The sequence below is a fragment of the Oncorhynchus mykiss genome, chromosome 2 (assembly GCF_013265735.2).
Source record: "Oncorhynchus mykiss isolate Arlee chromosome 2, USDA_OmykA_1.1, whole genome shotgun sequence".
NCBI lineage: Eukaryota > Metazoa > Chordata > Actinopteri > Salmoniformes > Salmonidae > Oncorhynchus > Oncorhynchus mykiss.
Genome location: NC_048566.1, coordinates 15,668,833 through 15,737,559, shown reverse-complemented (window position 1 = coordinate 15,737,559; position 68,727 = coordinate 15,668,833). Strand labels below are relative to the sequence as shown.

The window sequence follows — 68,727 nt, the reverse complement described above, 5'->3', positions numbered from 1 at the left end:
GTGGTAACAGGCGGCAGCAGGAGAGGCAGCGATATCAGGACTCCTGGACATGGGAGGATGTTTTGAATGGCAAGGGTTGCTACACATGGGAGGAGATCCTGGCTGGAAGGGATCGCCTGCCATGGGAACAGGTGGAGGCAGCTAGGAGAGCAGAGGCAGCCGGAGAGAGGAGCCAGCGATATGAGGGAACACGGCTGGCAAGGAAACCTGAGAGGCAGCCCCTCCATCCTTTGTCTACAGGTGTTCCCGCCTGTCCAGCGCTGCCAGAGTCTCCCGTCTCTCCCCGAGGAGCTGCCAGGGTCTCCCGTCTCTCCCCGAGGAGCTGCCAGGGTCTCCCGTCTCTCCCCGAGGAGCTGCCAGGGTCTCCCGTCTCTCCCCGAGGAGCTGCCAGGGTCTCCCGTCTCTCCCCGAGGAGCTGCCAGGGTCTCCCGTCTCTCCGCGAGGAGCTGCCAGGATCTCCCGTCTCTCCCCGAGGAGCTGCCAGGATCTCCCGTCTCTTCTCCCCGCCAGGGTCTCTCCGCCAGGAGCTGCCAGGGTCTCCCGCCTGTCCGCCAGGATCTGCCAGAGCTCAGAAGTTTACATACACCGAGTTGACTGTGCCTTTAAACAGCTTTGAAAATTCCATGAAGTTGAAATGTAGTAACACTCTTGGTTACTACATGATTCCATATGTGTTACTTTGTACTTTTGATGTTTTCACTATTATTCTACAATATAGAAAATAGTAAGAAGAAAGAAAAACCCTCCAACGAGTAGGTGTGTCCAAACTTTTGACTGTTACTGTAGGTATTACAGACTCAGTCAGGGACAAGCTGAAAATGTCAGCGCATGCCCTAAGTACGTCCTGGTAATCCGTCTGGCCCTGCAGCCTTGTGAATGTTGACCTGAATGTTTAACGTTCTTACTCACATTGGCTATGGAGAGCGGGATCACACAGTCATCCAGAACAGCTGGTGCTCTCATGCATGTTTGTGTTGCTTGTCTCGAAGCGCGCCTAGAAGTAATTTAGCTTGTCTGGTAGGCTCGTGTCACTGGGCAGCTCGCGGCTGGGCTTCCCTTTTGTAGTCTGTAATAGTTTGCAAGCCCTGCCGCATCCGACGAGCATCAGAGCTGGTGTAGTAGGATTTAATCTTAGTCCTGTACTTCGTCTGTATTTTCTTATGTGTCCGCCTCTTTAAAACGCCATCTCTACCCTTTAGCTCAATACAGATGTTGCCTGCAATCCATGGCTTATGGCAGATGCAGAAATGCCCACAAGCAGGAACACCCCAAATTGCTATACAAACTTTCTAAATGTCTACAAAGAAATCACACGACAAGTTGTTGGAAACATAGCTACTGTGCACACGCAGAATAATAATAATTTGATTTAACTAGGCAAGTCAGTTAAGAAAAAAATCCTTATTTACAATGACAGCCTACCGCCTACCGCCTTGTTCAGGGGCAGAAGGACAGATTTTTAACAGCTTGGGGATTTGATCCAGCAACCTTTCAGTCACTGGCCCAACACTCTAACCACTAGGCTATCTGCCGCCCCAGTTAATCCAGTGCAGAGTTAACACTGAAGGATTCCATTGTAAATCCACAGACAGTGGCTCCCCCTTGACTCACCCTTTTAGTAAGATAGCTTATATGAGTAAAATTCAAAGGACAATCTACTGATAGTCTTCAAACAGTACTTTAATCTCACAGAATTAGTACTTTTGATGGTTCAGAGATTGTATGCCAGATTTGACTGAGACTTTTTGTTCTGAGATGTGTCTAGAAGAACCGGTAAGTCAGAAATGTGTTTGTGCTGGAACAGAACACACATTCCCTAGGAAAGGCCAGAGAGCACAGCAAAAAAAACAACTCAGAGAGACCACATGTAACTCTCCCTCTCACTGTTACTGTGTGGGACTGATCCTAGTCCCTGAACACTGGGCAACCTCTCTGACCGGATTTGAAGCGTTTGTGGTTGTAGGGCGGAGAGACAGTGGTTGTCTTAATCATGTCCTAACTCACCCCGGTCTTAGTCACTTCTCCTTGGAAGCTCAGTCAACAACATTCTTCAGTTCTCTCAAACAAACTCTTAGACCGAACAAAAGTCTTCCCATACACACAACAAAGCTCAGCTGAATGTCAGCCACTGCCACTCTCACACACAGTTAAGAAGTGGTGTTCTGTACCCACATCCAGTTAGGTTACTTTCAGCTACGAGGTACCGAAGGTCTCACACTGCTGAATGCCTCTGTAGTACATCAAAGCGGGAATCTTAACTTCCACTTAACACACACTCAGCTCATTGGATAGTCTATGAATCAAACACACACACCGTTGAGGACGGCTCAAAGCAGGAATGTCTGTGTGTGTTTTATCATAGATGTGTCGTTAAAACATGTCAATTCTACCAGTGTGCAGCTGCATGCACTGAGCTCTCCCCTGCTATGTTTCTTCAAGCTCTTTCCCTTCCTGGCATGCAATTATTACAGATGATTACATTATTACAATTATTACAGATGATTACATTATCACAATTATTACAGATGATTACATTATTACAATTATTACAGATGATTACATTATTACAATTATTACAGATGATTACATTATTACAATTAAACATCCTATTTTGTACATTGGGAAAACAGACAATACAGGAACACCAGTCATTTTTAAATCATATCAGCAGTTTATTGGAAGCCTTTTCAATGGGAATCACCATGGTAACACTTAGGAGACAAACTAACAGAGAGCATGTTAAAGCAACAAATCTGACACGTTTACAATAACAGTCATGCCCAAAGTTAGTCATTCAAATGCCTACCTACATACTGTAGGCCTACAGCAATATTACCCAGCATCTACGTTTTATGTTCTAGATTATTCATATTTACATTTCTGCCTGTCTAGGATTTCTGACTCTGTTTTAATGCAACACACAGCCTCTTTTAAAGCTCGATAGAGACAGATAGGATTGTTGGTCAAATTTGATCCACACACAGTTCTTTGAGAATACTAGCTCTATACTTGACTGTGTGTTTTGGGTCCTGAACCGTGGGGCCCATGGGCTATAGTTCAGGTACTCAGTCTGATGGGTTAGCCAACTCTGTAAAGTCACACATTTAAAAACAACTCAGAAAACACCCATTAGATTTCATAGTGATCATCTAAATATGGTCATTTATACCAGCTAGCAACTGGTCTGGATACAGTCACAACAGCCGCCCCAACAGTCACAACAGCCGCCCAAAATAACATACATAATAATCTCAAGGATGAAATACACTCAGATAACACTCTCAAAAAGGAAAAACAACAATCTCAAAAAAAAAATGTGCATGAAAATAGCTTCAATGTCCAATCACTAATAGGCTACTGAGATCATTTCCTTGCTATCTGAAATTAAAAAAATATTTTTTTTCAACAAGTTAATAATCTTATGTATCAATGTATACACGTGTGTGTGTTTGTGTGTCTGTTTGTGTGTCTGTACCTCTGTGTGTGTGTGTTTGTGTCTCTGAGTGTCTGTGTCTCTGAGTGTCTGTGTCTGTGTGTGTCTGTCTCTGTGTGTGTGTTTGTGTCTCTGAGTGTCTGTGTCTCTGAGTGTCTGTGTGTGTGTGTTTGTGTCTCTGAGTGTCTGTGTGTGTGTGTTTGTGTCTCTGAGTGTCTGTGTGTGTGTGTTTGTGTCTCTGAGTGTCTGTGTGTGTGTGTGTGTTTGTGTCTCTGAGTGTCTGTGTCTCTGAGTGTCTGTGTGTGTGTGTTTGTGTCTCTGAGTGTCTGTGTCTCTGAGTGTCTGTGTGTGTCTGTGTGTGTCTGTGTGTGTTTCTGTGTGTGTCTGTGTGTGTCTGTGTGTTTCTGTGTGTGTCTCTGTGTGTGTCTGTGTGTGTCTGTGTGTGTGTCTGTGTGTGTCTGTGTGTGTCTGTGTGTGTTTCTGTGTGTGTCTGTGTGTATCTGTGTGTGTTTCTGTGTGTGTCTGTGTGTGTCTGTGTGTGTTTCTGTGTGTGTCTGTGTGTGTGTCTGTGTGTGTCTGTGTGTGTCTGTCTGTCTACTGTATGCATGTTTCTTTGTCTAATTATCTGTCAACATGTACGGTGCAGTTCAGAGGGAGTTCACAGGGAGTCCACAGAAGGCAGGTCAGAGGTGAACAGCTCCTTGTATAGAGGAGGGAAGACAGAGTGGACGGTGAGCGGGTAGCACTGGCTGAACCAGTGCAGCTTCTCCACATGAAGACTGCACAGAGACCGCAACACTGACACCTTCTGGTAGAGCTGGGGACATCACACACACACAGCTAGTCAATGACAGTTCTATTTAGTTTTATTTAACCTTTATTTAACTAGGCAATTCAGTTAAGAACAAATTCTTATTTACAATAACAGCCTACCAAAAGGCAAAAGGCCTCCTGCGGAGACAGTGGCCTGGGATTAAAAATAAACAATAAATACAACATGAATATAAGAAAAACACATCACAACAAGAGACAACACAACACTACATAATGAGAGACCTAAGACAACAACATAGCAAGGCAGCAACACATGACAACACAGTATGGTAGCAACACAACATAACAACAACATGGTAGCAACACAACATGGTAGCAGCACAAACATGGTACAAACATTATTGGGCACAGACAACAGCACAAAGGTAAAGAAGGTAGAGACAACAATACATCATGCAAAGCAGCCACAACTGTCAGTAAGAGTGTCCATGACTGAGTCTTTGAATGAAGAGATTGAGATAAAACTGTCCAGTGTGAGTGTTTGTTGCAGCTCATTCCAGTCGCTAGCTACAGAAAACTGAAAAGAGGAGCAACCCAGCGATGTGTTTGCTTTGGGGAACTTTAACAGAATATGACTGGCAGAACGGGTGTTGTATGTGGAGGATGAGGGCTGCAGTAGATATCTCAGATAGGGGGGGAGTGAGGCCTAAGAGGGTTTTACAAATAAGCATCAACCAGTGGGTCTTGCGACGAATATACAGAGATGACCAGTTTACAGAGGAGTATAGAGTGCAGTGCAGTGTTATATGAGGAGCACTGGTGACAAATTTGATGGCCGAATGGTACAGAATATCTATCCACGCGAGAACACCCTTACCTGCCGATCTATAAATGATGTCTCTGTAATCTAGCATGGGTAGGATCATCATCAATCCGGGTTAGTTTGGCAGCTGGGGTGAAAGGAGAGCGATTACGATAGAGGAAACCAAGTCTAGATTTAACTTTAGCCTGCAGCTTTGATATGTGCTGAGAAAAGGACAGTGCACCGTCTAGACATACTCCGAAGTACTTGTATGAGGTGACTACCTCACAGAGGTAGTAATAACACCTGTGAGAGGAGGGGAATTCTTCTTACCAAACCACATTACCTTTATTTTGGAGGTGTTCTGAACCAGGTTAATGTTGGAGAAAGCTTGTTGGACACTAAGAAAGCTTTGTTGTAGAGAATTTAATACAAAATCCGGGGAGGGGCCAGCTGAGTATAAGACTATCATATGCATATAAATGGATGAGAGAGCTTCCTACTGCCTGAGCTATGTTGTTGATGCAAATTGAGAAGAGTGTGGGGCCTAGGATCGAGCCTTGGTGTACTCCCTTGGTGACAGGCAGTGGCTTAGACAGCAGATTTTCTGACTTTATACACTGCACTCTTTGAGAGAGGTAGTTAGCAAACCAGCCCAAAGACCCCTCCGAGACACCAATACTCCTTAGCCGGCCCACAAGAATGGAATGGGCTACCGTATCAAAAGCTTTGGCCAAGTCAATAAAAATAGCAGCACAATATTGCTTAGAATCAAGGGCAATGGTGACATCATTGAGGACCTTTAAGGTTGCAGTGACACATCCATAACCTGAGCAGAAACCAGATTCAATACCTGAGAGAATACTATAGGCATCAAGAAAGTCAGTCAGTTGATTATTGACAAGTTTTTCCAACACTTTTGATAAACAGGGCAAAATAGAAATAGGCCTTTTTTAATTTTTAAATTTCACCTTTATTAGACTAGGCAAGTCAGTTAAGAATCACAGGACAAGTACTTTCCAATAAGGACAAGTTATTAGAAACATAGCTACTGTGCACACACAGAATAATAATAATTTGATTTAACTAGGCAAGTCAGTTAAGAACAAATCCTTATTTACAATGACAGCCTACCGGGGAATAGCCTTGTTCAGGGGCAGAAGGACAGATTTTTAACAGCTTGGGGATTTGATCCAGCAACCTTTCAGTCACTGGCCCAACACTCTAACCACTGCCGCCCCAGTTAATCCAGTGCAGAGTTAACACTGAAGGATTCCATTGTAAATCCACAGACTGTGGCTCCCCCTTGGCTCACCCTTTTACCCCTTTCCTTTCCCTCTGTCCTTTCATCCCTCCTCCCCTTCATGGGTGACACACAAACACAATGTCCCTGAGCAGTGTTTCTCAGCTTTAGAACTTCCCATGAAAAGCAGAATTAAGAGGAGGAGGAAGAATAAGATAGCTTATATGACTAAAATTCAAGGGACAATCTACCGATAGTCTTCAAACAGTACTTTAATCTCACAGAATTAGTACTTTTGATGGTTCAGAGACTGTATGCCAGATTTGACTGAGACTTTTTGTTCTGAGATGTGTCTAGAAGAACCGGTAAGTCAGAAATGTGTGTTTGTGCTGGAACAGAACACACATTCCCTAGGAAAGGCCAGAGAGCACAGCAAAAAAACAACTCAGAGAGACCACATGTAACTCTCCCTCTCACTGTTACTGTGTGGGACTGATCCTAGTCCCTGAACACTGGGCAACCTCTCTGACCGGATTTGAAGCGTTTGTGGTTGTAGGGCGGAGAGACAGTGGTTGTCTTAATCATGTCCTAACTCACCCCGGTCTTAGTCACTTCTCCTTGGAAGCTCAGTCAACAACATTCTTCAGTTCTCTCAAACAAACTCTTAGACCGAACAAAAGTTTCCTATGTTTCCTCTTTCCCTTCCTGGCATGCAATTAAACATCCTATTTTGTACATTGGGAAAACAGACAATACAGGAACACCAGTCATTTTTTAAATCATGTCAGCAGTTTATTGGAAGCCATGGGAATCACCATGGTAACACTTAGGAGACAAACTAACAGAGAGAGAATGTTAAAGAAACACACCGGTAATGTTTGTGAAATCTGTTTACAATAACAGTCATGCTCAAAGTTAGTCATTCAAATGCCTACCTACATACTGTAGTCCTACAGCAATATTACCCAGCATCTACGTTCTATATGTTCTAGATTATTCATATTTACATTTCTGCCTGTCTAGGATTTCTGACTCTGTTTTAATGCAACACACAGCCTCTTTTAAAGCTCGATAGAGACAGATAGGATTGTTGGTCAAATTCGATCCACACACAGTTCTTTGAGAAGACTAGCTATATACTTGACTGTGTGTTTGGGTCCTGAACCGTGGGGCCCATGGGCTATAACTTAGGTACTCAGTCTGATGGGTTAGCCAACTCTGTAAAGTCACACATTTAAAAACAACTCAGAAAACACCCATTAGATTTCATAGTGATCATCTAAATATGGTAATTTATACCAGCTAGCAACTGGTCTGGATACAGTCACAACAGCCGCCCTGAGTCAAAATAACATCATCTCAAGGACGGAATAACACTCTCAAAAAGGAAAAACAAAACAACAACGTATAAAACATTGTTTTGCATGAAAATCGCTTCAATGTCCAATCACTAATAGGCTACTGAAATTACCATCAAATCAAATCATTGCTCTCTGAAATAACAAAAATATATTTATTCAACAAGTGAAGCATTCAAAGTCATTTCATCTCATGTTATCAATGCATTCTCATGTGTCTGTGTCTCTGTGTGTCTAAGTTTGTGTGTCTGTGTCTCTGTGTATGTGTCTCTGAGTGTTTGTGTGTCTCTAAGTGTCTGTGTGTGTCTGTGTCTCTGTGTCTGTGTGTGTCTGTGTCTCTGTGTAAGTGTTTGTGTCTCTGAGTGTCTGTGTCTCTGTGTGTCTGTGTCTCTGAGTGTCTGTGTCTCTGTGTAAGTGTTTGTGTCTCTGAGTGTCTGTGTCTCTGTGTGTCTGTGTGTGTTTGTGTGTGTCTGTCTGTCTACTGTATGCATGTTTCTTTGTCTAATTATCTGTCAACATGTACGGTGCAGTTCAGAGGGAGTTCACAGGGAGTCCACAGAAGGCAGGTCAGAGGTGAACAGCTCCTTGTATAGAGGAGGGAAGACAGAGTGGACGGTGAGCGGGTAGCGCTGGCTGAACCAGTGCAGCTTCTCCACATGAAGACTGCACAGAGACCGCAACACTGACACCTTCTGGTAGAGCTGGGGACATCACACACACAGCTAGTCAATGACAGTTCTACACACTGTCCAGTGAAGTCATAGAGGGTAAACACCAGTGGAGGAAAAAGTACTCAATTGTCATACTTGAGTAAAAGTAAAGATACCTAAACAGAAAATGACTCACGTAAAAGTTAAAGTCACTCAGTAAAATACTACTTGAGTAAAAGTCCAAAAGTATTAGGTTAAAAATATACTTAAGTATCAAAAGTAAATGGAATTGCTCAAATGTTCTTAAGTATCAAAATGAAAATAATAAACCATTTCAATGTCCTTATATTAAGCAAACCAGATGGCAACATAAAAACATAATTTACAGCTAGCCAGGGGCACACTCCAACACTCAGACATCATTTACAGCTAGCCAGGGGCACACTCCAACACTCAGACATGATTTACAGCTAGCCAGGGGCACACTCCAACACTCAGACATAATTTACAGCTAGCCAGGGGCACACTCCAACACTCAGACATCATTTACAGCTAGCCAGGGGCACACTCCAACACTCAGACATCATTTACAGCTAGCCAGGGGCACACTCCAACACTCAGACATAATTTACAGCTAGCCAGGGGCACACTCCAACACTCAGACATAATTTACAGCTAGCCAGGGGCACACTCCAACACTCAGACATCATTTACAGATAGCCAGGGGCACACTCCAACACTCAGACATCATTTACAGCTAGCCAGGGGCACACTCCAACACTCAGACATCATTTACAGATAGCCAGGGGCACACTCCAACACTCAGACATAATTTACAGCTAGCCAGGGGCACACTCCAACACTCAGACATCATTTACAGCTAGCCAGGGGCACACTCCAACACTCAGACATCATTTACAAATGTAGCATTTGTGTTTAGGGAGTCCGCCAGATCAAAGGCAGTAGGGATGACCAGGGATGTTCTCTTCATAAGTGTGTGAATTGGAACATTCTCCTGTCAAAATGTAACGAGTACTTTTGGGTATCAGGGAAAATGTATGGAGTAAAAAGTACATTATTTTCTTTAGGAATGTAGTGAAGTAAAAGTAAAAGTTGACAAAAATATAATATAGTAAAGTAAAGTACAGATACCCCAAAAAACTACTTAAGTTGTACTTTAAATTATTTTTACTTAAGTACTTTACACCACTGGTAACGCTCTCCACTCACTACTCCGTCAAACTTGAATGCGTGAGTGTGTGTCTGTGAGTGTGTATGTGCAAGTGCCTGTGTGTGTGTGCCTGTGTGTGTGCGTGTATGTGTAAGTGACTATGTGTGTTACCTTGTGCTGAAGACTCTCCTGGTTGTCTCTGCGTAGCATGTGACTGAGGCATACCTCCAAGTCTCTTCTCATTCTATGTACTCTGCCTCTATCCTCAAGACAGGGGCGATCTACACACACACACACAAAAATACACACAAAAAAAGATTAAAAGAGATAAAATAGATAATGTTATACCATTAATCAGCTTATTATGTTCTATGATTTTACAGATCTATGACTTTACGGAACTATGACTTTACGGATCTATGACTTTACAGATCTATGACTTTACAGAGCTAGGACTTTACAGATCTATGACTTTACGGATCTATGACTATGACTTTATGGATCTATGACTTTATGGATATATGACTATGACTTTATGGATCTATGACTTTATGGATATATGACTATGACTTTATGGATCTATGACTTTACAGATCTATGACTTTTCAGATCTAGGACTTTACAGATCTATGACTTTACGGATCTATGACTATGACTTTATGGATCTATGACTTTATGGATATATGACTATGACTTTATGGATATATGACTATGACTTTATGGATCTATGACTTTATGGATATATGACTTTATGGATCTATGACTTTATGGATATATGACTATGACTTTATGGATATATGACTATGACTTTATGGATCTATGACTTTATGGATCTATGACTTTATGGATCTATGACTTTATGGATCTATGACTTTATGGATCTATGACTTTATGGATCTATGACTTTATGGATATATGACTATGACTTTATGGATATATGACTATGACTTTATGGATCTATGACTTTATGGATCTATGACTTTATGGATATATGACTATGACTTTATGGATATATGACTATGACTTTATGGATCTATGACTTTATGGATATATGACTTTATGGATATATGACTTTATGGATCTATGACTTTATGGATCTATGACTATGACTTTATGGATCTATGACTTTATGGATATATGACTTTATGGATATATGACTTTATGGATCTATGACTTTATGGATCTATGACTATGACTTTATGGATCTATGACTTTATGGATCTATGACTTTATGGATATATGACTTTATGGATATATGACTTTATGGATATATGACTATGACTTTACGGATCTATTACTTTATGGATATATGACTATGACTTTATGGATCTATGACTTTATGGATATATGACTTTATGGATATATGACTTTATGGATATATGACTATGACTTTACGGATCTATTACTTTATGGATATATGACTATGACTTTATGGATCTATGACTATGACTTTATGGATCTATGACTTTACTGATTTATGACTTTACGGATCTATGACTTTATGGATCTATGACTATGACTTTATGGATCTATGACTTTACTGATTTATGACTTTACGGATCTATGACTTTATGGATATATGACTATGACTTTATGGATCTATGACTATGACTTTACGGATCTATGACTTTATGGATCTATGACTATGACTTTATGGATCTATGACTTTACAGATCTATGACTATGACTTTATGGATCTATGACTATGACTTTATGGATCTATGACTTTATGGATATATGACTTTATGGATATATGACTATGACTTTATGGATATATGACTATGACTTTATGGATCTATGACTATGACTTTATGGATCTATGACTATGACTTTATGGATCTATGACTTTACTGATTTATGACTTTACGGATCTATGACTTTATGGATATATGACTTTACGGATCTGTGACTTTACAGATCTATGACTTTGCTGATCTATAACTTTATTGTACTAAGATTATCTGCAGTATCATTTTACAGAATGTGTGTACATTTGTGTGTCTTACCTGGGTTAATGAGCACCAGTGAGCTGAAGAGAGCCATCTGCTGCTCAGTCAGTCTCAGGGCACACACACTGTGAGCGAAGTCAAACACCGCCACCATCAGATCACCACAGCCTGGAACAACACAGGTAACAGAGTTAGCATCACTAAGACTAGGAACCAATTGGCAAAGTTAATATGAGATTGTGTCCTCTGTAATTATTGGGACAGTGAAGGTTTTTTTAATATTTTGGCTCTATACTCCAAAAGTTTGTATTTGAAGTTAAAGTTCAGAAGGTTAGACACACAAATATCATACAGCCTCCACATTAACGTAGAAGCGTTAGCAAACATATTCTATTCTTTACAATAAAAGTGACTCCAAAATGACACAAAGCATCATTTACCATTAATTTCTATTGGGCACAAAATAATCTGAAACACAACCAAAACAAACAGCAAATGCATCCAATAAATGTCTTGAGTCACAAGCTTGATGTAATCATTGTGTGCTATGAATATGGGACCAAATACTTAACTTTTTACTATTTTAATACACATATATGTGAATTCGTCCCAATCATTTTGGTCCCCTAAAATGGGCGTGCTATGTAACCTCAAATTAAAGAGGACAGTCTGCACTTTTAACTCAGTCATGGTTTGATTTCAAATCCAAACTTTTGGAGTATAGAGCCATAAGAATAAACAATACTTTACTTTCCCAATAATTATGGAGGGCAGTGTAGCATCCATTCAACAGCTAAGACTAGGAACCAATGGACTAACCCAGAGACTTGAAAAGTTCACTGTAGCATCCATTCAACAGCTAAGACTAGGAACCAATGGACTAACCCAGAGACTTGAAAAGTTCACTGTAGCATCCATTCAACAGCTAAGACTAGGAACCAATGGACTAACCCAGAGACTTGAAAAGTTCACTGTAGCATCCATTCAACAGCTAAGACTAGGAACCAATGGACTAACCCAGAGACTTGAAAAGTTCACTGTAGCATCCATTCAACAGCTAAGACTAGGAACCAATGGACTAACCCAGAGACTTGAAAAGTTCACTGTAGCATCCATTCAACAGCTAAGACTAGGAACCAATGGACTAACCCAGAGACTTGAAAAGTTCACTGTAGCATCCATTCAACAGCTAAGACTAGGAACCAATGGACTAACCCAGAGACTTGAAAAGTTCACTGTAGCATCCATTCAACAGCTAAGACTAGGAACCAATGGACTAACCCAGAGACTTGAAAAGTTCACTGTAGCATCCATTCAACAGCTAAGACTAGGAACCAATGGACTAACCCAGAGACTTGAAAAGTTCACTGTAGCATCCATTCAACAGCTAAGACTAGGAACCAATGGACTAACCCAGAGACTTGAAAAGTTCACTGTAGCATCCATTCAACAGCTAAGACTAGGAACCAATGGACTAACCCAGAGACTTGAAAAGTTCAGTGCTGCCAAACTTCCCATCGAAGAAGACGGTGCTGTTCTCTGTGTTAAAACACCTGCTCATTCTAACCAGAACCACCTCCATCGATCCTGACAGAGAGAGATGGAGGGGGGAGAGAGAGAGAGAGAGAGAGGGTCAAGAATGTTTAATAATGGCAATGTGCACTTCTTACAGGAATACTTTTCTTGAGAGAGGACAGTGTAGTAAGTAGTGATTGACAGGTGGATTCGGCTCACCAGTCTTGAGCAGGGTGATCTGGTCGTTCTGTCCAAGCCCACGGAACCCTGGGATGCGTTTGGCAAACTCCACCACGTACTGTACCGCTTCAGTCAGCCTCACAGCACAGTGCTGCCACATCTCATCTACTGACTGGAGACAGCGAGGGAGGGAGGGAGGGAGGGAGGGAGGGAGGGAGGGAGGGAGGGAGGGAGGGAGGGAGGGAGACAAGAGAAAAAGAGAGGTGTGAGGGGAGAGGGAATTCCAAAAAGAGGTGAAAAGGAGAAGAGAGAAACAAGATGTCTTCACATCTGGGGCGGCAGATAGCCTAGTGGATAGAGCATTGTACTAGTAACTGAAAGGTTGCAAGATCAAGTCCCCGAGCTGACTAGGTAAAAATCTGTTCCTAGGCCGTCATTGAAAATGAGAATTTGTTCTTAACCGGCTAGTTAAATAAAGGTCAAATAAAAAATAAAATGAAAAACTTGATTTCAGGGGTCAGACTTCTTTTAACTTATTAATGAAACTGTTATTTATTACTGATGACTGACTGATGATTTATAAGAGACCAGTGATGTGTTGGTACAGTACCTTGCTCTGGTAGGCATGGATCTCCTCTCTGCTGAACAACTTCCATCTCAGAGCCTGTAGTTCCTCTAGTCTGAACTGACTGGTGTCCCTATGGGACCGCACGACACTGTCACACAGCTCCTCTATGTGTAGCAGGGAGGGGCGGTAAGGGCAGTAGGGGTCTTCTGGGTCAAACGGTCTAATTCCCATCCCTATCGTCTGGTCAGGAGACGGCTGACGGGAGTCGAACCCTGAAGAAGACGGAGTGAGAAGGAGGAAGGGCTAATAGATATTAAACAGTGCTGGTCTGATGATGTGTTCGAGTGTGTGTACAGTATGTATCCACTGCCTTACCTCTTTCGTCTGAGTGCCCACTACCAGGAGACACACAGGAGCCCTGGTAGGCCAGACCTGGAGCCTGGGACTCGCCTGGGGAGCACACCAGGTAGGGGAGCACATCTGTCGGGCAGGGTGGCAGCTCTGGCTCTCCAGGGAAGGAGTAGGCCGGAGCCGGGGCCTGGAGCAGGTGGGGTGTCCGGAAACGGTATGCCTTGCTGGGGTAGGGCAGGGCGGGCTGGGCCTCTGCCTGGAGATGCTGCTGCTGCAGCTGACGGTGTCTCTCCACCTCGGCACGCAGAGACTCCCGCTGACGTTTCGACATCCGACCAAACTTCACCGCTGGGGAAACAAAAACAGTTTGTGGTGGAGATGAGTTGAATTACCCTCATTTAAAGTTAAATAAAATATATATTTTTAAGTAAAGTGATTTAAAAGTGTGTATTTATTCAACATTTACTTTACCAGGAGACATCTTTTTTTATGTGTGTGCGTGTCTCACCATCCCGGCTCATGCCCTGGGTCACACACTTCTGCAGTCGGCAGCTCTGGCAACGGTTGCGGCTGGCTCTGTCTATAGGACAGTTACTCTGTCTGGAACAGGAGTAGGACACGGACGGCAGCTGGCTACGCCGGAAAAAACCCTGAGGGGGAGAGAAGACCATTGACATAACCAATGAAACCCCTGGAAATAAGTCATCTGACCACACAGTTTGTTATGTCTGCTTGGTCAGAGAGAAATCAGGTGTGTAGTGCTGCAGTCTCACCTTGCAGCCCTCGCAGGTGATGACTCCATAGTGAACTCCTGATGATTTATCACCACAGATCTTACAGGGAATCACCTCAATCTGAGCTACACACACAATAACACACACATTACAGTTCACACACATTACAGTTAACAGTAACACAATACAGTTAACACACACATTACAGTTAACACACACACATTACAGTTAACACACACACATTACAGTTAACAGTAACATAATACAGTTAACACACATATTACAGTTAACACACACACATTACAGTTAACAGTAACACAATACAGTTAACACACACACATTACAGTTAACACACACACATTACAGTTAACAGTAACATAATACAGTTAACACACACATTACAGTTAACACACACACATTACAGTTAACAGTAACACAATACAGTTAACACACACATTACAGTTCACAGTAACACAAACACCTGTGGACTACGTTGGCCAGAAGAGCCAATGTAGCCAATGTCCAAACCCAGATCTTTCAGAACTACAGTGTGAGCCCATTCAGAACTGTCTATCAAGGAGATAAGGGAGACTTAGGGGGACTTATGGAGACTTATGGAGACTTAGGGAGACTTAAGGGGACTTAGGGGGACTTATGGAGACTTAGGGAGACTTAGGGAGACTTAGGGAGACTTAGGGAGACTTAAGGGGACTTAGGGGGACTTATGGAGACTTAGGGAGACTTAGGGAGACTTAAGGGGACTTAGGGGGACTTATGGAGACTTAGGGAGACTTAGGGAGACTTAGGGAGACTTAAGGGGACTTAGGGGGACTTATGGAGACTTAGGGAGACTTAGGGAGACTTATGGAGACTTAGGGGGACTTATGGAGACTTAGGGAGACTTAGGGAGACTTAGGGAGACTTAGGGGGACTTAGGGGGACTTAGGGGGACTTAGGGGGACTTAGGGAGACTTAGGGAGACTTAGGGGGACTTATGGAGACTTAGGGAGACTTAGGGAGACTTAGGGAGACTTAGGGAGACTTATGGAGACTTAGGGAGACTTAGGGAGACTTAGGGAGACTTAAGGGGACTTAGGGGGACTTATGGAGACTTAGGGAGACTTAGGGAGACTTAGGGAGACTTAGGGAGACTTAGGGAGACTTAAGGGGACTTAGGGGGACTTATGGAGACTTAGGGAGACTTAGGGAGACTTAGGGAGACTTAGGGGGACTTATGGAGACTTAGGGAGACTTAGGGAGACTTAGGGAGACTTAGGGGGACTTAGGGGGACTTAGGGGGACTTATGGAGACTTAGGGAGACTTAGGGAGACTTAGGGGGACTTATGGAGACTTAGGGAGACTTAGGGAGACTTAGGGGGACTTATGGAGACTTAGGGAGACTTAGGGAGACTTAGGGAGACTTAGGGAGACTTATGGAGACTTAGGGAGACTTAGGGAGACTTAAGGGGACTTAGGGGGACTTATGGAGACTTAGGGAGACTTAGGGAGACTTAGGGAGACTTAGGGAGACTTAGGGAGACTTAGGGAGACTTAAGGGGACTTAGGGGGACTTATGGAGACTTAGGGAGACTTAGGGAGACTTAGGGAGACTTAGGGGGACTTATGGAGACTTAGGGAGACTTAGGGAGACTTAGGGAGACTTAGGGAGACTTAGGGGGACTTAGGGGGACTTAGGGGGACTTATGGAGACTTAGGGAGACTTAGGGAGACTTAGGGGGACTTATGGAGACTTAGGGAGACTTAGGGAGACTTAGGGAGACTTATGGAGACTTATGGAGACTTAGGGAGACTTAGGGGGACTTAGGGGGACTTAGGGGGACTTATGGAGACTTAGGGAGACTTAGGGAGACTTAGGGGAGAAGAGAAAGTGAAATATAGATGATGGTAAAGAGAATTGAGGGCAGGAAGGGGAAAGAGAAACCTAGACTGCAGAGAGGTAACATTAACACAAAATCAGAAAGTTGGTTGACCACACAAATATGGAGTGGAAAACGGGTTTTTGGTCTGTGTACGTGACACCTGATTACGTGACACCTGCGTTGTGTGTGTTCAGCAGGTATGTCAGTATATCTATCCCACTGAGGTTTGACCATTCCCCTAACAAATCAACAACACTTCACATGAACACACACAAACACACACACGCAGCTTTGCAACAATAATACGGGCTTGTTAAAAAGAGACAGTTTGCTTGGTTGTCATCAAACTTTGCAATCAGAGTGAAAGAATTAACATTCTGTTTTCCTCTCATTAGCATTTCTTACATTGTTAAAAATGAACCGAATGACATCAAATACACAGCGACAGACAGAAGAGACAACAGTAGAGGGGGAATATTTGCGAATGGAGAGAGGAAGAGGAGGTGAAGGTGTCAACCTCAGTCTTTTCAAGTGGTTAACTGGCTTCTCTTTTGCTCTGACTATCCTTCTTTCATCTCACCTCTCGCTCTCTCCATCCCTCTCTCTCTATCTGTCTCATAAAGGATAGTGCTGCCAGTAATAGAGTCTTTCATCTTGGTTGACACTGTCAGGAATGTCCATCCCCCCCACCCCCCACCCTCTTCCTCCCCCCTCCTCATCATTCAACAAATCATACATTATTACATTCAGAACATATGAAAATAAATACGCTATTCTGTCGTGATTTTAGAGTTCGGGAAGAGTGTTTGTCTTTCTTTGTGTTGGTGTGTGTAAGTTAGTTTGTCAAGCGGTGAGACAATCCCTTGTGTTTACAGTACAGCATTTAATTGTGTGAAATGTGTGTGTCAGTGTGTCAAGTGTTTGTGCCCTCTTTTCAGGTGCCACAGGAATCTCCCAGAGGCCGTAAGAGAGGGCAGTCTGCGGTGAAACTGAGAAACCCCCTGCACATCTGATATAATACACACTAAACTGAACATCTGATATAATACACACTAAACTGCACATCTGATATAATACACACTAAACTGAACATCTGATATAATACACACTAAACTGCACATCTGATATAATACACACTAAACTGCACATCTGATATAATACACACTAAACTGAACATCTGATATAATACACACTAAACTGAACATCTGATATAATACACACTAAACTGCACATCTGATATAATACACACTAAACTGAACATCTGATATAATACACACTAAACTGCACATCTGATATAATACACACTAAACTGCACATCTGATATAATACACACTAAACTGCACATCTGATATAATACACACTAAACTGCACATCTGATATAATACACACTAAACTGCACATCTGATATAATACACACTAAACTGCACATCTGATATAATACACACTATACTGCACATCTGATATAATACACACTAAACTGCACATCTGATATAATACACACTAAACTGCACATCTGATATAATACACACTAAACTGCACATCTGATATAATACACACTAAACTGCACATCTGATATAATACACACTAAACTGCACATCTGATATAATACACACTATACTGCACATCTGATATAATACACACTAAACTGAACATCTGATAGAATACACACTAAACTGAACATCTGATATAATACACACTAAACTGCACATCTGATATAATACACACTAAACTGCACATCTGATATAATACACACTAAACTGCACATCTGATATAATACACACTAAACTGCACATCTGATATAATACACACTAAACTGAACATCTGATATAATACACACTAAACTGAACATCTGATATAATACACACTATACTGCACATCTGATATAATACACACTAAACTGCACATCTGATAGAATACACACTAAACTGCACATCTGATATAATACACACTAAACTGCACATCTGATATAATACACACTAAACTGAACATCTGATATAATACACACTAAACTGCACATCTGATAGAATACACACTATACTGCACATCTGATATAATACACACTATACTGCACATCTGATATAATACACACTAAACTGCACATCTGATATAATACACACTAAACTGCACATCTGATATAATACACACTAAACTGAACATCTGATATAATACACACTAAACTGAACATCTGATATAATACACACTATACTGCACATCTGATATAATACACACTAAACTGCACATCTGATAGAATACACACTAAACTGCACATCTGATATAATACACACTAAACTGCACATCTGATATAATACACACTAAACTGAACATCTGATATAATACACACTAAACTGCACATCTGATAGAATACACACTATACTGCACATCTGATATAATACACACTATACTGCACATCTGATATAATACACACTAAACTGAACATCTGATATAATACACACTAAACTGCACATCTGATAGAATACACACTATACTGCACATCTGATATAATACACACTATACTGCACATCTGATATAATACACACTAAACTGCACATCTGATATAATACACACTAAACTGCACATCTGATATAATACACACTAAACTGAACATCTGATATAATACACACTAAACTGCACATCTGATATAATACACACTATACTGCACATCTGATAGAATACACACTAAACTGCACATCTGATATAATACACACTATACTGCACATCTGATATAATACACACTAAACTGCACATCTGATAGAATACACACTAAACTGCACATCTGATAGAATACACACTATACTGCACATCTGAAAAGAGTAACAAACTATAACCCTAAAGACTGCATGCATGGTATTGTCTATGTGCAGTAAAACAGCTGAACAACACTTCATGAAAACTGACTAATTGTGTGAGAATGTTAATGGGAAAGTGGATAGACAGAATGGATGGGTGGGTAGATAAAACATGTAGAGTGACTGCCTGCAAAACTGTATAGAGAGAGAGCTAAAGAGAGAGAGAGAGTGTCAGTGGTCTCTGTTTTTTTCTCTCTCAGTTCTGATTCTCAACCTCAAACAACAGGAAACCAACCTGACCCACAATCTTTCACTGTTGACGCACATACACACATGTATGCTTCTATCTTTTCCATTCATTTGGGATTGAGGACCAGTATGTACTGCAGGGCTGTATGAGGATCAGCAATACCATAGACAACATATGGTGTGGGATGTGGACTCATCTCCACATTAGATCATTGATGATTGAAAACACTTACGAATAATTTGCAACTGCCACAGCAAACTGTGTTTCCATCTCGGTCCCTATCTCTCAAACTCACCCTCTATCTCTCTATTCTCTTTCTTCATCTTATTCTGAAGCCACATTGCTGATATTGGTCGATTTCCTCTATGCGTCCTTTATTCTCATATCTCTCCACCTACACAGACCACAGGCCTCTAGATAAATCTCTCTCTCAAATATATCTATAGATCTCCATCACCTAGACCAGTCAGTGATCTTCTGTGATGTGCACAGCAGCCCTATCTTTAACTGTTACAGGCATCTCTACCCCAGGCAGCCCTATCCATCTAGTTAAGCTCAACAGCTAACCTGGCTAACAGCTAACCTGGCTAACTGCTGACCTGGCTAACTGCTGACCTGGCTAACAGCTAACCTGGCTAACTGCTAACCTGGCTAACTGCTGACCTGGCTAACAGCTAACCTGGCTAACTGCTAACCTGGCTAACTGCTGACCTGGCTAACAGCTAACCTGGCTAACAGCTAACCTGGCTAACTGCTGACCTGGCTAACAGCTAACCTGGCTAACTGCTAACCTGGCTAACAGCTAACCTGGCTCCAACTTCATCAGTGCCGTCATTTACCCAGCCTCCTTCACATCTGTTGATAGCACCAGTGGTGGTATTGCTGGAGCGGATGAGGAGCGATGGCAGCTAGCTAATATAACATGACCTCTTACACGTCTGTCTCCTCTGACTAGTCACCATGGTAGTGTCTGCTACGGCACTATGGGCCTGGGACATCCTACACACTAACAAACAGCAGCTCGTCTAGGGATGGCAGGTGGATCCATGTTACTGTTCTCAACCTTTACTTGACTTTTCAATCTCCCCTCAGTGTAGTAAATTATGATATGGTCTCGACAGTTACTGAAATGATACTATTGACACTGAGTTCTCAGTCCCCCCTCATCCCATCCCTGATCTCTTTAGCCAAACCAGCTATAGGTCAGATACAGAAAAGAGAGGGAATTACTGATCTAAATTAAGAAAGAAAAGCGGGAGAGAGAGTTGAGAGAGAGAGATAATAGAAGATGAGAGTAACAGTGAGTGAGAGAGACGTGACTGGTAAGGAGAGAGGGAGATAATAGAAGATGAGAGTAACAGTGAGTGAGAGAGAAGTGACTGGTAAGGAGAGAGGGAGATAATAGAAGATGAGAGTAACAGTGAGTGAGAGAGACGTGACTGGTAAGGAGAGAGGGAGATAATAGAAGATGAGAGTAACAGTGTGTGAGAGAGACGTGACTGGTAAGGAGAGAGGGAGATAATAGAAGATGAGAGTAACAGTGAGTGAGAGAGAAGTGACTGGTAAGAAGAGAGGGAAAGTGGGGATAGCACCACTAGAGAGATAAATGTTATGCAACACTAGTCCACAGATACACATATAATCTCTATTCCCCTCCCTCATCATCTTCCCTCTCTGTCAATGAGCATCAGAAATCACCTAGGCTACAACTGGATTGTGGATTGCATTAGCCGCCCCGACATACAAGTACTTTGGAGTATGTCTAGACGGTGCACTCTTCTTCTCTCAGCACATATCAAAGCTGCAGGCTAAAGTTAAATCTAGACTTGGTTTCCTCTATCGTAATCGCTCCTCTTTCACCCCAGCTGCCAAACTAACCCTGATTCAGATGACCATCCTACCCATGCTAGATTACAGAGACATCATTTATAGATCGGCAGGTAAAGGTGCTCTGGAACGGCTAGATGTCCTTTACCATTCTGCCATCAGATTTTCCACCAATACTCCTTAAAGGACACATCACTGCACTCTATACTCCTCTGTAAACTGGTCATCTCTGTTTACCCGTCGCAAGACCCACTGGTTGATGCTTATTTATAAAACCTTCTTAGGCCTCACTCCCCCCTATCTGAGATATCTACTACAGCCCTCATCCTCCACATACAACACCTGTCGTGTCAGTCATATTCTGTTAAAGGTCCCCAAACCACACACATCCCTGGGTCGCTCCTCTTTTCAGTTCGCTGCAGCTAGCGACTGGAACGAGCTACAACAAACACTCAAACTGGACAGTTTTATCTCAATCTCTTCATTCAAAGACTCAGTCATGGAAACAATAAACAATAAACAAGTCAATAACATAGTAGAAAGAAAAAAGAGTCTATATACATTGTGTGCAAAAGGCATGAGGAGGTAGGCGAATAGTTACAATTTAGCAGATTAACATTGGAGTGATAAATGATCAGATGGTCATGTGCAGGTAGAGATACTGGTGTGCAAAAGAGCAGAAAGGTAAATAAAATAAAAACAGTATGGGGATGAGGTAGGTAAATTGGGTGGGCTATATACCGATGGACTATGTACAGCTGCAGCGATCGGTTAGCTGCTCAGACAGCTGATGTTTAAAGTTGGTGAGGGAGATTAAAGTCTCCAACTTCAGCGATTTTGTGTTTGTTTTGTGCTGCTACCATGTTGTTGTCATGTGTTGCTGCCTTGGGTCTCTCTTTATGTAGTGTTGTGGTGTCTCTCTTGTTGTGATGTGTGTTTTGTCCTATATTTATTTCTGATTTTTAATCCTCCATCCCTGTAGGAGGCCTTTTGTCGTTTGGTAGGCCATCATTGTAAATAAGAATTTGTTCAAAACTGACTTAAATAAAAGGTTAAATAAAGGTTAAATAAAAAATAAATACATTCATAACCCTTGACTTATTCCACATTTGGTTGTGTTACAACCTAAATTCAAAATGGATTAAATATAATTTATTTTCACACATCGACACACAATATCCCATCTTGACAACGTGAAAATATGTTTTTAGAAATTCTAGCAATTTTGGGGGAAATGCAATACAGAAATATCTCATTTCTAGTTGAAGTCGGAAGTTTACATACACCTTAGCCAAATACATTTAAACTCAGTTTTTCAAACTTCATGACATTTAATCCTAGTAAAAATTCCCTGTCTTAGGTCAGTTAGGATCACCACTTCATTTTAAGAATGTGAAATACCAGAATAATAGTAGAGAGAATGATTTATTTCAGCTTTCCTTTCTTTCATCACATTCCCAGTGGGTCAGAAGTTTACATACACTCAATTAGTATTTGGTAGCATTGCCTTTAAATTGTTTAACTTTGGTCAAACGTTTCAGGTAGCCTTCCACAAGCGTCCCACAATAAGTTGGGTAAATTTTGGCCCATTCCTCCTGACAGAGCTGGTGTAACTGGGTCAGGTTTGTAGGCCTCCTTGCTCGCACACACTTTTTCAGTTCTGCCCACAAATTTTCTATAGGATTGAGGTCAGGGCTTTGTGATGGCCACTCCAATACCTTGACTTTAAGCCATTTTGCCACAACTTTGGAAGTATGCTTGGGGTCATTGTCCATTTGGAAGAACCATCTGTGACCAAGCTTTAACTTCCTGACTGATGTCTTGAGATGTTGCCTCAATATATCCACATAATTTTACTTGCTCATGATGCCATCTATTTCGTGAAGTGGCTGCGTGGTCCCATGGTATTTATACTTGCATACTATTGTTTGTACAGATGAACGTGGTACCTTCAGGCATTTGGAAATTGCTCCCAAGGATGAACCAGACTTGTGGAGGTCTACAATTTTTTCTGAGGTCTTGGTTGATTTCTTTTGATTTTCCCATGATGTCAAGCAAAGAGGCACTGAGTTTGAAGGTAGGCCTTGAAATACATCCACAGGTACACCTCCAATTGACTCAAATTATGTAAATTAGCCGATCAGAAGCTTCTAAAGCCCTGACATCATTTTCTGGACTTTTCCAAGCTGTTTAAAGGCACAGTCAACTTAGCGTATGTAAACTTCTGACCCACTGGAATTGTGATACAGTGAATTATAAGTGAAATAATCTGTCTGTAAACAATTGTTGGAAAAATTACTTGTGTCATGCACAAAGTAGATGTCCTAACAGACTTGGCAAAACTATAGTTTGTTAACAAGAAATTTGTGGAGCGGTTGAAAAACTAGTTTTAATGACTCCAACCTAAATGTATGTAAACTTCCGACTTCAACTGTAAGTATTCAGACCCATGAGTCAATACTTAGAAAACCTTCCTGGTCTTTGTGGTGGAATCTGTATTTGAAATTCACTGCTCGTCTGAGGGACCTTACAGATAATTACACGTGCGGGGTACAGAGATGAGGTAGTCATTCAAAAATCATGTTAAACACTATTATTGTACACAGAGTGAGTCCATGCAACTTATTATGTGACTTGTTAAGCAAATTTGTACTCATTAACTTATTTAGGCTTGCCATAACAAAGGGGTTGAATACTTGACTTAAGACACTTCAGTTTTTCATTTTAATTAATTTGTAAAAATGTCAAAAACACAATTACACTTTGACTTTATTGGGTATTGTATGTAGGATAGTGACAAAACATCTTACTTGAATCCATTTTGAATTTAGGCTGTAACACAACAACATGTGGTGTGAATACTTTCTGAAGGCCCTGTATTATACATAAAGAGAGTCAAATCAAATACAGTGAGGTTGTGATGGTTTCCACGACTACGTTCATTGAGCTAATGCAGAAGGGCAGTAGAAAGCCACTATCAGAGGCTATGCAGCCTAACAAAAAAAGGGCCTTTTATATAAAATGTCCATTGGCCTTCACAAGGGGTTGAATATCTCTGAGCAGCGAGTGCCATTCAGCACCTTTCCCTTGTCTTTGTATAAAGTCCCCTGTCAGCATTCTGCATTTTGCTCTGTAAACGGACGAAAAACCTCAACTTTCCTCCACCGGAAACACCCCGCTAAATTACACCCTCCAACATACAGATGCATGACAAAGAGAACACGGGGCATACGCTTATCCTTAGAGAGTAAGAGATTTACTTGAGATAACATTGGAACATTGTGTGAATACTTTGAAATAAAATCTCAAATCTAATCGATGGCACACTGACATGTTTCAACCAAAAATAACTCGTGTTTTTCTGTCAAAAAATGTTGGTCTAGATAACAATTACTTGATATGATATCATTTTTATTCATATGAATATGAAAATATGACAATAAAAATATTCAAAATGGAATCAGAAATGTTTGTTAAATATGATCAAAGAATAAAATAGCTATAAATGTAAATGTATTTAGGGTGATTATTGATCCTTAATGTTACTTACTTCTTGGTAGATTTCAACAATTTGCTATAAATGAATCAATTCCACATTTGAAACACCTAAATATGAAACATTACAAAATATAGAAGCAAATATCATAATTAGAATGAAATGACTTTAAATGAAACATCTGAGACTAAGAAATATATATGCTGTAAATATCAAATATGTATCCATCACACTTAACCTTAATATGCTCTTAATTACAATTAAAAATGTGCTATAACATATTTATAATACTAATATAACTTAATTAGTAGAGGAATCTCTGGAATTTAAGACATTTAATTGAATGTATATTTTGAAGTTTCTTGTGCCGTTTGAGACCCATTTAATGTAAGGTATTTGTTATTGGTAGGTTATTGAGCGGTGAAGCTGATGGGGGGGACAGTATGCCTCAAAATGGAAGTTGTGCATCACCCAGATGGGTGCTATATTGAAAGTGGATGCGGAAGCTATACAATTGAAAGCGCTTTGAGAGATCGTGTAAAACAACATTTTTATGCAAGGTAATCCTAGATAAATAACACTGTTTTTTTTACAGTATTGCCATGAGAATTCTCTACGTGACAAGCTTGAAGACTATATCTTAAAATAAATTATACGCATCACACTGAATTTGTTTTGATTGGAGCATCTGAATAGTTATTTTGGAAAGTGTCATTTGTGAGTAATACCATGCTGTCTGGTCAGAAGAACTGTAGCTCTCGTAAGTAAAAAAAATAACTGAAATCTTCACAATCAATAACAAAGGCAGCTTCCGTATTTCAACATAATCATTTTAGAAAGGCTGTTTTGAACCCCAGAGTCCAAGGGGAACAATAATGAGTTGTGAGGTAAACCAAGTAATGTTGATGGGTGTGTGACCGTGTGACTGTGTGACTGCTCTCTTTCATTTGTCATGTTTGGGGGTGAATGTGTTACTTCAGATTTTGGTATCAACTCTTTGAAGTAAAGTGAGGTTCTTTGGAAGTGTGTATGTGTGTGCAGCTGTCTGAACGCCCAAAAGCGTAAGGAAAGTCTTTTGAAGTAAGAGAACATCAATCTGAACAGGAATCCCCCAGAAGCATCAGCAGACTCTGTTTGTGAATGGAGAACGCCGCCTGAACCAAGCCTATATGGCTATGGTGGTGGGCCACTCTCAGAGAAAAATGAAAGATTAGAAATGCAGAAATGTTCACTGTTGTATTTAAGTAATGTCATCATTGTAAAACAGTCTACAGTTGTGTTAATTATTCTAACAGGGTTTAGGAGCGAAGGTGAAAACTCTCCTTCCTTGACATTAAAATTAGAACCCAGTGTGTGTAATATTAGAAATGACATCTGCATCATGTTATATTCAGTGACAAACACACAGGAGATATATACTGAGTGTACAAACATTCAGAACACCTTCCTAATATTGAGTTGCACCCCCTTTTGCCCTCAGAACAGCCTCAATTTGTCAGGGCCTGGACTCTACAAGGTGTCGAATGCATTCCACAGGGATGCTGGCCCATATTGACTCCAATTCTACCCAAAGTTGTGCCAAGTTGTCTGGATGTCCTTTGGGTGGTGGATCATTCTTGATACACACGGGAAACTGTGATGCAGTTCTTGACACAAACCGGTGCGCCAGGCACCTATTACCATACTCCGTTCAAAGGCAATTCAATATTTTAACTTGCCCATTCGCCCTCTGAATGACACACATACACAATCCATGTCTTAGGGCTTAAAACTCCTTCTTTAACCTGTCTCCTCCCATCAATCTACACTGATAGAAGTGGATTTGACAAGTGACATAAGGGTTGGTAGATTTCACCTGGTAATGTTTTGTACACTCAGTGTATATCACACTACCACACACACACACTGAGGCACCAACCACAGAGGGGCAGCTGTGCTACGGTGTGTGTGTGTGTGTGTGTGTGTGTGTGTGTGTGTGTGTGTGTGTGTGTGTGTGTGTGTGTGTGTGTGTGTGTGTGTGCCTACACAGTCCCTATAGCGCCATATGGATGCATAAATAGAAACTGGTGCAGAGGATGCTCTAAGAGGACCATCTCACAACACAGTACGGTCTCATGCCAAACTCACTATCCCTCTCTCCCCGTCTTCCTACACAGTCCCTGTTCCTCTCTCTTGTGTCACATTACAGACTGTATGAGTGGTAGTTCTCTTGTGTCACATCACAGACTGTGTGAGTGGTAGTTCTCTTGTGTCACATTACAGACTGTGTGAGTGGTAGTTCTCGTGTGTCACATCACAGACTGTGTGAGTGGTAGTTCTCGTGTGTCACATCACAGACTGTGTGAGTGGTAGTTCTCGTGTGTTACATTACAGACTGTGTGAGTGGTAGTTCTCGTGTGTCACATCACAGACTGTGTGAGTGGTAGTTCTCGTGTGTTACATTACAGACCGTGTGAGTGGTAGTTCTCGTGTGTCACATTACAGACTGTGTGAGTGGTAGTTCTCGTGTGTCACATCACAGACTGTGTGAGTGGTAGTGAGAGAACATGGTAATGTGTGGCTGTAATTTAAGTCTTTGAAACATAAGCAGGTAAAATACTTAGTCATATCAGGACAGTATCCATGACCACAGTAATGACACATAAATGTCCTAGCGCCGACTTACTAACCAATTAGACGCTTCAAAGATCCCTCATTTGGTTTCAAAACAACCTAAACAAGTAGTCATAGTTAACCATTTACATATTTAGACAAAAACTATCAAATATTTTGAAGACTGATTAGGCCCAACTTCCACCTTGACATTTTTATAACTACATCACTTGTGTATTTTTACAATAAGTGATAATGCTGTGCAAGATGTTTTGAAATATATACATTATTATCAAAGTAAATGGTTACATTATATCACTTCTACAGCCCTGTAGAATCAGACGAAACGGTTCTATTCGGACTCCATTATGCTTCTAGAAGAACTAGAACAAAAATAAGCAGACACTTGGGGGGGCAGGTAGCCTAGCTTGTTCAAATCCCCAAACCCCTGAACCCCCTGAAAAATCTGTCCCTTGAGCAAGACACTCAACCCTGATTGCTCCTGTAAGTGGCTCTGGATAAGAGCGTCTGCTAAATGACTCAAATGTCAAATGTAAACTTGAAGAGCAGCTACAGAGTCAAGTTGTTGGAGGTTTTGGAAAGAAACAGGACCAGGGTCTGGTGAGGATGTTGGACATGCCAACAGGCTGAAACACAGTGCACAATAATCATTCTGGAAAATGTATTTACATGATCATGTTTTGAGTTTAGAAATGAATATGACTATGAGCGGATACGTTGCTGTACTTGAAGAGTTGGAGGAATACGGAAGGAGAATGGGGGACGGAAAAAAGCCAAACAAACATACTTCAAATGTAGGCTACAGTACAGTATACACTCTCTCTCTCTCACACACAGAGAAACGGTACTGTACCGAGTAACACACATTAAATCAAGGCCATCACTCCTACCTCGCATCATCTTCACTCCACTTCTCAGTCTTCTTGTCCCTCTTTCACAAACTCTATTTCTCTCTCTCTTTCTTGTTGTCACCCTCACCCTCAATTCACAATCACTGTGAAATTGTCACTGTCACTATCTTGATCTCGCTCTCTCTCTCTCTCTCTCTCTCTCTCTCTCTCTCTCTCTCTCTCTCTCTCTCTCTCTCTCTCTCTCTCTCTCTCTCTCTCTCTCTCTCTCTCTCTCTCTCTCTCTCTCTCTCTCTCTCTCTCTCTCTCTCTCTCTCTCTCTCTCTCTCTCTCTCTCTCCTCTCCTCTCCTCTCCTCTCCTCTCCTCTCCTCTCCTCTCCTCTCTCTGTCTGTCCTTTCTCTTGCTGAGTGACTATCTTAGTGCGCCTACAGCATGGTTAGGCTCAGAGTCTCCGCTAGTCTCTCTCTCTCTCTCTTCTCTCTCTGTCTGTCCTTTCTCTTGCTGAGTGACTATCTTAGTGCGCCTACAGCATGGTTAGGCCTCAGTCTCTGCTAGTCTCTCTCTCTCTCTTTCCTCTCTCCTATCTCTGTCTGTCCTTTCTCTTGCTGAGTGACTATCTTAGTGCGCCTACAGCATGGTTAGGCCTCAGAGTCTCCGCTAGTCTCTCTCTCTCTCTCTTCTCTCTCTGTCTGTCCTTTCTCTTGCTGAGTGACTATCTTAGTGCGCCTACAGCATGGTTAGGCCTCAGAGTCACCGCTAGTCACTGCTCAAGCGCTCTGTCAGTCACACAGTGCGTGTGAAAGACAGAGGGCCTTTCCCCTTTCGCTCTCTCTCTTTTCATACGGTACTTCTTTCCCATTCTTTGTTGTGCGTAACCCCCTCACCTAGTCACCCTCAAAGCCTTAACCACTCTCTGGACCCACCAGTCTATCTCCCTCAAATATACATTGAAACACAAAAAAGTTTTATTGGCAAGAAAGGACATATACTGTACTTCTCTAACACGTCAAGAGGATTGGACTGTAGCCACAGCACAGAGTGACAGCTTAACTAGCCAATTGAGTATGGACTGACATCTGAAACAGCCAATAAAGAGAGAGCTTTCTGATGATACACATTCCATCATCCGTCTGATTATTATTCAAAGTGAAAACTAGAATCATGAAAACCAACCAGACATTTTTCAATGTTCTCGCTACACTCAAAACTAACAGGTGTGTTGTAGTCAGGAGCAGAAACAGCCCAGAAACACCACCACATGTGAAGGAGATGCTATCTGATACCATCTGCATCCAGATGCCAGAATACCAATATAGAGTTTATCTCCAAACCTAAATCCAGCAAACAGGAGAATAATGTCTACACAAAGTACCACAGGTGCATAACAGAGCTATAATGTTGATGTTGGCACCACAGAGAAACCTGTGTGTGTGTGTGTGTGTGTGTGTGTGTGTGTGTGTGTGTGTGTGTGTGTGTGTGTGTGTGTGTGTGTGTGTGTGTGTGTGTGTGTGTGTGTGTGTGTGTGTGTGTGTGTGTGTTTCAGCACAGGTGCAAATGTGTGCAAATACTAGCGATCCTGGCATAACCACACTGCATGCTCATATAACTAGCACACACATAACACATGGGCATGAACAGACAGGCATATTGAGACATAACCAAACACACACACACACACAAACACAAACACAAACACAAACACTTACTCAAATGAGTCTTCTTGGACACAGTGTCTCCTGTAGTAAAGAGAAGACAAGTTAAATTCTGCTTGAACACAAGAAACACTTCCTCTCTCACATCTTAGTTCAATGCTCTACTGTAGCTTCAGCCCCATGTCCCTCATCATCCCAACTGGGCTCATCTCAGTCTCTCTGACAGAGGAGGACTGAGTCTATGTTTCTCTGGCAATAACAATAGGGCTCCCGAGAGGCGCAGCCGTCTAAGGCACTGCATCTCAGTGCTTGAGGCGTCACTACAGACACCCTGGTTCGATTCCAGGCAGTATCACAACCGGCCGTGATAGGAAGTCCCATAGGGCGGCGCACAATTGGCCCAATGTTGTCCGGTCTTGGCTGGTGCAGGCCGTCATTGTAAATAATAGTTTGTTCTTAACTGACGTGCCTAGTTAAATAAAAAATAAAATAAAATAAAAAATAACAGAGGAGGACTGAGTCTATGTCTCTCTGACACAACAGAGGAGGACTGAGTCTATCGACTGAGTCAATGTCTCTCTGACACAACAGAAGAGGACTGAGTCTATGTCTCTCTGACACAACTGAGGAGGACTGAGTCTATGGACTGAGTCTATGTCTCTCTGACACAACTGAGGAGGACTGAGTCTATGTCTCTCTGACACAACTGAGTCTATGTCTCTCTGACACAACAGAGGAGGACTGAGTCTATGTCTCTCTGACACAACTGAGGAGGACTGAGTCTATGGACTGAGTCTATGTCTCTCTGACACAACAGAGGAGGCCTGAATCTATGTCTCTCTGACACAACGGAGGACTGAGTCTATGTCTCTCTGACACAACAGAGGAGGACTGAATCTATGTCTCTATGACACAACAGATGAGGACTGAGTCTATGTCTCTCTGACACAACGTAGGACTGAGTCTATGTCTCTCTGACACAACAGAGGAGGACTGAATCTATGTCTCTATGACACAACAGGGGAGGACTGAGTCTATGTCTCTCTGACACAAAAGAGATGGACTGAGTCTATGTCTCTCTGACACAACAGAGGACTGAGTCTATGTCTCTCTGACACAACAGAGGACTGAGTCTATGCCAGGATGATGCTGGGCCTCTGCACACAGGGCCTGATGTGTTTATAGTGTATGTTGTATGAAATTAATTGGTGTGGAAGAGCCTTGAGAAAGAGACAGTTGGGAGAGTAGGAGCTGACACAAGCAGAGTGTGGATGAAGTTTGAACTTTCTCTCAGGCACATGCAGACACACTCACACACACACATTTATACACACACACCTTGGTGAGTAAGAGACAGACACAGTTATAGTGGAGGAAGGTGGGAGTCTAGCTTTCTGACCACAATTGTGAGAAAGTTCATATTAGACTGGGTGTGTGTATGTGTGTGTGTGGGTTGTTTCCAAGCTGAGGTGTGTATTTTTAGTGTGTGTGCGTGTGTGTTGAGAGAGGGCAGGGGAGATAAGCATCACTGGGTGGAGGCAGACAGAGGCAGAGGTAGCCTGGGTCTTTGTGTCTGGGGTAGAGAAGGTCTGCTGTGGCTGTGTGCTTCCCTCTGTTTCCCCTCCTCATCAAATCACGTTTGCTTCACAAGCAGAACACAGAGGTCTGGTGAGAGCAGAGCACTTGACACACACACAGAAAACATGCACACCTAGACTCAGAAAACGCATAGACACACACACACACACACACACACACACTGCCGTTTGCGATTGTACACAAAAAGTAAGGATTTTAGTCGCTTTTCAACCTTCAGTGGACTAAGAACGTCAGCCATGCTGTCGGATCATGAGTCAATTTCATGTGATTCCAAACTAAACTAAATCCTAAACCTAAGTGTTACTGATCTGATTCCAGTGAGAGCTGCAGTGACACCTGACCCATGTGATTCCAAACTAAACTAAATCCTAAACCTAAGTGTTACTGATCTGATTCCAGTGAGAGCTGCAGTGACACCTGACCCATGTGATTCCAAACTAAACTAAATCCTAAACCTAAGTGTTACTGATCTGATTCCAGTGAGAGCTGCAGTGACACCTGACCCATGTGATTCCAAACTAAACTAAATCCTAAACCTAAGTGTTACTGATCTGATTCCAGTGAGAGCTGCAGTGACACCTGACCCATGTGATTCCAAACTAAACTAAATCCTAAACCTAAGTGTTACTGATCTGATTCCAGTGAGAGCTGCAGTGACACCTGACCCATGTGATTCCAAACTAAACCCTAAACCTAAGTGCTAATGATCTGATTCCAGTGAGAGCTGCAGTGACACCTGACCCATGTGATTCCAAACTAAACTAAATCCTAAACCTAAGTGTTACTGATCTGATTCCAGTGAGAGCTGCAGTGACACCTGACCCATGTGATTCCAAACTAAACCCTAAACCTAAGTGCTAATGATCTGATTCCAGTGAGAGCTGCAGTGACACCTGACCCATGTGATTCCAAACTAAACCCTAAACCTAAGTGCTAATGATCTGATTCCAGTGAGAGCTGCAGTGACACCTGACCCATGTGATTCCAAACTAAACCCTAAACCTAAGTGCTAATGATCTGATTCCAGTGAGAGCTGCAGTGACACCTGACCCATGTGATTCCAAACTAAACTAAATCCTAAACCTAAGTGCTAATGATCTGATTCCAGTGAGAGCTGCAGTGACACCTGACCCATGTGATTCCAAACTAAACTAAATCCTAAACCTAAGTGCTAATGATCTGATTCCAGTGAGAGCTGCAGTGACACCTGACCCATGTCACTGAGTATCAGCCCAAACCACAGTGTGGGGACTAAGAGGCCATGTTACACAAGACCAACATGAAGGCAATGGAAACCGCTATCTTCTTCTAACTCCTCAATGTGCTCTACTTTTCAAAAAGACTGGTCTGTCAGCATCAATACCAACCCACCCCATCTTATCTCTCTCTATCACTCTCTTTCTCTCCTTATCTGTCTATCTCCCTTGCTCTCTCAATCAAATCAAACAGCAGCATTCTGTCTGTTCCAATCAATGCTTTATCTGACAATGGAAGTCTTTGTTTTTGTTTTTTTGTTGAATTTTACCCCTTTTTCTCCCCAATATCGTGGTACCCAATTGTTAGTAGCTACTATCTTGTCTCATCGCTACAACTCCTGTACAGGCTCGGGAGAGACCAAGGTTGAAAGTCATGCGTCCTCCGATACACAACGAAGCCACACTGCTTCTTAACACAGCGCGCATCCAACCTGGAAGCCAGCCGCACCAATGTGTCGGAGGGTACACCGTGCACCTGGCAACCTTGGTTAGCGCGCCCTGCGCCCGGCCCGCCACAGGAGTCGCTGGTGCGCGATGAGACAAGGACATCCCTACCGACCAAGCCCTCCCTACCCCGGACGACGCTAGGCCAATTGTGCGTCGCCCCACGGACCTCCCGGTTGCGGCCGGTTACGACAGAGCGTGGGCGCCAACCCAGGGACTCTGATGGCACAGCTGGCGCTGCAGTACAGCGCCCTTAACCACTGCGCCACCCGGGAGGCCCGACAATGGAAGTCTTGCTAAGATTTAGGCGGCGCTATTTAATCAAAAGCAGTTTCCAAGGGTTTCTCTTCTCCCCGTCTCTCTATCCTGCTCTGTATGGAGATATAGCAGCTGCAGGCTGGAGAGTGACAGAAGAACACACACAGAGATAACCGCTGCATGTTACACACACACTCCACACACACACTCCACACACACACTCCACACACACACTCCACACACAATGTGATGTAATAAGGGAGCGACTGCTGGTGCATTTACGTGTGTGTGAGTGTGTGTGTGTTTGTGTGTGCGTGTTTGTATGTACACAGTATAGAAGAGAGTAGCTCTCTGGTGCATAACTGTATAGCTATCTCGATGTCCTGTCAATGTCAATGAGTAACGGAGAGAGTAATATGCAGTGTCACGGCACCGTGAGAAAGGGTTTTAATGTGTCCTAAAGCCAGATAAGTATCTAGAGGACAACTGCGGCATCATTGCAGGATATTTGTATCAGTGCAACCTCTCAGCCAGACCTGGTTAAATTTAGGGAATAAAGATGAAAATATCAATCTGAGTCTGTAGCCTATAGTGTCCATCTCACTCCATGGAGAGCCCAGTGTCTGCTGGTTCTTGATATTGAATTTCAATTTGTTTCCAATTAAGACCTAGAGTAGACAACCAGGTGAGGGGAGCTTCTAACTAATCAGTGACCTTCATTGTTTAATCAAGTACAAGGGAGAAGTTAAAACCCACAGACACTCAGCCCACCATAGAATGAGTTTGACACCTGTGGTTTAGGCTTGTTGGATGACGTCATTTAATGAATGACGTATGGAGTACGTGTGATAGAGACTGAAGGAATCTAAGTTGAAAGCCATGGTTTGATTTTAGACTGTGTAGTGCTGGGAAATGCAGCAGGCCCAAAACAGGCCCACACAGCTAAGAGCTAATCCCTGGTTTTATAGAGGATTACTGCCATGTTTACCCTCAAGGAGAGTTGCACCATCAGCTGGACAGCAGAAGAGAGGTGAGTTAATGAGAGAGGGGGAGGGAGGGGGAGGAGGTAGGGAGGAAGGGGAGGAGAGTGAATGGGGTAAGAAGAAAAAGAGCGAGGGATAGGGAAGATGGGAGGAGGGAGAGTGAATGAGGCAGGATGTGAGGGGGAAGGCAGAGAAAGAACTTGGAGGGAGGGAGCCTTGGTGATCTGACAAAGACAGCGTGAGGGGGTAAGAGAGAGAGAACGAGACAACTAATGTGTAAGAGAGAGACATAGTGACGGGGATAGATAAGAGATAAAAAGAGAGAAGGAGCTAAAGATGGAGAGAGGGGAGAGATAAGCATTAGAATGAGGCTCTCTTAAAGGAGGGGACAGGGTGATGGGGGAGGAGAGGGAGAAGGGGACGGGGTGATGGGGGAGGAGAAGGGGACAGGGTGATGGGGGAGGAGAGGGAGAAGGGGACAGGGTGATGGGGGAGGAGAGGGAGAAGGGGACAGGGTGATGGGGGAGGAGAGGGAGAAGGGGATAGGGTGATGGGGGAGGAGAGGGAGAAGGGGACAGGGTGATGGGGAGGAGAGGGAGAAGGAGAAGGGGACAGGGTGATGGGGGAGGAGAGAGAGAAGGGGACAGGGTGATGGGGGAGGAGAGGGAGAAGGATAAGGGGACAGGGTGATGGGGGAGGAGAGAGAGAAGGGGACAGGGTGATGGGGGAGGAGAGGGAGAAGGATAAGGGGACAGGGTGATGGGGGAGGAGAGGGAGAAGGGGACAGGGTGATGGGGGAGGAGAGAGAGAAGGGAACAGGGTGTTGGGGGAGGAGAGGGAGAAGGGGACAGGGACTGAATACCAACACTCATACATCACTTCTGTAATCCCTATGTGTGCTCCCACTACACAATAGTCAATGCTATAGACTGGCAAACACGTGTGTCTTTGTGTGTGCATACATGTGCACACAAGCACACACACACACACACAGAGTATATTGCAATGTGCACACATACACATACATTCACCTTTAAATCTGCATTAATTTATCATGCAAATCTGTGACCTTTTCATTTTACCCAATCCACAATGTATAGCTAAAACACTAATAGTTGCATCTGCAAATAATTTACATTGTGAAATGTAAATGACTGAATAGAACCCTACACATGAATACACTAGGCCTAGCCTATCAGTAATCAAGATAATATATCTCACCTCTTTTGATTGGCTCTTCTGTAGTGATGTGTTCGGGTGATTCGGGCTCCTCATATTCCATAACTCCCCCCGTCAAAACAAACTGCGTGTGCTTGCACCTGGCTCTGACACACACTACGCCACTTCACACTCCTGGGACAAGCGTGTCTACACACCCCTTTATATTGTATATTCTACCGCGCGTTTTGCTGTGCACTTAGTATGCAATGCACCATAAATAACTTCAAAAACTTTGGATCTTTAATTCTAAATATATAGAACTACCTGCTGCTCTAGAGGCAGGGACGGCGCATGCGCTTTAAAACATGCACTACCATCTCTGTTAAGAGTCAGTACGCTCATTTACTCTGACAACGTCTTTGTCATTTTCTGTTGTCACTCTCTCTCCATATTCCGTATTGTCTTCACGTGAGGATAATATCAGCCAACTTCATTTTTGCAACGAACTTCCTTGTACAAGCAGTTCAGGCTACTCCGGTTTCAACCCGCTTGCTCTTTGCGCCCTGGCTGTCGTCCCGAGCTCCGCTCAGAGGTTATGTCACCAGGACTTATGTAATAACTCACGGCCGTTTGTTTGTTGCAGCGGGTCCGTCTTTATTCTGTAGTTCCCGGTTTAAACATAGCCCAACCAACGCATTTGCCTAAATAAATATGAGGGCAGGCAAGCAAAACCCAAAACGTTTAGGCCTATAGGCTAGGCCTATATGTTTGTCTGGAGTTTTTTTTCAGTAGCTTGATATATGATACAGCCTATGGAAATATAAGAAAATGTGTCATTATAGACTAATTATCAAACGTTGTGTTTTATTTGATTGCTTTCCTCTTCGGTTTTAATTACGGTCATTAATAGAAGCGCATGTAGTCTCCAGCAGTGTGAATTGTAAAGGGTTACCAAGGTTGGTTTACCCGTTACATAATTTACAACGCACTGAATTATCCGTGTGTAAACAAATTACTGTATTTAACCACTACAGTTACTTAACCTGTTTGTTGTTGATGGTTCTAACTTAGGTCATATCAGATTTAAGCAATTTAATTATTTGTTTTGTGGGCTATAAATAGCTACAATAGTTGGGAGCAAATTGTAACCAACCGTCCTAAACAAAAGCAAGTGGTGACCTGCGCATGCGCTGTACAACATGCACTATCATCTCTGTTATAGTTACTCAACTCATTTACTCTGAGAACGTCTTTGTCATTTTGTCATTCTCTGTTGTCACTCTTCCTATTCCGCCTTGTCTTCAGGTCTCGAGATAACATCAGCCAACTTCATTTTCAGTTCAGTTCAGGCTACTCAGGTTTCACCCGGGATGAACAGTGTTCCCGTTAATTTTGGTGTGGTCTCAAGAAGAGGACGGTGAAAATCTCGAACTCTGCGTTTGAAGCTCTGCGGTAGAGCGACTGTTGCACTTTTGATTGCGCAAGAAAGGTGCGTCAGTGCTATCCTTTTTTAATTACTGCCGCGCGGTTCAGCAACTGTCGGTTTCCTTCGGCTGGACCAGCGATATAGGTTTAACTGTCTCAGTGAGGTGATCTGCTTATTATTTAGTCTATATGATATGGCATTTGTGTGAGCAAGGCCATCAATCTGTAAAGAGATAAATCAGATCAATACATAACTGACAATATGCCAGGGCCACAGGTTATGGCAATCAAATATGAGATAAAATATGACAAAAATCGAATCTCTCACAGTGAAAGAAAGCTTTACTACTCTCTGGACATACAATGAATGTGTGTTTTTGTGGTTTTAACAAAATGAAATGACTGGAAAGTTGTCCACCTCAGTTCCACTGCACCCTCGCTCCTCACAGCCCATCTGACCACACCTGAGTCTCAGACTCTCCCTACCGCAGCTCTGGCTGTGTCCTAAACTCACGCACACACACCTGCTCTGCAGCCATCTCCAATATGAGGAGAGAAACTCGAGGGGCCTAAGGGAGGGGGGATGGGGGAGTTCACACCTAACCACACACACACACACAGCAAAATACTCCAAAACCAAACCAGTACACTGTGTGCATGTATTTCATGAGGAGGGACACTGAAGGGTTCCTATGAAACACTAATTATATCAGAAACTCCAGAGAAATGGGCCACTAGTATCAGTTAGTTACCAGACATATTATTTTCAGTTAGCTTTCATTTCTAGTATTATCAGTTAGTTACCATGCCTGCTAGTATCAGTTAGTTACCATGCCTAGTATTATCAATTAGTTACCATGCCTAGTATTATCAGTTAGTTACCATGCCTAGTATTATCAGTTAGTTACCATGCCTGCTAGTATCAGTTAGTTACCATGCCTACTAGTATCAGTTAGTTACCATGCCTACTAGTATCAGTTAGTTACCATGCCTGCTAGTATCAGTTAGTTACCATGCCTACTAGTATCAGTTAGTTACCATGCCTGCTAGTATCAGTTAGTTACCATGCCTACTAGTATCAGTTAGTTACCATGCCTAGTATTATCAGTTAGTTACCATGCCTGCTAGTATCAGTTAGTTACCATGCCTAGTATTATCAGTTAGTTACCATGCCTGCTAGTATCAGTTAGTTACCATGCCTAGTATTATCAGTTAGTTACCATGCCTGCTAGTATCAGTTAGTTACCATGCCTAGTATTATCAATTAGTTACCATGCCTAGTATTATCAGTTAGTTACCATGCCTACTACTATCAGTTAGTTACCATGCCTAGTATTGTAAGTTAGTTACCATGCCTACTAGTATCAGTTAGTTACCATGCCTAGTATTATCAATTAGTTACCATGCCTAGTATTATCAGTTAGTTACCATGCCTACTACTATCAGTTAGTTACCATGCCTAGTATTATAAGTTAGTTACCATGCCTACTAGTATCAGTTAGTTACCATGCCTAGTATTATCAGTTAGTTACCATGCCTACTACTATCAGTTAATTACCATGCCTAGTATTATCAATTAGTTACCATGCCTACTACTATCAGTTAGTTACCATGCCTACTAGTATAGTGTTAGTTACCATGCCTAGTATTATCAGTTAGTTACCATGCCTACTACTATCAGTTAGTTACCATGCCTAGTATTATCAGTTAGTTACCATGCCTACTAGTATCAGTTAGTTACCATGCCTAGTATTATCAGTTAGGTACCATGCCTACTACTATCAGTTAGTTACCATGCCTAGTATTATCAAATCAAATTTTATTAATAGTTAGTTACCATGCCTACTAGTATCAGTTAGTTACCATGCCTACTAGTATCAGTTAGTTACCATGCCTAGTATCAGTTAGTTACCATGCCTACTAGTATCAGTTAGTTACCATGCCTAGTATTATCAGTTAGTTATCATGCCTACTAGTATCAGTTAGTTACCATGCATAGTATTATCAGTTAGTTACCATGCCTACTACTATAAGTTAGTTACCATGCCTACTAGTATCAGTTAGTTACCATGCCTAGTATTATCAGTTAGTTACCATGCCTGCTAGTATCAGTTAGTTACCATGCCTAGTATTATCAGTTAGTTACCATGCCTAGTATTATCAGTTAGTTACCATGCCTAGTATTATCAGTTAGTTACCATGCCTGCTAGTATCAGTTAGTTACCATGCCTACTAGTATCAGTTAGTTACCATGCCTACTAGTATCAGTTAGTTACCATGCCTGCTAGTATCAGTTAGTTACCATGCCTACTAGTATCAGTTAGTTACCATGCCTGCTAGTATCAGTTAGTTACCATGCCTACTAGTATCAGTTAGTTACCATGCCTAGTATTATCAGTTAGTTACCATGCCTGCTAGTATCAGTTAGTTACCATGCCTAGTATTATCAGTTAGTTACCATGCCTGCTAGTATCAGTTAGTTACCATGCCTAGTATTATCAGTTAGTTACCATGCCTGCTAGTATCAGTTAGTTACCATGCCTAGTATTATCAATTAGTTACCATGCCTAGTATTATCAGTTAGTTACCATGCCTACTACTATCAGTTAGTTACCATGCCTAGTATTGTAAGTTAGTTACCATGCCTACTAGTATCAGTTAGTTACCATGCCTAGTATTATCAATTAGTTACCATGCCTAGTATTATCAGTTAGTTACCATGCCTACTACTATCAGTTAGTTACCATGCCTAGTATTATAAGTTAGTTACCATGCCTACTAGTATCAGTTAGTTACCATGCCTAGTATTATCAGTTAGTTACCATGCCTACTACTATCAGTTAATTACCATGCCTAGTATTATCAATTAGTTACCATGCCTACTACTATCAGTTAGTTACCATGCCTACTAGTATAGTGTTAGTTACCATGCCTAGTATTATCAGTTAGTTACCATGCCTACTACTATCAGTTAGTTACCATGCCTAGTATTATCAGTTAGTTACCATGCCTACTAGTATCAGTTAGTTACCATGCCTAGTATTATCAGTTAGGTACCATGCCTACTACTATCAGTTAGTTACCATGCCTAGTATTATCAAATCAAATTTTATTAATAGTTAGTTACCATGCCTACTAGTATCAGTTAGTTACCATGCCTACTAGTATCAGTTAGTTACCATGCCTAGTATCAGTTAGTTACCATGCCTACTAGTATCAGTTAGTTACCATGCCTAGTATTATCAGTTAGTTATCATGCCTACTAGTATCAGTTAGTTACCATGCATAGTATTATCAGTTAGTTACCATGCCTACTACTATAAGTTAGTTACCATGCCTAGTATTATCAATTAGTTACCATGCCTAGTATTATCAATTAGTTATCATGCCTACTAGTATAGTGTTAGTTACCATGCCTACTAGTATCAGTTAGTTACCATGCCTAGTATTATCAGTTAGTTACCATGCCTACTACTATCAGTTAGTTACCATGCCTAGTATTATCAAATCAAATTGTATTATCAGTTAGTTACCATGCCTACTAGTATCAGTTAGTTACCATGCCTACTAGTATCAGTTAGTTACCATGCCTAGTATCAGTTAGTTACCATGCCTACTAGTATCAGTTAGTTACCATGCCTACTAGTATCAGTTAGTTACCATGCCTAGTATCAGTTAGTTACCATGCCTACTAGTATCAGTTAGTTACCATGCCTACTAGTATCAGTTAGTTACCATGCCTAGTATTATCAGTTAGTTACCATGCCTACTAGTATCAGTTAGTTACCATGCCTAGTATTATCAGTTAGTTACCATGCCTACTACTATCAGTTAGTTACCATGCCTACTACTATCAGTTAATTACCATGCCTAGTATTATCAGCTAGTTACCATGCCTAGTATTATCAGTTAGTTACCATGCCTACTACTATCAGTTAGTTACCATGCCTACTACTATCAGTTAATTACCATGCCTACTACTATCAGTTAGTTACCATGCCTACTACTATCAGTTAATTACCATGCCTACTACTATCAGTTAGTTACCATGCCTACTACTATCAGTTAGTTACCATGCCTAGTATTATCAGTTAGTTACCATGCCTACTAGTATCAGTTAGTTACCATGCCTAGTATTATCAGTTAGTTACCATGCCTACTAGTATCAGTTAATTACCATGCCTAGTATTATCAGTTAGTTACCATGCCTAGTATTATCAGTTAGTTACCATGCCTAGTATTATCAGTTAGTTACCATGCCTACTAGTATCAGTTAGTACCATGCCTACTAGTATCAGTTAGTTACCATGCCTACTAGTATCAGTTAGTTACCATGCCTAGTATTATCAGTTAGTTACCATGCCTACTAGTATCAGTTAGTTACCATGCCTAGTATTATCAGTTAGTTACCATGCCTACTACTATCAGTCAGTTACCATGCCTAGTATTATCAGTTAGTTACCATGCCTACTACTATCAGTTAGTTACCATGCCTACTACTATCAGTTAGTTACCATGCCTACTACTATCAGTTAGTTACCATGCCTACTATTATCAGTTAGTTACCATGCCTACTAGTATCAGTTAGTTACCATGCCTAGTATTATCAGTTAGTTACCATGCCTACTAGTATCAGTTAATTACCATGCCTAGTATTATCAGTTAGTTACCATGCCTAGTATTATCAGTTAGTTACCATGCCTAGTGTTATAAGTTAGTTACCATGCCTAGTATTATCAGTTAGTTACCATGCCTAGTATTATCAGTTAGTCACCATGCCTACTAGTATCAGTTAGTTGCCATGTCTAGTATTTACCATGCCTAGTATTTACCATGCCTAGTATCATTTAGTTACCATGCCTAGTATTATCAGTTAGTTACCACTAACTGATAATTTACCATGCCTAGTATCAGTTAGTTACCATGCCTAGTATTTACCATGCCTAGTATTATCAGTTAGTTCCCACTAACTGATAATACTAGTGTCAGTTAGTTACCATGCCTACTAGTATCAGTTCATTACAATGCTTACTAGTATCCGTTAGTTATCATGCCTAGTATTATCAGTTAGTTACCATGCCTACTAGTATCAGTTCATTACAATGCTTACTAGTATCAGTTAGTTACCATGCCTAGTAGTATCAGTCAGTTACCATGCCTAGTATTATCAGTTAGTTACCATGCCTAGTATTATCAGTTAGTTACCATGCCTACTACTATCAGTTAGTTACCATGCCTAGTATTATCAGTTAGTTACCATGCCTAGTATTATCAGTTAGTTACCATGCCTGCTATTATGAGTTCGTTACCATGCCTACTATGTGTTATGAGTGCATATGATACCTGAAGAGTCTAATAAAGTAGCATTTTGTTAAGGCTATGTGGTCTGCTGGGTTTATGCTGACAGAATCCTCTGAACTCTGTGATGTGGACAACGTGTCAGTTTTTACGGTAATGCTGCCTGTCATTCATTTCTTACTGGAAGGGGATCATTCACAAAGAGGGAGGGGTCAGAGACAAGACAGACTGACAAATAAAGAGAAAGAGAGAGGGAGACAGACAGTGACAGAGAGGATGGAAAGAAGAGGGGAAAGAAGGAAGAAGGGGTGAGAGGGAGACAGACAGCGACAAAGAGAGAGAGGAAGGAAAGAAGGGGGGAAAGGAAGAAGGGGTGAGAGGGAGACAGACAGCGACAGAGAGAGAGAGGAAGGAAAGAAGAGGGGAAAGAAGGAAGAAGGGGTGAGAGGGAGATGTAGATTCGTAGAGAGAAGGCGACAGATGAAGAGAAAAGGGTCTGTATGACATCAGTCTGTCTGAAGTTTGTTTATAACACATGGACCAGTGAGAATGGAAAAGTTATCCCCCATTGAGCCAGATACCATTGAAAAACAGTCTACAGTACCCAAGAGGTAAAGCTTTATTCAAGAGGTCATAATGGTCACAAAATAACATATGGGCAATGATTAAAATCTCAAACTGTAAAAGGCCCAATAAATTATAAATAATTATACAAATAAAATACAAAAAATAAACTTAAAATACAAAAAATAAACTATCTATTAAATATTTCGGAGTGGCTGTGGATCCAACTTTTCTAGACCCCTCATTCCGACGGCTAAAAGCCTCTTTACACACAGTCTCTGTTCTACTAGAGAACAAGCTACGCTGGTGAATGGTGCTCGTTTGATGAAGTTAGATCAAAGCTGAATCAATGTCTGCCAGATCACACACAATGATGGTATTCTACATAACAGAACCCAATATAATAGTGTAGTATAAAATTACTGCAAGACAAAACACCACCTAATTTCTTATGGGATTTTAGGATGATTGTGCAAATGGGCACATTTTTCTCTCATGTGGCCAAAACTCAACAGCACGTGCCACTAGGCAAAATATGTGCTATGACTGAAACTAGACACAGGTATGCAGATGCTGCATGGACGTTTCACATGAAGATTATCAGTCACAATCGACTGTGAAAGGTGAAGGGAGGTGCGTAAAGTAGAGAATTCTGCACATGCAGAAGTGTCGGGACCTTTAGCTGTTGGGAAGAAGGGTTCAGAAAAGCTGTATCTACAGCCTCGACCTAAATATAATATACCAGAGGTTATGTCCTTCACTCTGACTGGAGCTGGTTGTACAGGAGTGTGTAACAGTGGAGAAAGAGAGGTACAATATCCACAACCGGTTGTGTCTATAAAATACAGTATCTGTAGGCTATGTCAGTGGAGCGCAAGGCATCAGGTGTCTCAGGCGAACTGCTAGAGCTAAGAAGATTACTGGATCTGACAGTCATAACCACACACACACACACTCAAACATACACACTCCCATGCTCAGGTACTGATATACACCCAAACATTTGTGTGCATACAAACACACCCCCTAGGAAGTCAGTGCTGATTCTGATATTGTGTTTGTAGCGTCTGGTTGGTCGATGAGCTGGCCTATCCATCATCCTCCTAATAGGTGTCCCATTGTGATTGACAGAAACAGCCCTGAGAGAAGGAGAAGGAGAGAGAGCGAGGGAGAAGGAGAGCGAGAGAGGGAGAAGGAGAGAGAGAAGGAGAAGGAGAGAGAGAAGGAGAAGTAGAGAGAGGGAGAAGGAGAGTGAGAGAGAGAGAGAAGGATGAGGGAAAAGAGAGAAACATACTAAGACTGAGAGAACACTTCAGACTGACTGAAAGTCCAATGACACACGTCTAAAACACAACCAACACGTGAGGGTGGGTGGCAGTACCTGTGGCCTCTGTGTGTAGTTTGGAGCTGTACGTGTTGGTCACTTGACAGGAAACAAAGGTTTTCCGTCCCTCCTTCTTATCCAATGAGCAGGTGAGCAGCACTGTACTACCCAATGGGATGGGGCTTTGGGGAGTAGAGGCGGGATACAGTATTTGTCATAACCGGGAAATGTGGTCAGGAAAAATCTAGAACCTCACTTAGAACCCTACAATAATGACCACAATACCATGAAAACATGTTTTTAGAGCTTAATAAGCTGTGAGTGAGTGATGGAGAGAGTGAGGGAGAAGGTGTGTGTACCTGCGGTAGTTGATGTTGAGGTTGGCAGTCATGACAGGCCCAGAGAGGTAGGTGGCGTGGGTCCCCATTACAGTGTCAATCATGGTAGATATTGCCCCCCCATGGACGTGCCTGGAATCACACACATCATTTATAAACATTACACTTCTGACTAACTATGGTGTTTAAATGCTAGCAGTTGATTGTGTAATTTTTACAGAGATACACACACAAGGACAAACATTGTTACAGTATACGCATGCCATCGGCACACACACACACAAACAGCTCACCCCGGGGGTCCCTCCAGTAGGTGGCCAGCCTGGAACACACACACACACTTCTGCTCCTGCTTGTTGACAAACACGACGTACTCGAAAGCTGCACCTTGCTCCCTGATGTTCCGCGTGAAGACGAGCCTTCGACTGAATGATCTTACTCAAATACACCCCACCTTGGAAGGAGAGACACACATATAGACAACATCTTACTCAGATACACCAGACCTTGGAAGGAGAGACACACAGAGTTACACACATACCCACAACATCTTACTCAGACACTATGCCCAGGATATGAGAGAGACAGGATTATACAAACACATTTTTTTACGCCACATTTTAGTAATTTATCTTGTCCAGAGTGACTTACAGTAGTGAGTGCATGCATTTTCGTACACACACACACACCATCCATATGTGGAAGAAACCCTTCCTTACTGTACCTGTGGCATACTTGAGGGAGCGGTTATAGCTGGGCAGTCTTCTCCAGACCCCTCACTTCTTCTCTCCATCATCTGTCTCTACCTCACACTGGCTGTTATAGTGCTCATACAGACGCCTCATGTCGGAGCCCCAGGACGAGTTGGGCAGGCTGAAGTCCCGTGGCTGGAAAGAGAAAGGCCAGGGCAGCACCTAGTGGACAAACACTACTATTACACCCTCATCCATACTTTATTACAGTATTATCTGACTGAGTACAGGGGGTCCCACTGTATGACAACAGAACAGCATGACACGGCAGAAACATCCAGAACGTAAAACATTACAGCACAGTTCACAATGCACATTGTGGGAAAAAATAATGTTTCTATCGGCAGTAACGTTCGGGAAAAGGGAACCATGACAAATGTTTAGGTAAGATGAATCATGACTCACATGTTCTCACTCACATTGCCCTTGACAGTAGGCTACACTAATGTTAGGGCTGTTTGTAGCTAGCTAAATATGTGTGACTGTGTGTGTTTCTGGACCTACCGCCATGGTTCGGACACTGTTGATAGAGGACCAGGGAAGCTGGACCCTCTTTGAGTCATTTGTTGTCTGATGTTGGTGTTGAAATTTCCCTTTGAGATTTCACGTCCCAACATTTTGGCACAGTCCCCTGGACATCTGCTGCACTCCTGTTCGTATCATTATGACAATGTTGGGGTAAGATTGCCAAGCCCTATTCTGATGTAACTACAAGTTACTGTAACGTTACGGTTACTACTAGCCAGCCCTTCAGCTTTACTGACTAGTGGCTGTTGTATGATAGCAATACACATTCAGAATCAAACCTAACATAGAACTTTCTACTGTAACAAACTAACAACAGGAGGATAAATACGGAGCTTTTGTCAATTTTGCATCGCCTCTGGTTTGGCTGGTAGAAGGACTTTCATGTGTTTGTCATCGCCCCATGTTACCACTTCCTGCACAAGGAAAGACAACGGGCAACACGCGTCATGCTGGTCATGTGATCTGTATCGTTCACTGTAATTAGCAGCGAAGGACGGATATTTCCGGCTACATAGGTCAGTTACCATGCCAACGTAGACAGACTCTACTCTGTCTATTGAGACGCTGACATTTTTTTAACCATTTATTCGTTTATTGTGCAGTCTTTGTTAAAGGAAGATACGTGTGACTATTTATTTCAAATAAACTGCCAACAGGATGTTTGGTTGTGAGGAACGACGTTCCAAAAACAAACTTGTGCAGAGGGCGAGAGACAGAATCAAGGTAAGCATGTCACTACTAAGCAACACACAGACAAAAAAGTGGTCAGCTAAGTGGCTGGAAATGTGTTCTTGTCTGCATTTTCACTCTTTTAAAGAAAGATGGCGAGATGACGAACCGCATTGCAGAGCTGGACAGGTGTGTAAACTATTCAGTTCTGTACTGTTGGGCTAATTGTAACTGCAACGTTTGATACGTTTTCCCTGAAATACCTTGAAGTTACAGTCCTTTCACTTCTCAATGTAGTGAAAGGACCCCCCCCCCCCCTTCCTCTTCTCTTTCTGTATCTCAGTATCTGTGGTGTGATGCAAAAGGCTGAGTTTGAGGGCTCCACCCAGGCTGGTTCCATGAGGACCCTGAAGCTGAGAGAACTGACCCAGCAGAGAGAGACTGAGCTGGGAAAGACTGCTCTGACGATGGTGAGGGAGTGGAGGTGTGCTGAAACAGGGCCCTGTCTCCTCAGCAACACTAAAAAAGTATTTCCCGGGTCAAGGAATTTCAGAATGTTCAGAATAAATGTCTGCACGTAATAGCAGAAAAGTGTCAATAGCCTAAATGCCCCCAATGCAAATCACTGTGTATGGAATACATATGGGCTTGTAGAGCAAATACTATTCTAGGTGCCGCAGTAGAAGTGTTGTAGGGAATACTCAGTAGGGTCTGTTGAATGTATTTATGGTGTAATTTCATAGGGCTGTGAATGACACAGATCAAGATAGCTTAGGATTCAACACAATAGTACCTGGGCCTGAACCCCGCCCTGTGCAACTGGGTCCTGGACTTCCTGACGGGCTGCCCCCAGGTGGTGAAGGTACTGTAGGAAAAAGCACCTCCACTTCGCTGATACTCAACACTGGGGCCCCACAAGGATGCGTGCCCCCTCCTGTACTCCCTGTTCACCCATGACTGGCCAAGCACGCCTCCAACTCAATCATCAAGTTTGCAGACGACACAACAGTAGTAGGCCTGATTACCAACAATGAAGAGACAGCCTACAGGTGAGGGCTCTGGGAGTGTGGTGCCAGGAATATAACCTCTCACCCAACGTCAACAAAACAAAGGAGCTGATCAGGGACTTCAGGAAACAGCAGATGGAGCACCCCCCTATCCACATCGATGTGACCGCAGTGAAGAAGGTGGAAAGCTTCAAGTTCTTCGCGTACACATCACTGACAAACAGAAATGGTCCACCTACACAGACAGTGTGGTGAAGAAGGCGCAACAGCACCACTTCAACCTCAGGAGGCTGAAGAAATTTGGCTTGGTACCTAAAATCCTCACAAACTTTTACAGATGCACAATTGAGAGCATCCTGTCGGGCTGTATCACTGCCTAGTACGGCAACTGCACCGCCCGCAACCGCAGGGCTCTCCAGAGAGTGGTGCGGTCTGCCCAATGCATCACTGGGGGCAAACTACCTGCCCTCCAGGACATCTACAGCACCCGATGTCACAGGAAGGGAAAAAAGATAATCAAGGACAACAACCACCCGAGCCACTGCCTGTTCACCCCGCTATCATCCAGAAGGCGAGGTCAGTACAGGTGCATCAAAGCTGGGACTGAGACTGAAAAACAGCTTCTATCTCAAGGCCATCAAACTGTTAGATACTGTTAAATAGCCATCACTAGCACATTAGAGGCCACTTTAATAATGGAACACTAGTCACTTTAATAATGTTTACATATTTTGCATTACTCATCTTATATGTACAGTGCCTTGCGAAAGTATTCGGCCCCCTTGAACTTTGCGACCTTTTGCCACATTTCAGGCTTCAAACATAAAGATATAAAACTGTATTTTTTTGTGAAGAATCAACAACAAGTGGGACACAATCATGAAGTGGAACGACATTTATTGGATATTTCAAACTTTTTTAACAAATCAAAAACTGAGAAATTGGGCGTGCAAAATTATTCAGCCCCCTTAAGTTAATACTTTGTAGCGCCACCTTTTGCTGCGATTACAGCTGTAAGTCGCTTGGGGTATGTCTCTATCAGTTTTGCACATCGAGAGACTGACATTTTTTCCCATTCTTCCTTGCAAAACAGCTCGAGCTCAGTGAGGTTGGATGGAGAGCATTTGTGAACAGCAGTTTTCAGTTATTTCCACAGATTCTCGATTGGATTCAGGTCTGGACTTTGACTTGGCCATTCTAACACCTGGATATGTTTATTTTTGAACCATTCCATTGTAGATTTTGCTTTATGTTTTGGATCATTGTCTTGTTGGAAGACAAATCTCCGTCCCAGTCTCAGGTCTTTTGCAGACTCCATCAGGTTTTCTTCCAGAATGGTCCTGTATTTGGCCCCATCCATCTTCCCATCAATTTTAACCATCTTCCCTGTCCCTGCTGAAGAAAAGCAGGCCCAAACCATGATGCTGCCACCACCATGTTTGACAGTGGGGATGGTGTGTTCAGCTGTGTTGCTTTTACGCCAAACATAACGTTTTGCACTGTTGCCAAAAAGTTCAATTTTGGTTTCATCTGACCAGAGCACCTTCTTCCACATGTTTGGTGTGTCTCCCAGGTGGCTTGTGGCAAACTTTAAACAACACTTTTTATGGATATCTTTAAGAAATGGCTTTCTTCTTGCCACTCTTCCATAAAGGCCAGATTTGTGCCATATACGACTGATTGTTGTCCTATGGACAGAGTCTCCCACCTCAGCTGTAGATCTCTGCAGTTCATCCAGAGTGATCATAGGCCTCTTGGCTGCATCTCTGATCAGTCTTCTCCTTGTATGAGCTGAAAGTTTAGAGGGACGGCAAGGTCTTGGTAGATTTGCAGTGGTCTGATACTCCTTCCATTTCAATATTATCGCTAGCACAGTGCTCCTTGGGATGTTTAAAGCTTGGGAAATCTTTTTGTATCCAAATCCGGCTTTAAACTTCTTCACAACAGTATCTCGGACCTGCCTGGTGTGTTCCTTGTTCTTCATGATGCTCTCTGCGCTTTTGACGGACCTCTGAGACTATCACAGTGCAGGTGCATTTATACGGAGACTTGATTACACACAGGTGGATTGTATTTATCATCATTAGTCATTTAGGTCAACATTGGATCATTCAGAGATCCTCACTGAACTTCTGGAGAGAGTTTGCTGCACTGAAAGTAAAGGGGCCTGAATAGTTTTGCACGCCCAATTTTTCAGTTTTTGATTTGTTAAAAAAGTTTGAAATATCCAATAAATGTCGTTCCACTTCATGATTGTGTCCCACTTGTTGTTGATTCTTCACAAAAAAAATACAGTTTTATATCTTTATGTTTGAAGCCTAAAATGTGGCAAAAGGTCGCAAAGTTCAAGGGGGCCGAATACTTTCGCAAGGCACTGTATATACTGTATTCTACTGCATCTTAGTCTATGCCGCTCTGACATTGCTCGCCCAAATATTTATATATTCTTAATTCCTTTCCTTTACTTTAGTTTGTGTGTATTGTTGTGAAATTGGTAGATATTACTGTTAGAAATTACTGCACTGTTATAATGCTAGAAACACAAGCATTACGCTACACCCACAATAACATCTGCTAAACACGTATGTGACAAATAACATTTAATTTGATTTAATTTTCACTGTTGTCAAACAGCTTAAATTAAATTGGGGTGCCTAGACACTATAAGGTACAAATATAGCACTGTACAGGAAGGAACACTCTGTATTATTCAGAGCCCAATGAAATGACACCATATATACAGTGGGGCAAAAACGTATTTAGTCAGCCACCAATTGTGCAAGTTCTCCCACTTAAAAAGATGAGAAGCCTGTAATTTTCATCATAGGTACACTTCAACTCTGACAGACAAAATGAGAAAAAAAATCCAGAAAATCACATTGTAGGATTTTTAATGAATTTATTTGCAAATTATGGTGGAAAAGTTTTGTTATTGACCAAATACTTATTTATCTCAATACTTTGTTATATACCCTTTGTTGGCAATGACAGAGGTCAAACGTTTTCTGTAAGTCTTCACGAGGTTTTCACACACTGTTGCTGGTATTTTGACCCATTCCTCCATGCAGATCTCCTATAGAGCAGTGATGTTTTGGGGCTGTTGCTGGGCAACACAGACTTTCAACTCCCTCCAAAGATTTTCTATGGGATTGAGATCTGGAGACTGGCTAGGCCACTCCAGGACCTTGAAATACTTCTTACGAAGCCACTCCTTCGTTGCCCGGGCGGTGTGTTTGGGATCATTGTCATTCTGAAAGACCCAGCCACGTTTCATCTTCAATGCCCTTGCTGGTGGAAGGAGGTTTTCACTCAAAATCTCACGATACATGGCCCCATTCATTCTTTCCTTTACACGGATCAGTCGTCCTGGTCCCTTTGCAGAAAAACAGCCCCAAAGCATGATGTTTCCACCCCCATGCTTCACAATAGGTATGGTGGTCTTTGGATGCAACTCAGCATTCTTTGTCCTCCAAACACGACGAGTTGAGTTTTTACCAAAAAGTTATATTTTGGTTTCATCTGACCATATGACATTCTCCCAATCTTCTTCTGGATCCTCCAAATGCTCTCTAGCAAACTTCAGACGGGCCTGGACATGTACTGGCTTAAGCAGGGGGACACGTCTGGCACTGCAGGATTTGAGTCCCTGGCGGCGTAGTGTGTTACTGATGGTAGGCTTTGTTACTTTGGTCCCAGCTCTCTGCTGGTCATTCACTAGGTCCCCCCGTGTGGTTCTGGGATTTTTGCTCACCGTTCTTGTGATCATTTTGACCCCACGGGGTGAGATCTTGCGTGGAGCCCCAGATCGAGGGAGATTATCAGTGGTCTTGTATGTCTTCCATTTCCTAATAATTGCTCCCACAGTTGATTTCTTCAAACTAAGCTGCTTACCTATTGCAGATTCAGTCTTCCCAGCCTGGTGCAGGTCTACAATTTTGTTTCTGGTGTCCTTTGACAGCTCTTTGGTCTTGGCCATAGTGGAGTTTGGAGTGTGACCGTTTGAGGTTGTGGACAGGTGCCATTAATACAGGTAACGAGTGGAGGACAGAGGAGCCTCTTAAAGAAGAAGTTACAGGTCTGTGAGAGCCAGAAATCTTGCTTGTTTGTAGGTGACCAAATACTGATTTTCCACCATAATTTGCAAATAAATTCATAAAAAATCCTACAATGTGATTTTCTGGATTCTTTTTCTCATTTTGTCTGTCATAGTTGAAGTGGACCTATGATGAAAATTACAGGCCTCTCTCATCTTTTTAAGTGGGAGAACTTGCACAATTGGTGGCTGACTAAATACTTTTTTTGCCCCACTGTACATTCTACAGACCATACTGACCATTCCCTACAATGCTTCTACTGCGACACCTAGAATAGTTTTTGCTCTATAAGCCAACATGTATTCTTTATACAGTGATTTGCATCGTGGCCAATGGAATGGGTGGAGTAAAAGGCCAGCAACACTGTATTATTCAGTCCCATGAGTCCCATGAAATGACACCATTACATTCTACAGACCCTGAGCACTCCCCAACCCATTTTTACATCTGCACAAATAATCGTATAGTGTCCAGGCACCCCATTTTAAGATGTTTGACCACAGTAACAGTACAGCAACTCTTCCTATGACCTAGCTTTTTGTTCTAACTCATCTGATTTGTGTTCTAGGAACTCTAGTGAGTAGACTGGGCCCTGGTTTTATGGACACACAATCAATCGCTTTTCCTGTGTTCAATTTGTCTGTGCAATACAACAAAAATACAGTTTTTTTTTTCTTAAACATTACATTTCAAATTGCATCCTTAAACAATAGCACCAGTAAATTAACAAGAATCATACAGTCAATATATATATATATATATATATATATATATATATATATATATATATATATATATTATATTATGTTTAATGTATATATTTTTTACCAGTAGGCTATTATTAAGCACCAACCATTTTCTCAATATGCTCCACCTTATAATATTCTTTATCTTTCTGTACATTGACTCTGTAACGGTACCCCCTGTAATAGCCTCGCAATTGTTATTTTAATGCTGCTCTTTAATTAGTTGTAACTTTATTTTTTTTTAAATTTATTAAATCATTTAACTTTTTATATACATATTTTTTTTGTTATTAATTATTATTAAAAATAATTAACTGCATTGTTGGTTTGGGCATGTAAGTAAGCATTTACTGTAAGGTCTACTACACCTGTTGTATTCGGGGCATGTTTGATTTGATTTATATAAAGTACTAATTCTCTATAGTTTAGATTTTTACCCCATGTAGTTATTATATTTCTCCTAATTTTAACATTATGCACAAAGCTGCAAAAAATATATATATTTTGTGGCAGACACAGCGTTTTAACGCAGACTTTTATTTTGAAGGCATAATCAGGAAACCTGAAGTAAAATTAATGTGGATAGGATCCAGCTAGTTTTCTTGCCATGAAGCTAATCCCTGTCTCCATACCGTTTTAGAGACCTTGTTCTTTTAAGGGACATCATTATAACCTATTATCAGCCCTTTCATGAAGGTTCGTAGCATCATATCTCTAACCTATTCCTCTGACTGAGGAAAATTAATGGGCTTATTCTTGTTCATTTGTGTTGCAGTGTCCTTCACACACGTACACTGTCAGAGCAATTACACATTTGTAACACCAGGCAGGGGTAAAAGTAGGCTACACATTGTCAGGTTTTCCATATAGGACACACCAACTTATGAATTGCTTGCATTGTCCATATTTGTACAAGAACTTCAACTATGGCTTCCCCTGTATGTACAGTACATGCTCTCCATGATGTCTGCTTTCTGTGTGTGTGCAGGTCCGTAGAGCAGCACTGCAGGCCCTCCTGGAGCATGAGAGACAGCAGTATGTCATAGAGCTCAACAGACTGGGCAAGACCATCTACAAACAGAGAGTCTAGACTCTAGTCTCTACTAGACCCATAACAACACCAAAGACCATCTGAAGTTTATGCTGAAAGCCATCTAGCAGCTAGGATGTGTGAACAAATATAGAATACTTTGAAGTATTAATGTGAAAACATTTACTCACAACCATCTACAAGCATCTTGTTTACAATCAGACCTTTTTTTATTTATGTAAATACAACGATGTAAAACTGTAATCCTAAAGATAAAACACATTAATGTGTGTTTTATCTTTAGGATTACAGTTTTACATCGTATTTCCATGAATAAAAAAAGGTCTCATCTGTACAGAAGCAGAGTGGATAAACTGATTCTGTAAAAGTACACTTTTAAGCAATTTCCATTCCAGTAAATGAATTACTGGGCCTCATGTCACCTTAACAAAACAGGAATTTGTGTGACAGTCAGGGAGGTAGCACTGTACATAAACAAAACACATACAGTGGGGCAAAAAAGTATTTAGTCAGCCACCAATTGTGCAAGTTCTCCCACTTAAAAAAATGAGAGGCCTGTAATTTTCATCATAGGTACATTTCAACTATGACAGACAAAATGAGAAAATAAATCCAGAAAATCACATTGTAGGATTTTTAATGAATTTATTTGTAAATTATGGTGGAAAATCAGTATTTGGTCACCTACAAACAAGCAAGATTTCTGGCTCTCACAGACCTGTAACTTCTTCTTTAAGAGGCTCCTCTGTCCTCCACTCGTTACCTGTATTAATGACACCTGTTTGAACTTGTTATCAGTATAAAAGACACCTGTCCACAACCTCAAACAGTCACACTCCAAACTCCACTATGGCCAAGACCAAAGAGCTGTCAAAGGACACCAGAAACAAAATTGTAGACCTGCACAAGGCTGGGAAGACTGAATCTGCAATAGGTAAGCAGCTTGGTTTGAAGAAATCAACTGTGGGAGCAATTATTAGGAAATGGAAGACGTACAAGACCACTGATAATCTCCCTCGATCTGGGGCTCTCACCCCGTGGGGTCAAAATGATCACAAGAACGGTGAGCAAAAATCCCAGAACCACACGAGGGGACCTAGTGAATGACCTGCAGAGAGCTGGGACCAAAGTAACAAAGCCTACCATCAGTAACACACTACGCCGCCAGGGACTCAAATCCTGCAGTGCCAGACGTGTCCCCCTGCTTAAGCCAGTACATGTCCAGGCCCGTCTGAAGTTTGCTAGAGAGCATTTGGATGATCCAGAAGAAGATTGGGAGAATGTCATATGGTCAGATGAAACCAAAATATAACTTTTTGGTAAAAACTCAACTCGTCGTGTTTGGAGGACAAAGAATGCTGAGTTGCATCCAAAGACCACCATACCTACTGTGAAGCATGGGGGTGGAAACATCATGCTTTGGGGCTGTTTTTCTGCAAAGGGACCAGGACGACTGATCTGTGTAAAGGAAAGAATGAATGGGGCCATGTATCGTGAGATTTTGATTGAAAACCTCCTTCCATCAGCAAGGGCATTGAAGATGAAACGTGGCTGGGCCTTTCACATGACAATGATCCCAAACACACCGCCCGGGCAACGAAGGAGTGGCTTCGTAAGAAGCATTTTAAGATCCTGGAGTGGCCTAGCCAGTCTCCAGATCTCAACCCCATAGAAAATATTTGGAGGGAGTTGAAAGTCCATGTTGCCCAGCAACAGCCCCAAAACATCACTGCTCTATAGGAGATCTGCATGGAGGAATGGGCCAAAATACCAGCAACAGTGTGTGAAAACCTTGTGAAGACTTACAGAAAACGTTTGACCTCTGTCATTGCCAACAAAGGATATATAACAAGGTATTGAGAAAAACTTTTGTTATTGACCAAATACTTATTTTCCACTATAATTTGCAAATAAATTCATTAAAAATCCTACAATGTGATTTTTTGGAGAAAAAAAAATCTCATTTTGTCTGTCATAGTTGAAGTATACCTATGATGAAAATTACAGGCCTCTCTCATCTTTTTAAGTGGGAGAACTTGCACAATTGGTGGCTGACTAAATACTTTTTTGCCCCACTGTATTTGGTTAACAAACAGGTCTCCTTGTCAACAGCAAGCAAGACCAAAAACATCTACCAATACACAGTCTGGCATTTGTCCATTAAGTAAAACTTTCTACTGGTCATTTGCTTCATTCTTTGAGGGGTAATTATGTAACATTGGAGCTCACTACATTTAACATACTGTATTGTAGCTCACAATGACAGGTCCAATCTCTCTAGCCATATCTGGTACACTTGGTCATGCAGGGTTGGAGACTGTAACACAGACTGAGAAAGTAACTGGAATTTACAGATAAACAAAAAGGAGAGCAGTCGTTGATAATATCAATCAAATCCATCCAGTTTAATACAATCATTCAGGGAGACACCTCCAGAACAGAAGCATAGAAAATGTCCAACGGGGCTTTTGGAGACAGAACCTTCATATTCTAATCAGACAGTACCAAATGTTCTCTAAAATATCAGCCAGAGAGGCTTGGAGTCAATACAAAGACAGTGACTTTGCCGTCTGCTACAGAATCACTCAGTGTTCATAATGTCATCAATACAATAATAATGTGTGTTCTCGGTCCTTGTACCTTCAGTAGCTCAGGTCTAGTGACCATTAACCCATACAAAAGTGAGTCTCACAAATAGAACATTGGAAATCATGTGTATTATAGAAAGGGAAAACATATACATATGCTAATCATTGTGTTAATTACTGTTAACTGAATATTCACTTTATTCATCTGAAATTTTCCCATTACCCACACCCACACAGGGCAATGTTCTACTCTGATTAACGCACACCACACCCAAATGCAATAAAGGTCAATCATACATCTATGCACTATATAGGTCAATCATACATCTATGCACTATAAAGGTCATTCATACATCTATGCACTATAAAGGTCATTCATACATCGATGCACTATAAAGGTCAATCATAGATCTATGCACTATATAGGTAAATCATACATCTATGCACTATAAAGGTCATTCATACATCTATGCACTATAAAGGTCATTCATACATCTATGCACTATAAAGGTCATTCATACATCTATGCACTATAAAGGTCATTCATACATCGATGCACTATAAAGGTCAATCATAGATCTATGCACTATATAGGTAAATCATACATCTATGCACTATAAAGGTCATTCATACATCTATGCACTATAAAGGTCATTCATACATCTATGCACTATAAAGGTCATTCATACATCGATGCACTATAAAGGTCAATCATAGATCTATGCACTATGAAGGTCAATCATAGATCTATGCACTATAAAGGTCAATCATAGATCTATGCACTATAAAGGTCAATCATAGATCTATGCACTATAAAGGTCAATCATAGATCTATGCACTATGAAGGTCAATCATAGATCTATGCACTATAAAGGTCAATCATAGATCTATGCACTATGAAGGTCAATCATAGATCTATGCACTATGAAGGTCAATCATAGATCTATGCACTATAAAGGTCAATCATAGATCTATGCACTATAAAGGTCAATCATAGATCTATGCACTATAAAGGTCAATCATAGATCTATGCACTATAAAGGTCAATCATAGATCTATGCACTATAAAGGTCAATCATAGATCTATGCACTATAAAGGTCAATCATAGATCTATGCACTATAAAGGTCAATCATAGATCTATGCACTATAAAGGTCAATCATAGATCTATGCACTATAAAGGTCAATCATAGATCTATGCAATATAAAGGTCAATCATAGATCTATGCACTATAAAGGTCAATCATAGATCTATGCACTATAAAGGTAATTCATACATTGATGCACTATAAAGGTCAATCATACATCTATGCATAATAAATATTTAATAGACAATTGAACCAGATGGGCATGCACCTTCACACTTCTTTAGAACTCTTCTCTAGAACCTTTGCAACATTCAGAAGTCACCTCAGAGACACCTTGCTCCATCTCTGAGGGAATTAGCCCTAACCTCTTTCAGTCATTCCTACATTAATGTCCTGTACCATAGGATGAAACTCACTAATTAAAAAATGTAATGTCTCCCTTCCTTACCTGCATACACAAACTAACAGTGTACTGTATGTAATGAAGACATGACATTCAGACTGGGTTTTCCAAACCCTTCTTGTTTTTTATTTTCCTGAGTATTGAGAGGTACAGTGAAGTGAAGGTGGTTGTAGGTGGGGAATGTTATGAGCTGCACAACGATGATGTGTATGGGTGTGTGTGCATCACGGCAAGCATGAGGGAGGGAGGGAGGGATGGAGGCTGATAGTCTAGTCCAAGTCTTCATTTTGGGGCCTCTGTGATTCCACACAGCTTCCTGATAAACAACAAAGAAAACAACAACAACAACCATTCGTTATCAATAGCATGTGAGCACCCAGTAACCACAGAACTACACGACACACAGTACACCGTGACCATAGAAGTCTTTCATAATGGTGACCACAAGCCTGTGTTACTGGGTGTGTGTGAGTGTGAGTGTGCCTGAATGCCTGAGTGTGTACCGTCCTTCCTCATTGGTCTGGTCCACAAAGGCACACAGTGCCTTGTCCCGCTCCAGAATCTGCTGTTTCAACGCCTGGATCTCCTCCTGAGCTTTCTTCTTCTGTGCTTCTTGATCATCTAGAGGGGGAGCGAGGGGTAATGAGAGAGGGGTGGAAAGCGGGAGGGTAGGAAAAAAGACAGAGGGAAATGGGGAGGGCAGGAAAACATTTATTGAGAGAAAGCTTGTGAGGTCTGGGGTCCACTCAACAACCAAGAATTCACAAAATGAGACAAACACCAAATTGAGACTCTGCATAGAGAATTCTGCAAAAATATCCCCCGTGTAAAATATAAAACACCAAATAATGCATGCAGAGCAGAATTAGGCTGATCCCCCCCCAAATGACCAAAATCCAGAAAAGAGACGTTAAATTCTACAACCACCTAAAAGGGAGCAATTCATGACTGAGCTGACGGTATCCCATCACTGCAGTAAAATAGCCATCGTACCTTTAACTTTCTGAAGGGCCGCCGACGCGTCAGTCTTCTTTTTCTCCGCATCGGCCTGAGGAGAAAAAAAGAGGGGAGATGAGGGAGATGAGGACCGGTATTAGAAGCACTGTGGGCCTTGTCTAGCTAGGCCTTATTAAGGGCTACATAAGGCCTACAATGTGTCCTTCATAATATGCACTTTGTTTAAAGTGTGACTAATCCTTTTTGTGACTAATAAGTGAGAACAACATTTAATTCCTGACTGATCACTGCTAAGAGAATACCTGGCAGAATTCCTCTCACATGCCACTCAACACAAAACATACCTTCAGAAAGTATTCACACCCCTTGACTTTTTCCAAATTTAGTTGTGATACAAAGTGGGATTCAAATAGGTTTAATTGTACTTTTTTGCCAACGATCTACACAAAATACTCTAATTCAAAGAGGAAAATAAAAAAGTAATCATGGAAAAATAAACCACTAATATACAGTGCCTTGCGAAAGTATTCGGCCCCCTTGAACTTTGCGACCTTTTGCCACATTTCAGGCTTCAAACATAAAGATATAAAACTGTATTTTTTTGTGAAGAATCAACAACAAGTGGGACACAATCATGAAGTGGAACGACATTTATTGGATATTTCAAACTTTTTTAACAAATCAAAAACTGAAAAATTGTTGGTTGAAAAAAAATTGGTTTGTATTGTGGAGTAACTACAATGTTGTTGATCCATCCTCAGTTTTCTCCTATCACAGCCAATAAACTCTGTTTTAAAAATCACAATTAGCTTCATGGTGAAATCCCTGAGCGGTTTCCTTCCTCAACAGCCACTGAGGACGCCTGTATCTTTGTAGTGACTGGGTGTATTGATATTGGTTCAAAATGTAATTAATAACTTCACCACGCTCAAAGGTGTCCTACCAAAAGGTGTCCTTCTTTGCGAGGCACTGGAAAACCTCCTTGGTTTTGTGGTTGAATCTGTGCTTGAAACTCACTGCTGTACTGAGGGATTTTACAAATAATTGTATGTGTAGGGTACTTAGATGGGGTAATCATTATGTGGGGTAATCATGTTAAATAAACACTTGTGGCACACAGAGTGAGTCCATGCAACTTATTATGTGACCTGTTAACCCTTTAGAGTCGATTCAATCTAATTATCATAATATAAAAAAAATCCCCATCCAAATCTGTCTGTTTAAGATAGAGATACTGTATGGGCTGTGTCTCAATCCACTGCATCCACCTTGCGCATCTGCAGTTGAAAGTGGCAGAGCTACAATGCTGTTTGTCAGATCAGCATACATCCCGAAAATCAGTCTCCTCACGAAAACTTCTGTAGTGTCCGAACAAGTGTCATCTGAACGTAACCCTGTAACGGGTCAAAAAATGAATGGAAGTATGTAAGTAGTTTTGTGCCCCAATTTTTTTTTCCTGAGCTTTCTGATATCTCCTAGATATAGGACAGACACATCAAAACCGTATTCCTTATTATTGATTTTTTGACTGTCTGTTTTGCCATTTATGAATGCGTTATTCAATGCGTTTCTATGTGCTATATTTTTCTTTATATACCTAAAGATATAAACAATTCCAAACAAATAGCTAAATAATCCATGGTATGACCATCTTAAAACAATTAGCTTAGCAGGAGCAGATTTTTACTCCTCAATTTATTTGGGCTTGCCATAACAAAGGTGCTGAATACTTATTGACTCAAGACATTTCAGCTTTTCATTTTTATATATTTTTTACAATTTCAGAACACAATACCACTTTGACATTTTGAGGTATTGTGTGTAGATCAGTGACACAAAATCTCAATTTAATCCATTTTAACTTTAGGTTGTAAAACAATAAAAAGTGAAGGAGTTTGAATACTTTCTGAAGGCACTGTAATATATCCCATGTCAGTTTACCTTCTAGTGTGTGTAATCTGCCACAGTGGTGAATGATGTGGTGATGTGGTAATCAGATCAAGTTGCCCTCTAATATGAAACACAAAACATTAACACACCCCACCTGATATACACCTCTACATGTAAAAATGTACGTATTACCTTGACTAACCTGTACCCCCGCCCATTGACTTGGTACCGGTACAACCTGTATATAGCCTCGTTATTGTTATGTCATTTTCTTGTGTTACTTTTGATAGAACATTTTTACTTGAGTTTATTTAGTAAATATTTTCTTAACTCTATTTCTTGAACTGCATTGTTGGTTAAGGGCTTGTAAGTAAGCATTTCACGGTAAGGCCTACTACACCTGTTGTATTCGGCGCATGTGACAAATTCGAAATTTGATGGTGATCGTGAATACAGGGCCCTTACATGAGGGTTAGGAGGACTAATGAATCTACAGAAAATAAATCAACTGACCATCATCATATCCAACACTCCCACTGTAAGTGAATTTGACCTATAAACAGATCACAAGCCAGTCTGTTGCCAATGGTTTCACAATGGATAGGAAGATTGTTTTAGTGCTGCCTTTGTTTCAGTGTTCTAATTCCTAATTCTCTGGTTCTGTGTCTCTGGTGAGACTTGGTATAGGCATTCTGTTAATGGATTATTATAGACCATAACACGAGTATAAACAGTGCTGTAACTTCTCTATGTAGCAGGTGTCTGTTTGCATAGTATGTGTGTGTGTGTGTGTGTGTGTGTGTGAGCCTACCTTCTCTGTATGACAGGTCTTTAGACTCTTGTCCGCCTCGCCTGTGGCTTTAGCAGACTGCTCCTTCTTCTTAGTCAGCTCCTCTCTCTGGGTGTTGATGGGCTCCAGCTCACCATTCAGCTTCTGGATCTTCATCTTGACCTGGACGATGTCGTTCTCCTTCTGCTTGACCTGAGAGGAGCTCTCCAGAGCGCGGGCTTTAAGACCCTGCAGAGTCAGCTCCTGGCGGACCGCCTGGTACATCAACACCACCATCACACCCACGGCCAGGAACACTAGCGCAGACACAGCCCGCATACTGCTGGGACAGGACAGAGAGAAGGAAGGAGGTAGAGAAAGAGAGAGAGAGATGAGGCTCAAGTCAGGTCCAGTTTGTCTTTCTTGCCTGCTGTCTTGATCGGTCACTCCTCAACCATCCCCGTAGTCAGCCTGTGTGTGTTGGAGAGTGTGTGTGTTCACATTCCCTCCCTCTGGTTGCTGATGGCAGTCTGTCCACCTGTAACTGGTTTGTCCTGCTAGGCAGAATGTTTGGTAGACAAAGATAAATCTACTTCCTTGTTTAACTCCCACCGCTTTTATCTCCCTCCCTCCCCACTTCTCTCTCCCTCCCTTCCTCTCTTGCTCTCTCACCTTCTGTTTCAGAGGTCATGGTTAACAGATGCTCTCTCTCTATTGTTTATCTCTCTTTCATTTGCATTTCATTTCTCCTCCCTCTTCCTCTTAGAGGGTACACAGACAACCAGAGATTATCAAATTGTTCCGTGTAGTAAGTCATCATTTAGGGTGCAGTGTGTGCTATGGGGAGATTTAAGATCATTAAAGTTCATATTTAGTTTAGAGTGATTAACACAATGTTTAGCATATTAGTATATATATTATGTTCCTTCTGTAAAACACATGATTTCCAGTGTATGTGACACTCAAGGTGCGGGTTGATGGTCACTAGACTTGATACTGAATGTTATGGATTATTCTCATATCTGTTGATAGTGATTAACGCCAGACTGGATGTACAAGGACCGAGGACACACTGATTATTCATATTGTATTGATGACATTGTGTAAACACTGTATGATTCTGTAGCAGCTGGCAAAGTAGCAGCCTTTTGTTTTGACTTCCTACCAGCCTCACGGGCTGGTGTTTACTCTGGTGCTGTCTGATTAGGATACAAAGGGCCTGTCTCTAAGAGGCTGGTGTTTACTCTGGTGCTGTCTGATTAGGGCCTGTCTCCAAGAGGCCGGTGTTTACTCTGGTGCTGTCTGATTAGGATACAAAGGGCCTGTCTCTAAGACGCTGGTGTTTACTCTGGTGCTGTCTGATTAGGATACAAAGGGCCTGTCTCTAAGAGGCTGGTGTTTACTCTGGTGCTGTCTGATTAGGATATAAAGGGCCTGTCTCTAAGAGGCTGGTGTTTACTCTGGTGCTGTCTGATTAGGGCCTGTCTCCAAGAGGCCGGTGTTTACTCTGGTGCTGTCTGATTAGGATACAAAGGGCCTGTCTCTAAGAGGCTGGTGTTTACTCTGGTGCTGTCTGATTAGGATACAAAGGGCCTGTCTCTAAGAGGCTGGTGTTTACTCTGGTGCTGTCTGATTAGGATATAAAGGGCCTGTCTCTAAGAGGCTGGTGTTTACTCTGGTGCTGTCTGATTAGGATATAAAGGACCTGTCTCTAAGAGGCTGGTGTTTACTCTGGTGCTGTCTGATTAGGATATAAAGGGCCTGTCTCCAAGAGGCTGGTGTTTACTCTGGTGCTGTCTGATTAGGATATAAAGGGCCTGTCTCCAAGAGGCTGGTGTTTACTCTGGTGCTGTCTGATTAGGATATAAAGGGCCTGTCTCCAAGAGGCTGGTGTTTACTCTGGTGCTGTCTGATTAGGATATAAAGGGCCTGTCTCCAAGAGGCTGGTGTTTACTCTGGTGCTGTCTGATTAGGATATAAAGGGCCTGTCTCCAAGAGGCTGGTGTTTACTCTGTTGCTGTCTGATTAGGATATAAAGGACCTGTCTCTAAGAGGCTGGTGTTTACTCTGGTGCTGTCTGATTAGGATATAAAGGGCCTGTCTCCAAGAGGCTGGTGTTTACTCTGGTGCTGTCTGATTAGGATATAAAGGGCCTGTCTCTAAGAGGCTGGTGTTTACTCTGGTGCAGTCTGATTAGGATATAAAGGGCCTGTCTCCAAGAGGCTGTTGTTTACTCTGGTGCTGTCTGATTAGGATATAAAGGGCCTGTCTCTAAGAGGCTGGTGTTTACTCTGGTGCTGTCTGATTAGGATATAAAGGGCCTGTCTCCAAGAGGCTGGTGTTTACTCTGGTGCTGTCTGATTAGGATATAAAGGGCCTGTCTCCAAGAGGCTGTTGTTTACACTGGTGCTGTCTGATTAGGATATAAAGGGCCTGTCTCCAAGAGGCCGGTGTTTACTCTGGTGCTGTCTGATTAGGATATAAAGGTCCTGTCTCCAAGAGGCTGGTGTTTACTCTGGTGCTGTCTGATTAGGATATAAAGGGCCTGTCTCCAAGAGGCTGTTGTTTACACTGGTGCTGTCTGATTAGGATATAAAGGGCCTGTCTCCAAGAGGCTGTTGTTTACTCTGGTGCTGTCTGATTAGGATATAAAGGGCCTGTCTCCAAGAGGCTGTTGTTTACACTGGTGCTGTCTGATTAGGATATAAAGGGCCTGTCTCCAAGAGGCTGTTGTTTACTCTGGTGCTGTCTGATTAGGATATAAAGGGCCTGTCTCTAAGAGGCTGTTGTTTACTCTGGTGCTGTCTGATTAGGATATAAAGGGCCTGTCTCCAAGAGGCTGTTGTTTACACTGGTGCTGTCTGATTAGGATATAAAGGGCCTGTCTCCAAGAGGCCGGTGTTTACTCTGGTGCTGTCTGATTAGGATATAAAGGGCCTGTCTCCAAGAGGCTGGTGTTTACTCTGGTGCTGTCTGATTAGGATATAAAGGGCCTGTCTCCAAGAGGCTGGTGTTTACTCTGGTGCTGTCTGATTAGGATATAAAGGGCCTGTCTCCAAGAGGCCGGTGTTTACTCTGGTGCTGTCTGATTAGGATACAAAGGGCCTGTCTCTAAGAGGCTGGTGTTTACTCTGGTGCTGTCTGATTAGGATATAAAGGGCCTGTCTCCAAGAGGCTGGTGTTTACTCTGGTGCTGTCTGATTAGGATATAAAGGGCCTGTCTCCAAGAGGTTGGTGTTTACTCTGGTGCTGTCTGATTAGGATATAAAGGGCCTGTCTCCAAGAGGCCAGTAAGACATTGGGATCATTTGAGTGGGAAGGGGAAAGCAACCGACTGTAGACAAAAGTCGAGGAGGGAAGTTGGGGGAGGTGCATCTGCGACAGCAGAAAGTCAGACACTGATGTGGTTTTCCAACAGCAAGGCTCAGTGCAACATGGCAATGTTCCCATTGTTTATAAAAGTTGTTCTTTATTATGTCAAAATAAACATGTCTCCAACCCCCATATCACACACTCACAAACTGAAAATATACAGTGCATTCGGAAAGTATTCAGACCCCTTGACTTTTTCAAAATGTTGTTACGTTACAGCCTTATTCTAATATAGATTACATTTTTACAACGGCGGGGTAATTCCAAGATGGAGGCGCCTCAACACAGCGCCACATGTCAGTCATCTACTGTATATACATTATTGGTTGTAACGTAATGCACCAGATAAGATTTTTTTTTTGACTTTACCAACGATTTTGCTCTGCTTTTTGTTTTCCTGTAAATTCCTAGTTACTTGACAAGTTACTGGAAACATAGCTAGTGTGGCCTGACCTCAAACTGGCAGAGCTTTATAGGTTAATAGGTTTGTCATGACTAAATGTTTATACTGGAACTAAATCAAAGGTAGTCGTAGCCTTTAGGCTAGGGCGTGTTTAACAAATGATGATCATTCCTAATTCGAGTTGCGCATGTTATACAGTATTATCACGTTACCTTTTTACGTTTATATTCCCTTGAATTCCGGAGTGCATTCATCCACTTACTTCCGCGTAGCAATGCCAGGTATGCTAGTGCTATCTGGGAGCCTTGGGACGTCCATACCCTAAATCCTAACCTTAAACCCTACTCTTACTCTAACCTTAACCATAATCCTTACCTAACCTTAAGCATTATTAACCAACTTCAAAGGGAGGTAAGCTCGTCCCAAGGATCCCGGATAGCATGGACCGTGACAGGTGGGCGGGCATGGGGATGGTTTGAGTGAAGCGCTCTCCAAAAAAAAAAGAAGACGAATAAGTGCGCTCTCCGCGGACTCGACAGAAGCAGATTTTTCTGTTTTTCAGGGATATAGTGGATATAGTATTTTCAACCTGACTTCCGTTTCACCTGAAAACTGAAGCACGGACTCCACTCAATTACAGTGGGTCCTTTCACACTCCATTGGTACTTCCGCTGTAAGTCTGCGAGGACGTCGTCAACACTTCTGCGGAGCAGTCGACAGGGACCAGCGAAAACGACTGTTCCTTGGTCAAACTCCACGGCATGATGAAGTCACAGGGTGTGTTGGTGGGGGTGTCTCTGCTAACTAGCGTAGCTCTGCTGGGACTGATAAACGTGCGGCGGAAAGAAGAGATGAAGGAGCAGAAACATGTATCGTTCGAGACGATTAAACTGCGTGTGACCAGAGACGTACTGGGAGAGTACCAACACGAGGTGATCAGAGCTCACAACCTGCTGGACAAGACCAAGGCTCAGGTGGATACTCTGGGGTCAGAACTCCCCCCACTGCAGGCTGCAGAGGCCAAGAAGAAGAGTGAACTGGAGGCATGCCAGGGAGAAAATGTAAGGAAGGAGGGGTATGTCTGGGGTTTAGAGTGTACACAATTGATTTCCTGTGTGTGTGTGTGTGTTTTCTCTCTCTCCTGTCACAGAAACATGTCGCAGATGAGGTGGGGGCCATTGAGGCAGAGAACAGTAACTCTAAAAGTGAGTGTTTAAACACCTGAAACTATGGTTACATCAACACTGTTCTGAAAGGCTCTTCGCCTTATTACTGATACGACTTTGATAACATGTATGATAGTTCACTGCTCCTCAATGAAGTGGATGTCGATTAAGACAGCTCCCCGCACCTCTGATTCAGAGGGGTTGGGTTAAATGCAGAAGACACATTTCTGTTGAATGCATTCAGTTGTGCAACTAACTAGATATCCCCTTTCCATTCACAGTGAACTATAACAGAAAAGCAGGTTTAAAACAGGTCCATGACCAGTTCTAGGTGCAAGGTTTTTCTCTTCTAAATATTTTGGTGGATGAGAGACATCTTGTGGCGGAATAAGCTCATTGCAGGTCGCTGGGATTAAGAGTAGTATTCTGTATATGCGACTGGTTTTACTGAATATGTTTTATTCACTTACCTGTCTTCTAGTATCCCTCTGTCTCTGTCCTGTAGCCTCTAGCTCCATGTTCTGTCTCTGTCCTGTAGCCTCTAGCTCCATGTTCTGTCTCTGTCCTGTAGCCTCTAACCCCCTGTTCTGTCTCTGTCCTGTAGCCTCTAACCCCCTGTTCTGTCTCTGTCCTGTAGCCTCTAACCCCCTGTTCTCTCTGTCCTGTAGCCTCTAGCTCCATGTTCTGTCTCTGTCCTGTAGCCTCTAACCCCCTGTTCTGTCTCTGTCCTGTAGCCTCTAACCCCCTGTTCTCTCTGTTCTGTAGCCTCTAGCTCCATGTTCTGTCTCTGTCCTGTAGCCTCTAGCTCCATGTTCTGTCTCTGTCCTGTAGCCTCTAGCTCCATGTTGTGTCTCTGTCCTGTAGCCTCTAGCTCCATGTTCTGTCTCTGTCCTGTAGCCTCTAACCCCCTGTTCTGTCTCTGTCCTGTAGCCTCTAGCCCCCTGTTCTGTCTCTGTCCTGTAGCCTCTAGCCCCCTGTTCTGTCTCTGGCCTCTAGGCCCCTGTTCTGTCTCTGTCCTGTAGCCTCTAGCCCCATGTTGTGTCCTGTAGCCTTTAGCCCCATGTTCTGTCCTGTAGCCTCTAGCCCCATGTTGTGTCCTGTAGCATCTAACCCCCTCTCTGTCTGGTCCTGTAGCCTCTAGCCCCATGTTGTGTCCTGTAGCATCTAACCCCCTGTTCTGCCTCTGTCCTGTAGCCTCTAGCCCCATGTTGTGTCCTGTAGCATCTAACCCCATGTTGTGTCCTGTAGCCTCTAACCCCATGTTGTGTCCTGTAGCATCTAACCCCCTGTTCTGCCTCTGTCCTGTAGCCTCTAGCCCCGTGTTGTGTCCTATAGCATCTAACCCCCTGTTCTGCCTCTGTCCTGTAGCATCTAACCCCCTCTCTGTCTGGTCCTGTAGCATCTAACCCCTCTCTGTCTGGTCCTGTAGCTGAGTTTGAGAAGCAAAAGGCTGCCTGGGAAGCAGAGATGACGTCTCTCAAACAGCAGGTGGTGCAGCGCAGCAAAGTGTGTGTCTTTGTGAAGAAGGACTCTGTAGAGGGAAGGTAAGAGACTGGGACTGGAGTCCTGAACATGGAACACCTCTATACATGTCCATCTGTATGTATACCTGTACACCACAGGCATATGGACACTTCACACACTAGCTCTATCTGTCTCTGACTCCCAAAGGAAACTGTGTGGAGATGAACCGCCTAAACAAGAGGCCGCTCCAAAACCAGATGCCCCCAAACCAGAAGAATCCAAGCCAGATGCTCCCAAACCTGATTCTCCTAAAGAAGCCCCTAAACAAGAGGCCACCCCCAAACCAGAAGAATCCAAACCAGATGCTCCCAAACCTGATTCTCCTAAAGAAGCCCCTAAACAAGAGGCCGCCCCCAAACCAGAAGAACCCAAACCTGAGGCCCCAAAGATGAGATGAGCAGAGCTGGGTATCTTTTGTTCTCTTTTTCTGTTAGCATTCCACTGATTGGTTTTCTCTTGATAGCATTAGGAAACAGCTTATAGCAGTGAAGATGCATGTTATTATGTAGAAATGCCAGATAAGACGCAAAAACACCATCATAAAAAAAGTATTCTATCATTTAAAAGGATAGTATTTCAGTCAAATACAGTGTCACTATCTTTTGAGTCTTGCTGTCTGGGACTGTATTAGAGTTGACTGTGGTGTCAGTATGATGTTGTTAACCAGCTTTATGATGTCCTAGTTATTATCCCCATCTCTCATTGTTGACAGAGGTGTGTGCATGACAGATGTGGGATCCGTCTTCTCTGGAACAATGTCTCATCTGTCAATCAGGATGTTGGTTCTATTTGCCTTTTATTGTGTGAAGGATGACTGACTCTTTCATTTTGACCTTTGTTTGTTTTTAGGGATGGGCGAAGAGAACGGGAAGAGCAACGTGGAATCAAAGAAAAGACATAAGGAAGGCAGATGAAAAATGGAGACCTTCTGCAGGACATTTCTCTGTTCCTTTTAAAACTCGTTAGAACTTGTCCTTCATGCTACTTT

The 68,727-nt window shown here is 42.2% G+C and overlaps 3 protein-coding genes and 1 pseudogene across 5 annotated transcripts in view; 1 reads left to right on the top strand and 3 right to left on the bottom strand.

The window, feature by feature from the left end:
* Nucleotides 1-7,996: 7,996 nt before the first annotated feature.
* LOC110535950 (nuclear receptor ROR-gamma-like) lies at nt 7,997-36,374 on the bottom strand. Its single transcript, XM_036939143.1, has 11 exons — nt 35,844-36,374; nt 30,137-30,166; nt 14,768-14,853; nt 14,503-14,644; nt 14,019-14,342; nt 13,686-13,915; nt 13,115-13,247; nt 12,860-12,967; nt 11,438-11,548; nt 9,603-9,712; nt 7,997-8,311 (listed from the first exon to the last, which is right to left on the bottom strand). Exons 1-11 carry the CDS (start codon nt 35,902-35,904, stop codon nt 8,153-8,155), a joined length of 1,494 nt encoding a protein of 497 aa, XP_036795038.1. The 5' UTR covers nt 35,905-36,374; the 3' UTR covers nt 7,997-8,152.
* A 6,742-nt stretch (nt 36,375-43,116) lies between these two features.
* LOC110534191 lies at nt 43,117-46,428 on the bottom strand (annotated as a pseudogene).
* Nucleotides 46,429-55,965: 9,537 nt separating this feature from the next.
* On the bottom strand, nt 55,966-65,574 carry LOC110535935 (restin homolog). 3 transcript variants are annotated; one of them, XR_005035193.1, is made up of 6 exons: nt 65,262-65,457; nt 61,317-61,617; nt 58,652-58,706; nt 58,162-58,279; nt 57,704-57,974; nt 55,966-57,648 (listed from the first exon to the last, which is right to left on the bottom strand). XR_005035193.1 is itself a non-coding variant. In XM_021621339.2 (5 exons), exons 1-5 carry the CDS (start codon nt 65,297-65,299, stop codon nt 57,941-57,943), a joined length of 543 nt encoding a protein of 180 aa, XP_021477014.1. In that variant the 5' UTR covers nt 65,300-65,574; the 3' UTR covers nt 55,966-57,940. The 3 variants fall into 3 exon arrangements, 2 of the variants coding, with proteins under 2 accessions (XP_021477014.1, XP_021477009.1); XM_021621339.2 differs by having other exon boundaries at nt 55,966-57,974; nt 61,317-61,614; nt 65,262-65,574; XM_021621334.2 differs by having other exon boundaries at nt 55,966-57,974.
* Nucleotides 65,575-65,700: 126 nt separating this feature from the next.
* Nucleotides 65,701-68,727, top strand: part of LOC110535911 (neurofilament medium polypeptide) — a 3,653-nt gene continuing 626 nt past the window's right edge. Inside the window, exons 1-5 of the mRNA XM_021621290.2 lie at nt 65,701-66,110; nt 66,200-66,254; nt 67,645-67,759; nt 67,887-68,146; nt 68,589-68,727. The exon at nt 68,589-68,727 is cut by the window's right edge and continues 626 nt beyond it. Coding sequence (XP_021476965.2) covers nt 65,811-66,110; nt 66,200-66,254; nt 67,645-67,759; nt 67,887-68,136 — 720 coding nt within the window. The 5' untranslated portion in view covers nt 65,701-65,810 and the 3' untranslated portion in view covers nt 68,137-68,146; nt 68,589-68,727. The remainder of the gene's footprint in view (nt 66,111-66,199; nt 66,255-67,644; nt 67,760-67,886; nt 68,147-68,588) is intronic.

Excerpts from the sequence above, each read along its gene's own strand:
- LOC110535950 (XM_036939143.1), bottom strand. The coding sequence starts at position 35,904 with ATGGAATATGAGGAGCCCGAATCACCCGAACACATCACTACAGAAGAG. Across the intron at positions 14,343-14,502 it reads CCAGGGCATGAGCCGGGATG|CGGTGAAGTTTGGTCGGATG; the intron begins GTGAGACACGCA and ends TTGTTTCCCCAG. Across the intron at positions 11,549-12,859 it reads TGAACTTTTCAAGTCTCTGG|GCTGTGGTGATCTGATGGTG; the intron begins GTTAGTCCATTG and ends GTGTTGTTCCAG.
- LOC110535935 (XM_021621334.2), bottom strand. The coding sequence starts at position 65,299 with ATGCACTCCGGAATTCAAGGGAATATAAACGTAAAAAG. Across the intron at positions 61,618-65,261 it reads GGGAATATAAACGTAAAAAG|CAGTATGCGGGCTGTGTCTG; the intron begins GTAACGTGATAA and ends GTCCTGTCCCAG. Across the intron at positions 57,975-58,161 it reads CAGACCAATGAGGAAGGACG|GAAGCTGTGTGGAATCACAG; the intron begins GTACACACTCAG and ends GTTGTTTATCAG.